This window comes from Cyprinus carpio, chromosome A25 (assembly GCF_018340385.1).
Source record: "Cyprinus carpio isolate SPL01 chromosome A25, ASM1834038v1, whole genome shotgun sequence".
Classification (NCBI taxonomy): domain Eukaryota; kingdom Metazoa; phylum Chordata; class Actinopteri; order Cypriniformes; family Cyprinidae; genus Cyprinus; species Cyprinus carpio.
Genome location: NC_056596.1, coordinates 18,714,845 through 18,771,142, shown reverse-complemented (window position 1 = coordinate 18,771,142; position 56,298 = coordinate 18,714,845). Strand labels below are relative to the sequence as shown.

Below are 56,298 nucleotides of genomic sequence, written 5' to 3'. Positions count from 1 at the left end.
TATTATTATTTTTTAAAGGGACCATTCTGGCACTTGTCAATATAATTCAGTCAGTCTGTGACAGACCTTATGCCTAAAAAAGTAATAAGTTGTTTTGCAACTGTAATACATGTGTGGCTAATGAATTATATTGCTTGGGAGATTCATTGTTTATTTGGGTGCATCATTCATTCATTCATTCATTCATTCAGTTGAACGCTAGTGTATTTTATTTTATAGCTGTCTATCGTTTTATAAAAGAGATTAGATTTGTATCTAATTAATTATCAATGAGCGAGGCGGGGAAATAGAAAGAATCCCTCCAAACAGCAAAAGTAAAAGGCACATAGTAAATAAAGCACTAAGTCCTCTGCAGTGATTTTACCAGGGTTAAGAGGCATTGTGTTCGCCTTCGTTATCGATGAAATCACTGCACAGCACGACCTTGTGTGGCTTCCTGTGAGCTTTTCTGGAGAGGGAAGGCAAATAGTTTTAATTCCCCGCCCCTCTCATGAATAATTAAGTACATACAAATCTCACGGTTATCTCCGCGGTCCGATCTAAAGGATGTTTTTAATTTTATAGCTTCTTTGTGCAGTGATCACAAATTCAAGCGGCTGCGGAAATATAACGATGTTTTAACTTATTTAACAGACATAAAATCTTTTTCTCTTCCTGCCTCTGGGGAAATGCGCGTGTAAGTGGGTGTGTCGAGAGTTTAAAGTTTACGATGAGTTAAAGTTTGATCATGGCCGTGTGGACCCGCGCGGAAAAACAGGGTCATCTGGACCTGCTGCTGAGTGATCGCTGGGTCCGGGTCTCCGCGGAACTCACACGGGACACTCTCACACTGACGGCGGAGGGCGAGCCGAGCGGGCCAGCGGGCTACTCGGAGCACAACTCTCATTTAAGAAATGGCGTTTCTAATGGCAACGAACTGAACCGAGATGTTTTTCAGAGCCGCGGGCAACACGACAGTCCGGGTCGGGTCAACGGGTCCGACTCGGAGTCCAGCGGTTATTGTGACCCGGCGGGGCCGGAGGGGGTTCGGAGGGTTCGGATAGTCAAACAGGAGTCCGGCGGACTGGGGATCAGTATTAAAGGGGGACGGGAGAACCGTATGCCCATCCTCATATCAAAGATCTTCCCCGGTTTGGCAGCGGATCAGAGTCGAGCCCTGCGGGTCGGCGACGCGATCCTGTCCGTCAACGGCAGCGACCTCCGCGATGCCACGCACGACGCGGCGGTGCAGGCGCTGAAGAAGGCCGGGAAGGAGGTGACACTGGAGGGTAAGCCGATCACTCGAGCCGCGGGGATTCAACAGGCCCGCACAGAGCTCTGAACTTCACACTTAAAATAAACAAGCGCATATTTCATTGATAATGACACACAGTTCAAAACTTGCATGTCCAACACTATAAAGTGAGACTGAAAATGTTCTAGGATGTATTTAGTTATTGTTTTGTTGAGGTAAGACTGTTTTCACGTAGTAAACAAGTTCATTTGACATTTGCACTTTTTTAAATGTAATGTGGGTTGATATGGGGTGTGAGTTACATTAACATTTGAAAATCACTTGTACAAGTTATAAAACGAACTTAAGTTTGGATAGCAGTTTAATGCATGAATCTAGGTATTTTCTGATAATAAGAAGGTAATTCATTTTGCTTAAATAGCAGACGTTCAGTAATGTATCTCCAGACGTCAGAAGTGAGTGTGTGGCAATGGGATACAGGGGGCTGGACGATGGAGAGACAGATACTTAACTCTACTTTCTTGGCTAGCAAGCCAGTTTAGTTCGCAAGGCCCACTTTCTATGATCCAATCAATTCCCAGTTGACAAAAGCAATTCACACCCACCTTTCTTTGTTTCTTGCTTTGTTTCTTGATTGATTGATTTCTGGAAATGATGTTACATATCAGTTAATTTAATCATTGGCTGTCATCATAACTTGTATTCATGACAGATTTATTTAAAAACATAAAATAAAAAAAAGACATCACTAACAGGTTAAGAAAAATAGAATTAATTTGTAATATTTCATTTATTTAGCAAAATGTTGATCTCTACAGCTGTTTTTTCCAGCGAACTATTGGCTAATCTGTGGTCACTGAATGGCTTTCCTGAGGTGACTGTAACATTTTATGATGTTTTACTGACTTTTTCCCGAGGATGAAACTGTTTGAGCGATGACATGAAATACTTTACTAAGTTATATGCTATCTGTTTATTTCATAATTTTTCTGCTGTTCATTCATGTTTATTCTGTGCTGTAACTAGTAATAAAGAGGAAGATGATCGGTTCATGTGCTGCTTGAACTAAGGCGGCTACAGAGATCTGTCACGCCACATTAAAGGGGTCATATGATGTGATTTAAAGTTTTCCTTTCTCTTCGGAGTGATACAAGCTGTTAGTGCATAGATAAGATCCCTAAAGTTTGCAGAGATTAATTCTCAAACCCAAAAGCTAAGACTCGTCCACGCCCTCCTAAAACATCTCGTTTAAACACGCCCCCACATGTCTACATCACTGTGTGGGATGATTTGCATAATGCTGGCCAAATGTTTACGCAAAGAAAGGAGTAACTTTGATTCACGCTGTAGTTTTGTTGTTGCCACTCCGCCATGTAGTGGAGACGCTGTGTTTCATTGTGAAAGCAAAATGACTTTGTTTGGCCTTCCAGAATGTTTTCATATTTAAAGAAGTTGCCACTGACGATTCAAACGTGAGTTTTGAGCAGTGTAGAGTAGCGCTTGATGTTTGTTGTTTCTCCGATCACAAATGCAGACAGGTTTTATGTTTATGCGGTGAGACCTGAAACACAATGCATAAAAAGTAATTTCCTTAATTATGTTTCCATTGGATGCAACAAATGCCTCATTTATGAAGGGTTTTATTGTTTTTGTCTTGGTGCTCTGGGACAGACGGCATAACAGCATGTTAAGGGGCATAACATTTCTGTCACACGCTTGAGGTATTCGGCCAATCACAATGCACTGGATAGCTGGCCAATCAGAGCACACCTCGCTTTTCAGAACGATGAGCTTTGTAAAAATTGATGCGTTTCAGAAAGGCGGAGCATAGAGGAGCAACAATATGCGGTACAGTATGTGGAAAATAATGTGTTTTTTGAACCTTAAACTGCATAAACACATTACACAAATAATGTTCTTTTTAGCAACATCATATGACCCCTTTAAATATTTCTGTCCATCTTTATTGTTTGAAATTTGTGGTAAAATTACCAGAATTTGACAAAATTGCACAAAACTTATTGCAATCATTGGATGGGATGCGCTGGAAATTATGCTGCACACATCTCATGTCTCGCACATACCACCTCAGTGTAACACACGTGTTGTTCTGCAGCACTGCTGAATATCCTGCATCAGGATCAGAGATCTGGAGACTGACGTTCAGATATGTGGAGCAGTGTCTCATGAGATGGGTTCTGCTGACACATACATTATCCTCTGTGGCACCGGCCTAATTAAAATGAGAACTGAAGCTGTTTGATGGTCCTGGTGGATCTAATGAGATCTTTAAATGGCTCAGAAATGATCCCATGATGTTGGCACAATAACAGTACAGCTGGTAAGAACAGGATGCTTGTAAAGAACACGATTCTTCTGAGAGTGAAATGAAGAGCTATTCATCCAGCCATAATTAGCAGCTTGCATAGACATAACATTCATAACATGTTCAGTCTCAGTGGAGTAACCTTGGTGTAAGGTCACCTTGGCAATTGAATCACCATTGGCTAGTAAAAAAAGCTTGGAAAGTTTGGCTACTTAAAAGCTGAAAAAATCCAAAGGAACCAGGCCCGGCTCCCACCCAATCAGAAGCTTGGCCCACCCTGGACCCACACTGCATAACAGCCAATCACAATACTGGTGCGATATTAAATTGAGCTCCATAAATTTATTTTTTTGTTTTCTTACCGGCTGCATACACAAATGTGCTAACATTTTATATAATGTTTGCACATCATATCAATATGCACGGCATTGAAATCGCTTTTGAATGAGCGTTTGCTGTTAACATACCATACAACGATAACATATTTCACACTGAGCTCAGCGATCTGTGAGCAGCTTAAAAACTTCAAACCAGTATTTTCAATAACCAGTTTATTACAAAAAACATATTAACAAACACAACCTAACAAAGCCTACCGTTTTTTTCCCATGCTCAGGTTTGAAATCATAAATTAAATTTCACTGCTTTGATTGAAATATTTTGCATTCTACCTATGATAAAACTGGTAGGACTCCTTTGAGCTGTGTTTATGATTATTGTGCATAACAGTGTATGTAAAATTTTAGAGAAATTACATATGAGTTTCGATATTTGGGATATGGTCATTGTGCTACTTCGGGCTGTTTTTTGACTGGCTATTGGGGTAGTTTTGTCACGCAACCCTGGTGTAGAGCAGATGTTTAAGTTTAGAATCGTAGGGTACGTTTTCCAACTGCACTAAATAATTTTAATTTCTATAAAATGTAGAACGACGGGTTCACTGATTATGTAATCAGTGTATGACCAAACACAGTGTAACACTGTCTACCGCAGTAAGCCTAGTGTTAATGAAATGTCATCATTCTTGTTATGGGCCAAATCGTGGTTATGTGCCCCGCTTTATATTTTTTGACTGCCCACTCCCACCCGCAGCAAAGGTAAAGGCCTCGCATCAATTCAGATGAACTGAAAAATAGCACGAATCGCCTGACGGAAGTGAAACTCTGAAGCACTCAGTCAGAGTGTTCAGCGAGTGAAAATATATCTGTGCTAAAATTATACTTAACCTCCAACTCACACGCAGGCGAGTAAAATCTGAGAATTTATTAGCCATTGGTTAGTAGGCATCATTTAGTCGCCCAGAGTGAAGACTTAGTCAATATGCGAGTGATTTACTCTCAATGTAGAGGGTTACTGGGTATGACACTAATTGTGCTGACAGTGATTTTATGATGGCTGAGGTTGATGTACTGTTGATCACCACTAGATTATTATTTCATTGAAAGGCTTTTAATATGACCGTAGCGTTCAAAAGTTTTTATTTATTTATTTGTTTACTTATTTACTTACTTGCTTACATATGTGAAGTAGCTTTCTCACTGCTTAAAAATTCAAATTTTTCATGGGAATATAATATTTTTACACTAGCACTACTATTACTGAAAATATATGATTTCTATTGCTGCAAATCGCTGTCTGTGTGAATACCTTAAAGGTTAAAGACCACTCCAAAATTAAAATCCTCTCATCATTCAATAACACACACGCACGCGCACACACGCAGGCACACACACACAGAGTTAATGCATTTTTTTTTGATGTTTCTTCTATTGACTTCTCAGTTAAGGCTGTATGTGTTGTGTGCAGTAAAGTACATCAGGGAGGTGTCTCCGCTCTTTAAGAAGTCCTCTATGAGCACAGATCTGCCTTGGGATGGGCGTCTTCAGTCTCCGAACCTCAGCAGCAGCGACGAGTCACCCAAGAGCAGTGTAACCCGTGACAGAAAGGTCATCCCGCTCAAAATGAGCTTCATCAGCCGAAACCTCACTATGCCTGACCTGGAAAACAGGTGTGTGTGTGTGTGTTTTCAGAAGTAACCAGAAGCAGCATTTTACTGCTGAAGGTGATTGTGTCATTCTGCCGTGAAGACAGCAAGTATATTTAGATTTGAATTTCATGAAAACATGTCCAGGTCCCCAAAATCAGCACTTGCTGTGAATTCAACAAAATATTAACGATTGAGAGCTGAGACAAATTAACCCTTTAAGCCCTGATATTTATATATAAATATATGTGTGTGTGAGTGTGTGTGTATATATATATATAAAACATCTCACACACATATATATATATATATATATATATATATATATATACATACATACATACATACATACATATGGTGATAGCATAAAGTATCCAAAAGTTACAGCATTTTAAAACAAAATAAGTCTTTTTGTTTAGTCCTTGACAGTTTTGAGTGACATACACAGAAGTAATGCCTCGGACAAGTTTAGTCAAAGCCCCAAACAATTATGCTTGTTTTATTCTATTCTGTGAGACCTTTCAAAAGACATAAGTGGTTTTGAAAACCATATGATTATCCGATATTTTGATCTTTGTGATATTAACGTATGGTGGCACAAAAACATATCGAGTTTATGAGGGTTTTTCTATTTATCAGCATTAACAAACAATTTGAAAAATATGATTAATATTTTTTTCTTTCAGAAGCACTACTCAGCAACACTCAAGATCAGATCAAAAACTCAGCATACATTAAAACTTTGTGGAGCCCGTTGGTGGTACACTCCAGTTCAGAGGGACTACTCAGCATTCGTTAAGAGTTGATCAAAATGGTTGGATACATTCAAAACCTGAATTTCTAAGCTCTACAATATATATATATATATATATATATATATACAGTACATGCATGCATACATACATAAAAAAAAAAAGTATAAAAAAGGTAGAACAGACAGAAACATGCTGGCTTTACCTCTTTACTTGCCAAGTGCCAATTGTTCAAGGATGCTCTCCAACTTATTTATTCAATTCATGGGTTTAGATTGATTTTGGACTCATTCAGATCGTGAAAATTTGCTGTAAATTATGTGATATTTTCCACGATCAGAGCATGTCTCATTAAATAACAAGCATAAAAACCCTGTGAAAGTTAAAACGTGCGCCTTTGGGCTTGTTTGTGTTATAACTTGATGAGGAATATCTTTAGGTCTAAATGAATAATGTTGGCCCATTTTCCACAACATATGCATGTTTCATGAAGTTATGAATGAAAACACCACGTGAAATGACCTTTTATTAGTACACCTCGGGTTCAAAGGGTTAAGTTGACAAACAATAAAGCATTAAGTTGATGATCATATGATCATACTGACAATAATGACAGTATCTGCTGATTACAATCTAAAATGATTTACTTATTTGAAATGGTAACAACACTTTTAAGAAATACTGATTATGTACTATGTAGCGTGTTACGGGGATGATGAATATTTTCAGTGATGCCTTTTGTTTGTTTCAGGCTGCTGGAGCTTCACTCTCCGGACGGCCAGCACACCGTGGTGCTACGGTGTAAAGACGGGGCCTCTGCTCACTCCTGGTTCACAGCCATTCACACAAATGTTGCTGCCCTATTGCCACAGATGATGGACCACATCAACTCTTTCTTGAGCAACCCCAGCGCCAACACACACTGCACGCTCAAACACATCGGCTGGCTGGCAGAGCAGGTATCTCTCTCTCTCTCTCTCTCTCTCTGACTCACTCTCTCTCTCACTCACTCACTCACTCACTCACTCACTCACTCACTCTCTCTCTCACACTCACACTCACTCACTCTCTCTCTCTCACACTCTCACTCACTCACTCACTCTCTCACTCACTCTCTCTCTCTCTCTCTCTCTCACACTCACTCACTCTCTCTGACTCACTCACTCACTCACTCACTCTCTCACTCACACACTCACACACTCACTCACTCACTCACTCACTCACTCACTCACACTCACTCTCACTCACTCACTCTCTCTCACACTCTCTCACCACACCCACCACACACACACAAATCTCTTACTCACTCACTCACTCTCTCACTCACTCTCTCTCTCTCTCTCTCTCACACTCACTCACTCTCTCTGACTCACTCACTCACTCACTCACTCACTCACTCAATCACTCAATCACACACACACACAGACAGAATGACTTGCACTCTGAGCTCAAACATTCAGTACATGCAGTTCTCAAAATATTTAAAGTATAAGGATCAAACAAAAAAACGGGTGTACATGCAGTTCTCAAAATATTTGAAGTAAAAGGATCATTTTACAAAACGGGTGTCTTTTGTGACCCTCATTAACATATGCACAATAGCTGATGCAAACTGTGTTAAAGTGTTAAATCAAAACTAAATATTCTGTGGTAGTTTTCTATTTAGTTTTATTAAAATAATCCATAAATTAAAAAAGAAGTATACAAACCATATACTGTATATAAATATATACATTGGTGCTGTGGAATAAAATATAAATTAGCACAATTCAATATTGTCACTTAACTCAAGGGTTGAAAATATGGATTTCCCAATTTTAATTGATCTTCATTTTAATGAACTCAAAGAGCAGTCTTTGAGTCTATGCTTGTGTTCTGTTGATGGGTGACTAAAACATCACTAAGCATTATTTGTAACACGAACCCCCCAATCATAATCCCAGTAAGCGTTGCATTTTATGTAAATAAAGTCTCAGCTTTCAGATTTGGTCAGTTTTATAATAAAATACGTATTTTAATATTTTTACCTGCTAGTGATGTCTTAATTACAATATAATTATAAACTCTCATGAAAATACGTTTTTAAGACAGCCACTGTTTAAATGTTTAGATTTCAACAACAAATTGGATTAAAAAGTTAATTATATCGTTAGAAATTTTATATAAAACCCTTTTTTTTTCTTTATGTGCAATTAAAATGTTTTTATACAACTATAGCTATTGAATTTAATAGTTTGGGCTCTGTTGGTAATGTTAATCTTTTATACTATCAATTCAGTTTTATTTACAGGTGCTGGTCATATAATTAGAATATCATCAAAAAGTTGATTTATTTCACTAATTCCATTCAAAAAGTGAAACTTGTGTATTATATTCATTCATTACACACAGACTGATATATTTCACATGTTTATTTATTTTAATTTTGATGATTATAACTGACAACTAAGGAAAATCTCAAATTCAGTATCTCAGAAAATTAGAATATTACTTAAGACCAATACAAAGAAAGGATGTTTAGAAATCTTGGCCAACTGAAAAGTATGAACATGAAAAGTATGAGCATGTACAGGACTCAATACTTAGTTGGGGCTCCTTTTGCCACAATTACTCCAAAAACACGGCATGGCATGGAGTCAATCAGTCTGTGGCACTGCTCGGGTGTTATGAGAGCCCAGTTTGCTCTGATAGTGGCCTTAAGCTCTTCTGCATTCTTGGGTCTGGCATATCGCATCTTCCTCTTCACAATACTCCATAGATTTTCTATGGGGTTAAGGTCAGTCGAGTTTGCTGGCTAATTAGGACAGGGATACCATGGTCCTTAACCCTGGTACTGGAAGCTTTGGCACTGTGTGCAGGTGCAAAGTCCTGTTGGAAAATGAAATCTGCATCTCCATAAAGTTGGTCAGCAGCAGGAAGCATGAAGTGCTCTAAAACTTCCTGGTATACGGCTGAGTTGACCGTGGACCTCAGAAAACACAGTGGACCAACACCAGCGGATGACATGGCACCCCAAACCACTGACTGTGGAAACTTTACACTAGACCTCAAACAACATGGATTGTGTGCCTCTCCTCTCTTCCTCCAGACTCTGGGACCCTGATTTCTAAAGGAAATGCAAAATTTACTTTCATCAGAGAACACAACTTTGGACCACTCAGCAGCAGACCAGTCCTTTTTGAAGCGAGATGCTTCTGACGATGTCTGTTGTTCAAGAGTGGCTTGACACAAGGAATGCGACAGTTTCTTGCACATGTCTTACATACGTCTGTGCGTAGTGGTTCTTGAAGCACTGACTCCAGCTGCAGTCCCCACTCTTTGTGAATCTCCCCCACATTTTTGAATGGGTTTTGTTTCACAATCCTCTCCAGGGTGCGGTTATCCCCTATTGCTTATACACTTTTTTCTGTCAACATCTTTTCCTTCCCTTCGCCTCTCTATTAATGTGCTTGGACACAGAGCTCTGTGAACAGCCAGCCTCTTTTGCAATGACCTTTTGTGTCTTGCCCTCCTTGTGCAAGGTGTCAGTGGTCGTCTTTTGGACAACTGTCAAGTCAGCAGTCTTCCCCATGATTGTGTAGCCTACAGAACTAGACTGAGAGACCATTTAAAGGCCTTTGCAGGTGTTTTGAGTTAATTAGCTGATTAGAGTGTGGCACCAGGCGTCTTCAATATTGAACCTTTTAACAAAATTCTAATTTTCTGAGATACTGTATTTGGGTACAAGTTTCACTTTTTGAAGTTATAATCATCAAAATTAAAAGAAATAAACATTTGAAATATATCAGTCTCTGTGTAATGAATGAATATAATATACAAGTTTCACTTTTTGAATGGAATTAGTGAAATCAACTTTTTGATGATATTCTAATTATATGACCAGCACCTGTTTATAGTACACATTATTTCAAAGAAGCTTTACAGAGAATCATGATTTTAATGTATATAACATTTTAATATTTTCATACCTTATACTCGCATTTAGCAAATTAGATATATACTGATATATCCAGTTTTATGTTGAGAGCTGTTCGATAATATAGATAATATGTTTCCTGTATACTTTACAGCATTAGTCAAGACATATTTTTCCTTTGCCATATGGAAATGGTATGGATTATAAATGTGATGGTTGGTTGTTGTGTTTGTGTGCAGCTGGAGCTGGATGGTGGGCGGCATCAGTACAGACGAGTGGTCATGGCGCTCACAGAGAAAGACCTCCTGCTGTTCCAGTCAGTGCCGTGGACGTATGAGAGCTGGTCCTCACCTCTCCTGACCCATCCACTGCTCGCTACACGGTCAAACTCTTACTTCAGCATATGCAGGCGGAATTTACTGAAAAAACAGCCCATTTAAAAAATTTAAATACAAGTTTGTTTTCTGAATAAACTGACACAGTTCTGTCTTTGGTGTTTCATGGAGAGTATTTGGTTCTGTCTGCAGGCTGGTTCACTCGGGCAGCGTCCGCAGTTCTCCGGCTCTGGGAGGAGATTTGATGTTCGCCACACGTACAGGCACAGGTCGAGGCATTGAGTCTCATGTGTTTCGTGTGGAGACACATTGGGATCTGTCCACATGGACACGTGCGCTGGTGCAGGGCGGACATTTGGCTGCTGAGCTCATCAAAGAGGTTTCCATAGGTGTGTGTATGTGTGTGTGTGAATATACAAAGAAGAAAATCTTCCCTTTGCTAAGACTTGTGTTAAAAACATTATTTATCAATCTTAACTTAGTAAATGTGGTCATGCCTGTAATTATTATTAGACGGCTTACAATCTTTTACTCTCTTTCCTAAGCTTTAAATAAGTTTAAAGGAAAATTCTAGATTCTGTATAGGTTATGCATTCTCAGTTTGAAGTTTTTACATTTTACAATTTTCTACAGCTTTCTACAGAAAAGTTTAATAGGCATTCTTGTTTTCAAACAAAATCATGTTAAAAAGCATGTTGAAACAGCTGGACTTTTGCATTTTTTTTTTTTTAAAGGAGGCACGAGTGATATTAATTTTTTGTGGTTATTTAGTGTTAATATTTGTGTTAATCAACTATCAACATTGTATAAAACCAGTAGTGCACTTACATGGCTCAATCATAGTAATGTCATGTAATGTTCAATAATGTTTCTTTAGGGTTTAGTGATGCTAACTAAATACTTCAACCCTATCATTCTAATTTCAATGAAATGATTCCGTTTTTAATCTTGCTCCTGTGTAATTAACCAGTTTCTTTAAAGATAAACACCAGCTAGAATGCTTTGCAATGTCACACCTTATTCCAGTTCTTGTAAGATTAATATCCATTTCATTTGTGCAACATTATAAGCACATTTTACCAAGAATCGTGTTAATCACTGAAGGAGTTCATTCCTGCTGGATGTTCTGTAAGACTTGTCTGAGCAACCAAGGGGCTTATTTAGTAAAAGTTCAACTGAGTGGAAAAATGCTGGATTGAAAACCATTGTTTCCCTCCCTCTGTGGTGTGTAACAATAGCTGGCTGAGGGAAATGTTAGAAATATTACGTGCTTTCCTTCCTGAGTTCCAGCCAGCAAAGAAAACATAAAATCACATTTATTCACTTTCTCATGGTTCATATCCTTATGTCCATCTGTCTGTCTGCGCTCCTCAGGCTGTGTGTTGAACAGACAGGACGTGCGTCTGATCCTGCACTATGACAGAGGGTTCACTGTGAAGCGGGAATCTGGCGAATCCGTGCTCTTTCACTTCCCCTACGAGCGCCTCAAGATGTCTGCAGATGATGGAGTTAGGAATCTCTACCTGGACTTCGGTGCTCCGGAGGGCGAGATGGTATGACCAATCAGACACAGAGTATGATCTTTACCTGTGATGAAATGGACATGAAATTGTGGCCTTAATGAATGGAAATCTGTTGGTCCTGACATTACAAAACAAAACACAAACACACTCACAAACATCAAATTCACACTCATACTTTCTTTTATTATCCTCTAAAAAAATCTAAAAAAATCAATCAGTCAAAGGTTGTAGGATGCCTGTATAGTTTTCATAATAATCTGTGTTTCTATCTTTCTGTCTTGCAGGTGTTTGAGCTTCACTCGGGGCCGAAGCCTGTGGTCTTCGTGCTTCATTCGTTTCTCTCAGCCAAACTGGCTCGTTTGGGACTGCTCACGTAGAATCAACAGGAAATGATGGAGGTTCATTTATTTCATTGATTTATTGAAAGCTAATATTTTACTCAAGCAGTGTTTTCATAGTTCTACTTCTTTTCTAGCTAACACATTTGTTCAGTGTTTGTGTGTGTGTGTGTGTGTGTGTGTGTGGCTTTCTAAGGCAGAAAACATTCCCATTTTCCTCTGATCAGGAACACCAATCGTGCCTTCTCATCTAGAGCCAACAAGCTTTTACAGGAAATGTTCAGGCTTTGCAGAATAACCAAAATGAACATATTATGTTTTATTATCCATGTTGTTTTTTTCATGTATCTCACCTCTATTTATGTTTATATGTGTTGCATGGCAAAGACTGTTACATCTGTGTGCTATAATCTTAATGAATATGTGGAAGACAGCCGTTCATGCTAATATGAAGAAAATGAAGCTTTAAATACATTCCCTCATGACTGACCAAAAATGACCTCCTTAAAGTTAACTCTATAAGGTGTTGAATAGGATCGATTCAGTTTAAATAATATTTTTGAAAAAAATAAAATAATAATAATAATAAAAAATCTATATATAATAATTACATTAATGTTTATTGATCAGCATTTGATGAGTGTTTATGTCTTATTACAGGCTTCCCACTGTCATAAAAACTGGGAAATATCAGGGAATTTTAAAATTCTGGTGTGCAGGCTTGGAAATGTGAAGGAAATTAATGAAAACGTACTATTATTAAATAAATCATAAGGAAAAAAGCCCTATTTCTATAGTCAGTATACATTTTCTAGTTCTATATATAGCTTTGCTTTTTATGAGTTCAATCTTTATAAAATGGCTTAAAATAATACTAATCCAGTTATCAGGCCAGACTGTAAAAGTCATGGAAGTTTATCAGTCAAAACGTGTGATGACCATCATGTTATTAGCACTGATATGCATTTTTTCGTGGCGTGTATGTTTTATGTCTATCAGTATAATATCACTATAGCATCAGTATATATTCTTTATTGACGTTTTATAATTTTATGTAAGGCATGTAATGCAAACTGAGTTTGAGCACATGATCATTATTAACCCATCACTTCAGTCACAGACACCGTAGTTTAAGAGTTTTGCAGATTGAGGCAGCACTGACATTCCCTCACAAGCATACGGCATTAGGCAACATGCACAATGAAGGCAGTAAGTTCTTGTAGGAAAAGAATATGAACAATGTGACAATATATGGAGGTAATGACGTTTTGAGAGTGAGATCGTATCAACAGCATTTATTCATAACCATTGCTCAAACAAGCTTAACAGAAGCAATATCTCTGTATTTTAATATTTCTTATTTTAGCATAAGGGTCATTCCACAAATGAGATGGTTAGGTCCATTTAAAAAAAGCATGAAAGCAAATGTATCTGCACAAGGACCACACATACAATCTGTTTTATGCTTTAAGTGCCCTTAAACTTTTATAGTCTGTTTTACATACTAATATCATAAACATTTCGAAATCAGAGGGTCAGAAGTGTTTCACTCATGTGGGAAACTTCCTTATTTCTTCTGAAGTGTCCATTAAAAGAAATGTGTGATGCTTTTGGCTGGTTATTCTTTGACTCTGAGGTTGTTGAGCAGTCATAGTTTTGGACATTATGTGCTGTCACATAATTTTCATTTATGGTTTGACATCAGACCGCTTATTGAAGACCCATTGCATTGTGCATTGTCTTAACTTTGAAACTGTGTTAAACACTTACCAGGTTTACAAATGTGTAAGTGAGATGTTTGAAGCTGTCATCAGCCTGATTTTTGACATGACCAATGCTTCAGACTATGAATGTACTTTATAAACCCATGATAGAAACATGCCTCAATTTCATTATTTGTTCAGCATTTTAGTTAATAGCTTGATTTGTCTTTAATTTGAGGAGAAAAGGTTTGAACCAAAGTTCATTCGTGGCAGCTTGCAGCACACAATCAAATGCAAAAATGCTCATTTGTTTGTATATGTATTATAACTTCCAATGCCTGTAACCTGAAGCTATGCATTATGTCTTTATGTAAATGTCATATATAAATAAAAACATGTAAAGTAAGTGTGTGTTATTTAGAATTGTTTTGTGTGGAACTAATGCGTTGAGGACTGAATAGGAGTCTTTGATCTTGCGATTTGAATACAAAGTCCTGTGGACAAGACTGACTGGAATACGAAGTGAGAGTCGGTGGTGAGTCGAAACAGAATCTGTTTTGGTTGAGTTTGAATCAAAGGATGTGCCAAAAGAATTATATTATGGATTCATGAGATATAACATAAGAGAATACATTCCTAAACCAATGAGATGCCATAAATGCCAAGTATTTGGACATGTGGCTAAGGTGTGCAAAGGAAAAAGAAGGTGTGACAGGTGCAGTGGGGATCATGATTATGGAAAGTGTGGGGAAGAAGTGAGGCCAAAGTGTTGCAGTTGTGGAGGGAATCACAGTGTCGCGTTTTGGGGATGTGAAGTGATGAAAAAAGAAGTGAAAGTGCAACAGATAAGAGTGAAGTCATTCTGAGGCTGTTCAAAAATCTGAAAGAGAAAAGGAGAGTCAGAAGACAGACAAGAGAAGTCCAACAAGAGCGGAAGGAACAGTGGGAGGAGAAGAAGAAAATGGTGACCTTTATAGCAGGAGTGATAAATGCTACGGCTGAAATCAGATCTAAAATGGAAAGAATTCAGATTATTGTAAGAGCAGCAATACATCATCTGGCAGGTTTGAAATGGGAAGAGGTGAGGGATGAACTAAGTGTACAGTCGAGTCAAGAGACAGCATGTGTGGGTTAATAATTTTAGTAATGTTACTCCTTCAATGGAATACAAGGAGCCTGATTGCAAATGGACACGATTTTAAACAGTTTATTGCGAGTAGGAAAGAAAAACCAGACATGACGTGTTCAGGAATCCTAGCTAAAGCCTAATCTGGATTTTGTTTTATATGGGTATGTAGCAATTAGACAATATAGGGTAAATGGTGGTGGAGGAGTTATGTTACATTTGTGAAACGGGATTCCACGGTGTTAGGGAGTGAACATGAATATGTAGTAGTATAGGTATAAGGGTGTGGGGAAGAAATTTGTAATCATAAATTATTATAATCCATGTAGAAGACTGCAATTAAACCACCTTGAGGAAATAGAGGGACAAGATAGCAGTAATATTGTATGGTGTGGGGACTTCAATGCGCATAATACACTGTGGGGAGGTGAAAAAGTGGATATTAATGGGTAAGTGATAGAAGAGCTATTAGAGGAGAAAAACTTAGTATGTTTAAATAATGGAACTAAAACAAGGATAGAGGTTAATAATGGAAGGGAGTCTGCACTTGATCTTACACTGGTGTCCAATAGTATAGCAGCAATATGTAGTTGGAGTGTGTATAATGAAGGAACGATAGGAAGTGATCACTGTCCAGTATTGTACTGTAATGTATCTGAAATTACTGAAGGAAGAGGGGGAAGATGGGTATTTGAGAAGGCTGATTGGGGAAAATTCCGGAGGGAAAGTGACAAATATCTGAGTCAGATTGAATATAATTATGATATAGAAATTCTGGAAAATAAAGTAAGACAGGGTATAATAACAGCAGCATTAGAGTCTATTCCAAAAAGTCAAGGTAATATAAAGAGAAAGGAAGTGCCATGGTGGGATGATGAATGTAAAAAAAAACATTCAGAAGCCGAAATAAAGCATTTAAAGTAATGAAAAGAATGTGTAATTTCATGCATATGATTCAGTATAAGTATGCACAAGCAATAGTAAGGAAAACAGTAAGACAAGCAAAAAGCATGTATTGGAGGAATTATTGCAGCTCAACTGGGAACACAACTCAGATAGGAGAAGTTTGGACAATGATTAAAAAGATGGATGGGGAGAGGAGAGATTGCAATACCCGGTTTTGTGTAATGGAAACGAGATCGCAGTAACAAATAAAGAAAAGGCTGAAATGTTGGTAAATACATTTGTTAATGTGCACAGTTCAAATAATATATCTGAAGAAGGGAGGAGAGGCAGAGAGGAAACTAGATCTGAAAATTTAGAGGCACTGAGGGTGATGGGAAATGATGAAGGTGAACAAAATGTACCATTTAATATGAGAGAATTAAATAGAGCATTGACAAAAACTGGGAAGACTGCACCAGGAAAAGATGAAGTATGTTATAGCATGTTGAAGCAGTTAAGTGAGGAGGGGAAGAATAAGTTACTGATGCTAAACAATAAAGTGTGGGAAGAAGGAAGAGGGACAAAGAGCTGGAAGGAAGCAGTTTTGGTCCAATAAGAAAACCGGGGAAAGATTCTGATAAGCCAACAAATTATAGACCCATTGCCCTGACTTCTCATATCTGTAAACTAATGGAAAGAATGATGAATGGGAGATTAATGTATATTATGGAAAAACAAGGTGACTGAATGCCAAAGTGGATTTAGGAGAGGAAGGGGTAATATGGATATAATGTTATGTTTAGAAGATGAAATCAGAAAAGCTCAAATAAATAAAGACATGGTAGTAGCAGTGTTTTTTGATGTTGAAAAAGCCTATGATATGCTTTGGGGAGAGGGGTTGATGATTAAGTTGCACAGAATGGGAATTAAAGGAAGAATTTTTAATTGGGTTACGGATTTCTTGAAAGGTAGAACAATTCAGGTTAAAATAGGAACAGATTTGTCGAGCAAGCATGTAGCCGAGAATGAACGCCTCAGGGGAGTGTAATAAGTCCCATATTATTCTCAGTAATGATAAATGACATATATTTAAATGATCCAGCAGGCATGGGAAGATTGTTATTCGTGGATGATGGAGCAATATGGAAAAGAGGAAGAAATGTAGAACATAGTTAAGAAAGTGCAAGATGGTATTCAGCAGGTTGAGAAGTGGGGAATAAAATGGGCTTTTACATTTTCTGTTGAAAAAAACTGAACTAATGTTTTTTACAAGGACGGAAATCAATGAAGGTTTTAATTTAAAACTATATGGAAGTAATTTGGAGAGAGTTAATAAATTTTGCTTTCTAGGAGTACATTTTGATCCAAGGTTAACATGGTTGAACATGAGGAATGTGGAGGATAAGTGTAAAAAAGTGATAAATATAATGAGATGTTTATCAGGGTTAGAATGGGGAGCGGATTATCAATCATTGATATATATATATATATACATATATATACATATATATATATATACATATATATACATATATATATATATATATATATATATGTATATATATATATATATATATATATATATATATATATGTAAGTGTAAGTAAGTTTAATAAGGTCAAGAATAGATTATGGGAGTGTGGTCTATGGATCAGCAGCCAAATCTGTACTTCCGAGACTTGATATAATACTGGCTAAAGCATTAAGATTATGCTTAGGAGAAGTAAAAACATCACCAGTATAAAAATTATGACCAGGAAAATCACCAGTATGAGCAGGAAAATTATTTGTAATTTCTTAATAAGAACGGGTTTGATGAGGAAAATATGATCGAGGAAAACAAGCTGGAGGAAATAAACTGGAATAACGTTGCAGGAGAATAATCCAGAAGATGGCGGTAATGCAACGTTCTTGGATGCAAGCCGCCGTTAAACATCAAAGAAGAAGAAGAAGAAGAACGCTTTGAGCTTTTGTTTCCGGAGGACAGTACAGGAGTGAATACTGGAGGGTAGCATCTTCCGTTTCGATGTTCACTTATCACACTATATGAACCTTCATTAAATTAATTTTTTGTTGTTCTGTTGTTTAACGAACCATTTGAATATACTATAAATACCAATAATAGGACACCGCAGTGAACCCGCTGGCGCGTGAGATGAAATGACAACGTCAACACTGCAGGTTAGTTCACATTAGCTTTAGCTGTAGTTCATCATCATCCTCATCCTTATTTAATCATATCATAAACACAACATTGACTGAACAAATTAACTGTAATCACTGATCGTTTATATTTCACACACGTCAGGAGCGTTTAACGTCGTAAACAGCCCAGAAATCATCGGATGATATGTTAAAAGGGTTAACGTTACTCTCTTCGACATAAACAGCCATGTAAACAAACCTCACTTCAGTTCATATTCATTTATAATAACGATTTAATGACAGTAGATCAAATATACACACAACTGCTGAAATTAAAGAAGGAGTTACACGATATTTACTTGGAATTCACTCTGAAAATAGAAGAATAAACAGTAAAATATACAGCAGAGCTGTTGGCGGGAGTCTGGCAGTTATTGCACACAGTTATAATACTAAATTGAAAACTGCCAAATATAAACGTAATAGAGTTTAAGTTAGATGTACGCAGAATTGCTGAATTCAAGATGAACTCATATTTTACTCAGTGTTTACGGAAAATATTTTTGAAAATAGAAATCGAGCACTTTTTGCTTGGAACTGACACTTGGTGCATTTTGGAATAGCTGCTATAATCTATTTATACTTATGAATTATTCTATATCAAATCAACCAAATTTCTGAAGCTTCATCAAGGGATAGGTTTGATTTTATTATTATTTTCATTTGGAAGAAAGATGTTCATAAATGGTTATGCCATTGAGCAGTATTTATTAAATAATGCATTATTTTCTTTACGGGGGTTAAAAATATATATATATTTTGACCTATTATATGGAGCAAAAAAAAAAAAAAAAGACCTTCAGCACCCATTATATACCAATGAATTTAATCTAAAAATTGGGCTAACACAAAAAGTTGGGTGGCTACTCCAAATGTTTTGAAACTAAATGAATATCCTTTATTTTTCAGGTTTAGAATAGACTGTTATTAGGATAAATGTATTCTGTTAGGGTACATATTCTAAAGGCAATACTAAAATAAGTATTTCATTTATTGCCTTGAGGATGCATGTACACTAATGGCTTATGAGCCTGTTTAAATGATGTTGTAACTTTTAAATTTGTGATTTTATTGTTCAAAGCTCAATTTGTTTAGTGTCTAAAGAGGAAGGTCTGATAAACAAATGATTTTTAAACTATGAATTTATCTAGTTTCCCTCAATCAAATACACAGTTTTATTCTTAAAATGAATACATGGGCTTTAACATCTTTTTCAACTCTCAAAATTCAAGATTTTCACATTTTTGTTTTATGTATGTTTCTAAAGTCAGCAGAATTTGTAACGTAGACTGCTGTGTTTTGACCTCTGGTTGAGTTGATGTGGAGTGAGCCCTTGTAAATATAGATTAGTCTGTCAGTTTGTCGAGCCGTCAGTAGCTCTGTCATTTGTCATGTTCAGAAAGCGATTGATCTGGTCACTAAAGCCACAGAGGAGGACAAGGCCAAGAACTATGAGGAGGCGCTGAGGCTCTACCAGCATGCTGTGGAGTACTTCCTGCACGCCATCAAATGTGAGTGAACAACATCTCCTGGATGTTATGAAATCAAAATTAACCCCATTTACTTTGGCAGGCTATTTGTTGATGTTAAAGAGCTAATAATGAGAGATTAGAAAAAAAAGTGTTAGCATTGGGAATGGATGCCTGCCTTGTACTGAGAGTCCTGCAAATCCACAGTCCGCTGCAAACTCACATCCAGAAGTCTGAAAAATCATAAACTACTTCCCTTTCAGTCATTCATGGGGGGTTACTGAAAGTTGGATCGAAATTTAATTACATTTTACATGTAATAAATGTGTAAATATTTAAAGACACATCATTAATCCTTTTCTCAGATGAAGCACACAGTGACAAGGCAAAGGAAAGCATTCGTGGGAAGTGCATGCAGTATCTGGACAGAGCCGAGAAACTCAAGGACTACTTGAAGAACAAGGACAAACAGGGCAAGAAACCAGTGAAGGAAGCACAGAGCAATGACAAGTACGCTTCATTTGTTATCTGTTCTGCTGGAAGTTGTTGAAGAATCATGTCCATTGCTCACAGTGATAAACTGTGTGTGTGTGTGTGTGTGCACAGAAGTGACAGTGACAGTGAGGGAGAAAATCCTGAAAAGAAGAAACTCCAGGATCATCTGATGGGTGAGTCTGTGTGTCTTAAATGTTTCTTTGTGTCAATGCAGAGGAAAACACACCTGCAGTCTTGTTTAGGATCATGATGATGAGGTGTTGGTTGATGTTTTCAGGTGCGATTGTGATGGAGAAGCCCAATGTGAGGTGGAGTGATGTGGCCGGACTGGAGGGGGCAAAAGAAGCCCTGAAAGAAGCGGTCATTCTGCCCATCAAATTTCCACACCTGTTCACAGGTCGGTCTGTGTACCATTGTTAGAGTTTACACTCATTCACATCACACAGTTGTTATTGTGTAGTAATTTGAGAGATTAATGTGTATAATATTGTGCTATCAGCTCATGTGTTACCCAACAAACAGAGTCTGACAAATATCTTGTTTTATTAATAATTTACACAGAAAAATTGTTAATACTGTTTAAAAGTTTGGGAAAAGTAAATCTTCTTTTTTTTTCAGTACAGTACTTGATAGAAATGAATATAAATAAACAAAAAACAAACTAAAAAACAAAAAAAATAAAAAACTAACTAAATAAAGTTATTTTATTTTTATTTTTTTTATTCGATTCATCAACAAATCCTGAAAAAAATGGATATAACTTAATAAAAAAAAATACTAAACAACAAAACCATCATAAAAGAATGAAATAAGAAGAAATGTTTCTTGAGCAGAAAATCATCATATTACAATGATTTCTGAAGATCATGTGACACTGAAGACTGGAGTAATAATGCTGAAAATTCAGCTTTGATCCCAGGAATAAATTACATTTAAAGAAATTGCATATTAATTTACATGAAATTGCTCTTTTTACTGTTTTAGATTAAATAAATGTAGCCTTGGTGTGCATAAGACATTTCTTTCCTTTCAGAAACATGAAAAAATCTTACCAACCCCAAACTTTTGAATGGAAGTGTATGTTTCTTATATCAAAAGATGAGTTATAACGGAAATTTCCAAAGACTACAGTCTGTGTATGTGCTGTGATGCAGGCAAGCGCACTCCATGGAGGGGCATTCTTCTGTTCGGGCCCCCCGGCACAGGAAAGCCTTATCTGGCCAAAGCTGTGGCCACCGAGGCCAATAACTCCACCTTCTTCTCCGTGTCCTCCTCGGACCTCATGTCTAAGTGGCTCGGCGAGAGTGAGAAGTAAGTTTCAGTCTTTTCTCTCTTTGCTGTCTGCCTGCATGAGGTGCAGGACTCACTGAATGATTGATGTACGTTACAGACTGGTGAAGAATCTGTTCGATCTGGCTCGCCAGCACAAGCCCTCCATCATCTTCATAGACGAGGTGGATTCTCTCTGTGGATCCAGAAATGAGAACGAGAGCGAAGCCGCTCGGAGGATCAAGACGGAGTTCCTGGTGCAGATGCAGGGTGAGAAACGCTCTCTGGCACTTTGTGAATCCTGCAGAATAAATGACGCTTCATTTAGTTTAGGCGACGCGGTCAGCATCTCTGTTGACGTTGGGTTGCTTAGCTGTTGTCCTTTTATACATGAGCCTTATCGTAACTTATGTCTGTAATAACAGTAGATTATGCACAATTTTATGCAGCTAACTCTAAACCAAACCCTGTTCCTAACCCTAATAATAAGTACATGTTGTTTATTTATATTACTCAGTACTAAGATGTATGATTACACTGTAACAAGTACACATTAAAATAAAGTGTGAGCAAAAATCAATGGACCCACATACAGAATGATGCAGTATTTCCTCCCAAACTCCTCTAAGTCTTGGGATTGTCTAATGGTTTGCGGGCGTCTCTCTTCTGCAGGTGTTGGTAATAACAGTGATGGGATATTAGTTCTCGGTGCTACTAACATTCCCTGGGTCCTTGATGCTGCCATTCGCAGAAGGTCAGTGTAAAAAATGCTTTACAAGTAGAAAAGTGCTAATGTTATTAACTGAAGTCTTTAATCTGCGATTTGTTGAAAACTCCCGGTGGTCGGTGCAGGTTTGAGAAGCGCATCTACATCCCGCTCCCAGAGGAGCCGGCGAGAGCGGCTATGTTCCGCTTACATCTGGGTAACACACCTCACAGTCTGACTGAGGCAGACCTGCGTCAACTGGCCCGCAAGACAGATGGATACTCTGGAGCTGATATCAGCGTCATAGTGCGAGACGCTCTCATGCAGCCTGTCAGGAAAGTGCAGTCCGCTACGCACTTCAAAAAGGTAACGACAGCTCTCTGTGGTTTCAATTCATTGTTTTGCAAATATGGACAGCAGCAGTGAACTGTCTGATTGGATAGACAGAATCAAAGTTGCAAGTTAAATGAGTCAAATTAATTTTTTTATTAAAGTTTTCTGGTTCTGAAACACTGAGCTGAATGTTTGTTTTTGTATTTTGCTTTCTCTGCTCATCAGGTGCGAGGCCCGTCTCGCAGTAACAGCGCCATGATGGTGGATGACCTCCTGATGCCGTGTTCCCCCGGTGACCCTGATGCCATAGAGATGACCTGGATGGATGTACCTGGTGACAAACTGCTGGAGCCCATAGTGTGCATGGTGAGATCCTGAGATCAGTTACTTCCTTTCACATTTAGCATGTCTCTTACTTCATGTATCACTATCAGTTTGACTATCACAATAAAGTCTGGTCAACTCGATGGACTCTGCATAATCTTATAGTCAGTAAGTACTAGTTATTTCACATATAAAAAACTATCAAAATAGGTAGTTTTTTCTTTTTTTTTCTTTTTAAGGTTTCTCTGCCTATTGATAAAAGCATACACACAAAAAAAATAACATAATCAAATAAACTACTTCTTTACTGAATGAATTAAATATGACATCATCCATATATACACTATAATAAAATAAGCTGAATTTTCACCATCATATACACACACTCACACATACACACACACACACACACACTGTGCAAAAGTCTTAGGCCTTTAGTATTTTCACCAACAACAACAAAAAAGTTTTAAGCCAGTTATTTTTATCTTTTGCTGTAGTGTCAGTAGGAAATATTTACATTATAGTTTACGTTTCCAAACATTCCTTTTGCCATTAATTGTAGGTTGAGGTCTCTGCAGAGCTAAAGTGGGCAATTCTGATGTTGTGGGTGTTTTCAAACTGATGGTTATTTCTACATGATGCAATGAAAATGATCCCCCTTAACTAACCCCACCCCTAAACCTACTGTCACTATGACGTGAGCCAATCAGGTAACATGGTCGAAAATGCCCTGATCTGGTAACTCCCATTACTTTCCTGCAGAGACCTATACTTGATTAATTGTAATAATCCAGTGAGATTTTTGTCTGACAGCAGCCTGTACTCTTTATTCCTTTGGAGGCAAAGCTGAATTTTCAGCATCATATATAAAGCAAAGCTCCTGAGAAACTATACCTAGGACAAAAGCTGTTTCAAAAGCAAAGCTCCTGAGAAACTATACCTAGGACAAAAGCTGTTTCAAATGCAAAGGGTGGACCGAATCTATTTATGACATTATTTTTGAAAGCATCCTCACTTTACAGTTTTACATAAGTGCCTAAATTTTTCACAGTGCTGTAGCTTTGCAGGAAGGTTTCTTGAAGCATCTTGGAGACACACACGCACACACAATACACTACCATTCAACATTTTTGAAATACTTTTTTTGAATACTTTTATACTTGTCTTCAAGGATGCATTAAATTGAGTGACAGTAAAGACATTTATAATGTTACAAAAGATTCTAGTTCAAATAAATGCTGTTCATTTGAACATTCTATTTATCAAAGAATCCTGAAATAAAATGTATCATGATTTCCACAACAATTTGAAGCAGCAAAAACTGTTTTTAACATTGATATTAAGAACCATTATTAATAACGGAGCATCAATTATAATTATTATCTATTAGAATGATTTCTGAAGGATCAGGAGTATTCATACTGAAAATTCAGCTTTGCATCACAGAAATAAATTAAATTTATTCATGAATTACATTTATTTATAAATGACATTTATACTTGTGTGTGTTTGTTAGTCTGACATGCTGCGCTCTCTGGCGACCACACGCCCCACTGTCAACACTGAAGACCTGCTGAAGGTGAGGAAGTTCACAGAGGATTTCGGACAGGAGGGCTGAACCACGAAAAAATAAACAAAACAAAAAACGACTCGAATATAACTTCTATTCTAAAACCAATAATAACACCAAACAACAAAGCATTAAAAAAAAGCTTCACTTCACATTTCTGTTCTCTGACAAATTTGAAGATGCATTATATAAGAACAGTAAGTAAAGCTTTTAATAATTTTTGATCAATAAGATCCAGGAGTTCAAAACAGCATGTTTTTGCAAAATTCAAAATGCTAGAAATTCTGGTACATCAAAAGTTTAAATTAAACCTATAGATGAAACCTACTTAAAATCTATTCTGATTTATGTCACAGACTGAAGATGAGGGCATTCATCAAACGCACCTGAGCTTCAGAGAACGGGGACTGCATGTTCTCCAGAAGACTGGCCAGATCCTGCTCACAGTAACTCATCACCAGAAAGAGGCTGCCGTCAAAAATAATAGGTCATTATGAAATAAGACACGGTACAACAAGACATATTCACAAATACAGTAAACAGAAACCTGTCTTTATATCTGTAGTTGTACAGCATACAGAATATTTTCTTTAGTCACCTCTCCAAATGGCTTCCCACCACCACTTCTTTCAGCTCCACAATGTTTGGGTGTCTCAATCTGAGCAGCAAGTTAATCTCCCTCAAACTGCTGATGGGAATCCCTAAACACATGTAGACAAAATAAACAGAATTCAAGGATTCTACAGGGATACTCCACCCCAGAATGAAAATTTTGTCATTAATCACTTACCCCCATGTCGTTCCAGACCCGTAAGAGCTTCGTTCGTCTTCAGAACACAATTTAAGATATTTTGGATGAAAACCAGGAGGCTTGACACTGTCCCATAGGCTGCCAAATAAATAACAGTGTCAAGGTCCATAAAAGGTATGAAAGTCGTCAACAGAATACTCCATCTGCCATCAGACGTGCAATCTGGGTTATATGAAGCGACGGGAACACTTTTTGTAAGCGAAGAAAACAAAAATAACGACTTTATTCAACAATTCCTTTGTCAACGGTCTCCTCTGTGTCTCTTCATATCACTGTATGCTGCATATGCTCTCCTGTATCATCTGTGCCATAAGGATACGCTGTTTTCTTTCAAATCAAAGCTAAATACATGCAGAAACAGCGCATCCTCGTGGCACGGATGACACAGGAGAGCATACACAGCATACAGTGATATGGAGAGACACAGAGGAGACCGTTGACGAACTCATGGAATTATTGAATAAAGTCGTTATTTTTTGGTTTTCTTCGCTTACAAAAAAGTGATCCCGTCGCTTCATATAACCCAGATTGCACGTCTGATGGCAGATGGAGTATTCTGACGACGACTTTCATACCTTTTCTGGACCTTGACACTGTTATTTATTTGGCAGTCTATGGGACAGTCACAAGCCTCACGGTTTTCATCCAAAATATCTTAAATTGTGTTCTGAAGACAAACGAAGCTCTTACGGGTCTGGAACGACATGGGGGTAAGTGATTAATGACAAAATTTTAATTTTGGGGTGGAGTACCCCTTTAACTGGGGCTGTCAAGATGCAACAAAAAGCACTATAAAAGAAATCCATATGACTTGTGTGCTATATTCCAAACCTTCTTGAGTTATACAATAGTTTTGTGTGTGGACACACATTTAATATACTGAAAATCTTGCCTTTAGTCCTGACTATGAATCTTTCATTCACACTTTCACATGAAACCCTCCTCTCCATGTTATGAACTCTTCACAGTGATCAAAACCTTTACCCATAGAACTTGATTCTGGAGAATCAATTAATTATTTTAAATCTTCCATTTACATCGAAAGTATTAGAAAAAGTAGTGGTTTCACACTCAGCTGTTACCTTTTGCAGAGAAACAGTTTCATTGGAGCACTTTAGTCAGGATTCAGGCCTTTTCAGTGACTGTGCTTTTTAAAGTTTCAAATGACCTGCATCTCCCTTCTAGTACTGTCAGATCTCTTAGTACTGCCTTTAACACCACAGACCACAACATTGTCTCCTGAGGGAGATCATCAGGAAATGTGGAATCACCAATAAACATGAGATGCTAGAATAAAATGTCATTTCACTATCACTACACTGGCTACCTCCCTCTCAGATTGAGGATCAACTTTAAGAAAACTCCTTACAAAGCCTTGAATGGCCTAGTTTCGCAGTACTTTACACAATCTTCTATCATGATATAATCCTCTGCATGATATAATCCATCGTAATCACTACAGGCGCAAGAGTCTGGCTTGTTGATAGTACGCTAGGTGCTGCCTCGGTCCTGAGCCTGCTGTAACTTTTCTGTAGCCTTCTTGTAAACCCATGAAGGACCCACACTGTCACTACATCTGCCTTATCTGTAAATCTCAAAAATTAAAGAAAGGTTAATTTTCACAATATAGAGTACAACCAGATTTGGACAAAACTACTTTCAGATGAATACAGCTTTAACAAATAAAAAGCACACTTTTCAGTGAATAGCAACTCCCACTGGTGGAAAAGAGCAGCAAACATGAATGATTTTTTTTTATTTGAAATGCAGACTGACCATCTTTCTCTTTATCCATTCGCACTTTCTTCAGGGCTACAATTTCATTTGTCCTTGTATCTCGTGCTCGGTCTGTAAAACACACATCAGGTAATCAAAGAGATTTAAATCTTGTCAGACAGCACAACTGTTTGATAATACGGCTATTTATGGATGTCACACTACGGATATGAATATACATGACACTTTATTTAATATGTGATATTTTTGCAGACTCACACACGATGCCATATGTTCCCTCTCCGATCCGGTTCATCTTCTCAAACTCCTTCACACTCCTGCATTTCCCCAACTACACAAATCACGGAGAAACACCGCAAGAAATGCTCATGTAGCACTTGTTTTATAATAAAAATACAGTTTATAAGACAGCGTCTCACCCGTTCTGTGTGCGGTATTACAAACGTCTTGTCGGTTTTTAAAGATTTCAGCTTTAACGGCTCTAGATCAGTTTCTGACGTGCTTTCCATCTCCAATCACTCCACATTCGTCTGGATCAATGATTAATATAACACATATAGCGATTTAATGTTGCACGACTGTACTTTTCATGCAAACAGCAGCACATCTAGAGACAAGAGGAAGAGAAACTCCGTGAAAGCTTACACTCGCTCATTTCAACATTCATATGGACAACTGTCAGCGTTCAGTGAGTTTCTCATCTTGCACAACAACAGTTAAGAATGATTTTCACAAATGTAAGATTTGCGATTTAAAGTGATAAATTCATTTGTATTTTTAAAATCTATTTTTATTGCCAACCCAGTCTCAGAGACCGTCATTTTCAAACAAACACTCAAACAACGCAGTCACGTGGTTACTTGTTACTTTTTGTCACCAGTTTATTTTTGTTTAAAAAAATAATAATAAATAAATAAACGGGAAATAGTCTTTTAGAGGAGTGGCCTTTAACATTTTTATTTCATACCTGTGTAAATCAGGCTGTGCCCGTGAAAAAACGAGCTCGACCAACACACACCGGACCTCCCATGGGCCGCGGCTCTTTGATCGCGTCCGCTATCTTCAGACCCCCCGGCTTTTCTACGAGGTTTTCTCGAGATGGAGCTGTGATGATGATCAGCGGTACAGCAGGATTATTAAACGATGAAGGTGGTGGTGATGATGAAGATGATGACGAATCAGTGCTAAGAGATTCTACTGTGGAAATTAAAAAGCAAAAGCATGATGTGAGTGGCAGTGACATAAATGCACATACATTTTTTATATAATAATTATAAATAATATATGTGACATTATATGGGGGCGTACTTATTTTGTACACAGTTTATGACTGATTCACCATAATGTAATGACAATATTTTACATTATAATTTGCATTATTTTACTATAGCCTAATGTAAAACAAATACCCTACAATGAAAACGGACAGGACATGTTTCCTTTCATCTGTGAACTGTTTCATGTGTTTCTCTAAAAACAGTGCATAGCCTAAATACACTCTCCGGATTACTGGAAGGTTTACGTCAGAAGAATTAATCCCACTCAGAACCTAATTAATCCACACAACCACAGACAGTCTGACAAAACTTCATATAGTTGAAATTAAGATCATATTATTTTATTAATGTCTGAACGGAGGGGTTAAATAGTCCTTACCGTTAGTTTCTTAGAAATATAAAGCCGATAAAATGACAAAAATGACAATTTTACCTGGGAGAACCTTCTTTCTCGGTGCAGAGCCCATTCCCCATCACGCAATGAAATTAATCTCTTAGAAACGAACCTGTTGCTCCATGTGAATAATTCTTCTGAGCAGAACGGACAGACCCTCGAATTGAGCTACTTTAATGGGAGGTAGCAAAATCTGACAGGGTAGGACAAATCGACAGAACACCGGTTCTCAGTCCTGATCCAATGTCAGTATCGCACACACTGCAAATCCCCCATGCAACCACAAGAAGTCACATCAGACTCATAATGAGCCGGTTCTTTTTAATGATTAACTCTATCGCAACCCACTCATGTGGCGCAAACGGGTTGTACGATTCCCAAGTGAATGACTCGGGGTTTCTTTTAGCGAATCAAACACAAACATCTCACTGTTTATATTTACTATTTTACTATTGATAATATGCTGTAATAATTCATAATAAATAGCGATGGCTTAACTTATGGGATAGGTACTTATTCCTATAATGTTTATATGAATGTGCCTGATGCATTTTCCATAGAAAGCATACAGTATGTCCGCACAACTTTACTGAGAAACAGAAATCAATAAACACACACTGTTCTCCCTCTGCTCTCTCATCTTTTTAAAGTAAAAAAAAAAAACAAAAAAAACAAAAAAAAACTAAACATTTACTTAATCAGAAAGCAGTTCAGACATCCTACAACAATCATTATGAGTCAGTCAGATATGGATCAATTCCCTTTTGAAAGGTCTCTCCCGTTGCGTTGCTGATGCTTATGGGGAAACTCCTGTTTACTCTGATACTGAAGCTTGATTTGTTTATGTTTGTGTAACTGCATAAACCAATGGTGCTTTAACTTGCCAGAATGGGAGGAGCAGACCATTATATAAGTCGGCTCTAAGCGCCATGTCATCAGAATTTTTCTCCTTTAGTGATGAAGATCATTTCCTTGCTGACTCTGCAAGCAAGAACCCAAAGAAGAAGCTCAGCTTGCAGCAGCAGAAGAAGGAGCCATCCCTGCAGCCATCTGGCAGCCTTAAAAGAGCACATTTCTGGTGATGTTGTTTCAAATGTCACGCTGCAAGTGTGACACATGCATGGACCCCCCATGCAGATGGGCACAGTGAGTACGTCACATGTCTGGACACTGGAATGTCTTTCCCTTCTCTGCTTGTGGATCTCCTTCTTTACTGAAGGCAGCTAGCTCGGAGAAGGAAACAGTGGAGTCACAGAGCTGAACAACCAAGCTCGAGTGATCTCATGCCGGCACAGATCCTGCGTGCTCATGCTCACTCTCCCCGCAGAACTTTGATCCGCCAGTGTTTTACATATCAGTGGCCCTCATATATACGAATGATTTGATCCTTTTAGGCGAATCAGAGGAAAATGCCGTGACCAATGATTTTGTATCGCTGACAGCTTCAGATTACGGTGCGCTGCTTGCCTGGGTCACACCCATGCTGAGGCTGCTCTCACTAAGACAGACTGCTCTCACTACGAGTGCACGAATCTGGCTCTGCTTTGCTTGCGGCTTGCCTTCTCTAATGAAGATGATCCCGACCCTTTCACTCTCACAATTCTCCCCTCCCAGCTGCAGCATATTGATCCACCAATGTGTTACACGTGAGGATCAGCGCCCCTCATCTACATAGAGTGGTTTGATCTTTTTAAGAGGGTCAGAGGAGAATGCTGTCACCGATGATTCCATATCGTTGACAGCTTCAGATTCGAGTGCGCCGCTTGCCTGAGCCACACCTATGTAGAGGATGTGTCACTGAGACAGACCGCTCTCACTGAGAGAGCATGGGTCTTGTGCAGTACTATGATCCACTAGCGTATTTACACATAAGGATCAGCGCGGTTTACAGCTTCCTTACAAACCGCTGCATAGTTGTTGTTATTATTATTATTATTATTATTATCATTATTATCATCATCATTATCATCATTATTACCATTATTATAATTATTTACTCTTACAGTTACTGCATTTCTAGTCTCAAATTGTAGCTTTTTACTTTTTACAATTTTTGTCATGATGTTTATTTTCCATACACTGAATGCTGTAACAAAGGTAATAAATAGTTGGTTATTATTATTATTAAGTCTCTTTCCGGCTCTAGACTGCATTGGTTACGCTTATGGGTCTGTCACGTGATGAACGAATGACTCGATAAACCTGAAGACTCGAGAGATGAACTAATCAATTCTCTTTCCGGCTCAGACTGCACTGACTGAAACAGGTGAACTACTAGTACCAGTACAGAACCTATAGAATATTGCACATGCGCGACTGAACAAATCAGTCCCTGAGATGACTCGTTCTTCCCGAGTCACATTAAAGATTCATTCAAAATGAATGAATCGTTCAAGAACGACACATCACTAATAGCTTGCCCGCAGCCATTTAGAACGATGGTTCTCAAACCATTACACCATTTTGGGGTAGGGGCGTGTTTGTTTTGGTGATTTCAAATGTCAACAATGGCTACCAGAAATCGCTTACCCACCTTAAATGAGCCAGGCATCGCGTAATTCATTCATTCATTCATTCATTCATTCAGTAACAAAGCAAAATGCTGTAGTTATGAATGGGTTATTAATCACGTTCAAAGCCGCAGATTTGTTCACTAATGAAACACTGCTGTATGTTGCTTGGAGACACACACCAGATGATATGGATTTCGTTGGAACTATTATTTTGTTACAAAATAGAACAAACATGACAATATTCTGTTTAAAATGTAGGCTACATGTAAAATTTTCACTTATTATTACCTTTTTTTGTTGAACTGTTGTAAAAATTAATGGCACATTTGCCATCGTTTGGATATTCAGGGAAATTTGGATTCTTGCTCATATCTTAAACATGAAAACAATAACACACACAGAGTGTGTCTGTATCAAAAAGAGTTTAAATCTATCTCAGTCTGAGTCAATATTTGGTCTTTATGCTAGTAAGTGAAGATCTACTTTAAAGATACATTGAACAGCAGCTTGATTTGCTAAAGCAACATATTCAGTGGGCATCCTATCACATGCATGCTGTTTGTGTGGATGCAGTCAGGTTTGACCGCAAAAGATGAGGTAAGCTGATTGGATATCATGTTCTTGACCTTTTACGGCACTCCCATTTTCCTGTTTTTACAATGGAAGGGCATTTTGCTTGTCAGAAATAGCTACATGTTTGGTTTTAATGTTACTTTAAATTGGGGTAGAATTAAATGAATGCCATAAAACGAATTTTGTTCGCGTACCCCCCTCCGTCATCTCACCCCAGTTTGAGAACCACTGGTTTAGAGGAATGAGTCCTGTTGGGCTGTCGTCTACGAATCTCCTGCTAGAGATAGGTGCCATTTTTCCTGGAAGTGCACAATTATCTTAACAAGGTTTGGTGCACGCCTACTCTGCATGTGTCAACTTTTCTATTTCTATACAAGGCATTTGCTCCTCTCACTGAGAGCAATTCATGTGCCGGGCAGACTGAACCAAGGGGCAGACATGCTGTCCTGGGACAATGTGGCTCCAGGAGAATGGTTCTAAATGATCTGGTCTGTCTTCACACAGGCAGAGGTGGACCTCTTCGTCTCAGAAGACAACTTTCACTGACAAATTTATTTTTTGAAGCAGCGAGATGATTGGCCCATTCCCCCCGGTTGCCGCTCCCCCCCCCCCCCGGTTGCCCTGTTTCCTCAGGTCATCAGATGGGTCAGGGAAGTCAGATGCTCAGTCCTCTTGGTTGCCTCACTCTAGAATCAGATGTGGTTCCCTGAGTTTATTCAGCTGCTTTCAGCAGCCCCTTGGCAGATGCCACTGAGGAAGGACCTTCTCTCACAAACGAAGGGCATGATTTTGCATCTCCAGCTGTGGAGCCTTCATGTTGGATTCCTCAACGAGAGCCTTTACAGCTCCCCACGAGTGCAACTAATAACAAGGGCAAGGGTTCTGTCTACAAGACATATTTCAATCAATTTAAATCTAGATTAAAGACCAATTTCTTTAACCTGTCTTACACATAACACACTAACACATTTCTAATATTGAAATCCATTACAGAATTTTTACGCTGCATTAATTAAATAAACCGGAACTGGGAACACTTCCAATAACACACAATGTACTTGCTACATCGTTAGAAGAATGGCATCTACGCTAATAGTCTGTTTCTTTCTTAATCCGAGGTCACATAGCCACCAGATCCAGTCTGTATCCAGATCAGGTGGTCACTGCAGTCACCCGGATCCAGTACGTATCCAGCCCAGATGGTGGATCAGCACCTAGAGATGACCTCGACAGCCCTGAATGTTCTCGGAGACCAAGACAACTACATGAGCCCCAGAGACAGATCCCCTGTGTAGAGCTTGTCTTCTAGACGGCCACTGGGACAAGACCACAGGAACCAGATGAGTCCTCTGCACAATGTAACTGCAGTCTGGAATTGAACTGCTGGTTTCGTCTGGTCAGAGGAGAACTGGCCCCCCGACTGAGCCTGGTTTATCTCAAGGTTTTCTCCATTCTCTCACTGATGGAGTTTTGGTTCCTTCCTGCTGTTGCCTATGGCTTGCTTAGTTGGGGACACTTCATTTACAGTGATATCGTTGACTTGATTGCAAATTATTGCACAGATACTATTTAAACTGAACTGAGCTGCATGATGACATCACTGAATTCAATGATGAACTGCCTTTAACTTTCATTTTGCATTATTGACACACTGTTTTCCTAATTAATGTTGTTCAGTTGCTTTGACGCAATCTTTTTTGTTTAAAGCGCTATATAAATAAAAGTGACTTGACTTGACTTGACATTGTCATCTTGCATATTACATTTCAAAATTAATTTTGCTACCTATACTATGGTATGCTTCCATAGTCCACAGCCTAAATGGCTTGGGTCTCATTATTGGCTCATGCTTGCAGGAGCCCTCAGTATGTTTGCTCAGGGGCTGGGCTCACAGAGCAGCTTTGTTCTGCACTTGCTTATAGGATGGCGCTATTGGAAGAGTTCCCCATAGTACTCTTCCCATAGCAGCCATCACTTGTACCTTACATCACTTATTGTACCCCATAGAGCTCTCTCAGCGATGCAACGGGAGAGACCGCTCAAAAGGGAACACTTCGGTTAGTAACGTAACATCGGTTCCTTGAGATAAGGGAACGAGCATTGCACAGACTGACGTGTATAAGGCTGCACTCAAATTGATGACTGTCACTTCAGTTAAAAGATTCGGATAAAATGGTGCTTAGAGCCAACTTATATAGTTGTCGGTTCCCCCCACCTTTTGGCAGGGTGAAGCTCCAATGGTTTGTGCAGTTACACGAATGTGAAAAAAATCAGGCTTCAGTATCAGAGTAATAAGGAGTTTCCCCATAAGCCTCAGCAACGCAACACTCATTCCATTATCTCAGGAAACCTAGGTTACATTATTAACAGGAGAATTTTCTGATCTATTTATACTGATCTATTTTCTGGCGGGTCCTCATTGGATCAGATTGGAACAGAGCAACAGTTTGTCAGTTATTATTTATTTACAGTTTTATTTACACAATACAACAAAAACAAGCTCATTAACTGTAACTCCTCCCCTTTGACCACCAGATGGCAGAAAAGATTTGATTGCAGTTTGTATGGAAAGCCTCACATGCTGCATATGGATACCATCACTCACAACATGCACAAAAACACCCATTTTGAGGTGAAATTCTTTCTCTTTGAGACAGCATCTCGCCCCAAAATGGGGCATCTTCTTTATATCTTTGATTATGCGTTTATTTCTTTTTATTTTTCATAAGATTCTACTGGATTATATACTGCCCAATTTGTAAGTAATCTTAACATGTAAATATAAGAAACTTTAATACCATGTAAACATGCAAATATAAGTAACTTTGATACAGTGTAATGGTTATGTAAAAAATACTAATACACTAAATACTAATAATTGTGATAGTGTAAGGATGTTTTTTTTTTTGACACTTCTACCACTTGAAGGACTGAAAGGCCAGGCCGCTCGGTAAATATGGTATAGGGTAAATTGACCATTAAAAAAAAAGTTGCATACATTATGAATGGTGCCATATCCACTATGATTGTGTTTTGTCATTTTTTTTCTGCAAGGCCTAATCATACAGGCATGTTATGTATTATATATTATGTAGCTGAATGACAGAGAAGCTGTGTTGCATCATCTGCTTGCTAGTTAACTTGTCATTCAGCCCTAATAATATTATTTTCACTCTTTGTGTCAATAGACCATTTGTCTGTATTTTGTTTCACTTTTTACATTGTGTATGATGTGAAAGGGCCTTCAGACTTCCAAACCACAAATAAATTCCAGGGGACATAAAAACCTTTCAGATTTTTTTCCTATTTCATCCCCTTACAGACTGCAATTACCTTCCAACTGTGATGTTGACTTGCCATCGGTTAGGAAGACCACTCTCTAATTGGCTGTTCAGTTTTGTGAACCAGTGAACAATAAAACCAAATATGAAAAAAGCAAATGATGAAGTAAAGAGGGCACACATAGAAGGATCTTCTAATTTTACACCTTCATCTTATCTGAGCATTACAATATGCAAATATTTTCATAAAGACATGAACTATACAAATCAATAAAAAGAAAACCTACAGAAATACATAATTCAATTCAATTCAATTCAAGTTTATTTGTATAGCGCTTTTTACGATACAAATCATTACAAAGCAACTTTACAGAAAATTAAGTTTCTACAAAATTTAGTAGTAGCTTATCAGTGGTGACTGACAGTTCATGTGCATATGGCAGAAATGTTCAGAAAAATCAATAAAAGACGTAAACAAACAGAAGATTAACACTTATTAACAGCAATTATGCAATCAAACTTGTAGCAAAATGTGGTAGTTCTGTATGTTGTCTCTGGGTTAGCATCATCTGAGGTCCTCTGAGGGGCTGGCATCATCTCTTATCAGGTGTTCTGGATCCAGACTGGAGCTTGTGTAAATCAAAACAGAGAAACAAATAGAGACATAATTAGCGTAGCTGCTGTTCCAGCCTAGTAAAATTAATTAGTTTAACCCAACCTAAAGAATAATAATGCGCATTTGATCAGATATAACTGCAGTCCAAAATTATGAGATGCATTATTTGAATGCTTAGCCAAAGAGGTGTGTTTTTAATCTAGATTTAAACAGAGGAAAGTGTGTCTGAACCCCGAACATTATCAGGAAGGCTATTCCAGAGTTTGGGAGCCAAATGTGAAAAAGCTCTACCTCCTTTAGTGGACTTTGCTATCCTAGGTACTATCAAAAGTCCAACATAAGTCATATTCAAAATGGTAAGCATGTGTTGCAGACTGCTGCCACCTGCTGCTATTAAAAGTTATTTCCTCTCATGCAGGCACAAAACGCATGTGCTAGTTGGCCATTGGCTGTAGTCTTTGTGGTCTGTTCAAGCAGACGCAGGTGATGTGAAGTGGCAACACAGTCAGCTTTCAGCCCTGCTAGTTCATTGATGTCGCTTGGTGTGTCATGGTCTTAAGTTTCTGAGGAGCATTTTTGGGTTGCTTTTGACATATCCCCAAAGCTAATGTCCAAATATAGGCCCAGATAAAGCAGATAAACACCAGGAAGTTTTCAAAAGTGGGTAGATTTTGTCACATTTGAGCTTTTAGCTCCACCTCCTTACCAGAAGGCTCCCTCTCCTGAATATGGACTATTTTCATGTTTCGAGTCCCTCCCAAGTCTTTCCTTAGCAACTATCCTAAGCTGAAACATCAAATTAAAATAAAATAATAATAATAATAATAATAATAATTCTGTCAAAATACATGGATACCTTTGAATGGTCTTCAGTGAGAGGGATGGATATTCGAACCCTCCGGAAACAGGACAGAGCTTGAGCAGCCATCACTTGTACCTTACACACTACAGACCTCATTAACCAGCAGCACACCATGTTTCTCTCTCAGGGACTGTTTAATAACTGCTAAACCAATTCACTGACTGTCACAAAATCATCTCATCGCTGAAGAATGAGGACTGCTAATTTATTTATTTATTTTAAGTAACATTATGCCACTCAGGAATATGCACCACTGATAAGCTACTTATCAGTCTCATGAGTGCTATTATATAAAATGTAGGACAAAACTGCAGTGGTCAAAGCTGTTTGAATTTCATTATTTTGTTGGCATGACAACTAACAGAGATTACACATGGGGTTACAGAGGAGAGGCAAGGTCTTTATAAACGCGGTTGTTTGCATGTAGAGATTTTTGTGAAGTGGTGACATCATTTACTGAAGCATCCTTCTCATACTGTGTGAAATATGAAGAGTTTTAGTTTTAAATGGAGAGAAACATGTCATATAACTGTCATATTCATCATATTCAGCTTTTCCTGTCTGTGTTATAATCTCAGACTGTCCTATTTCTATTGTACCTTTCCTTTTAGTTGCTTAGCAACAATGGACTGCCAGAGGAAAATCTGATGATAGGATTTACTGCTTCTTTTTAAAAAGGACATTTAATATATAAATGAAATATATAATATTAACATTTTAAGTTAAATAACTTATGTTTATAACACTGAAAAACATTTAGATAAATACAAATAAATGTATTTATTTATTTATTTAATTTTTTTAAATAAAAAAAAAAACTCCATATTATGTTTATTTCACTGCTAAGCTGCTACCATCCACTCCAACCAAAATTAGTATACAACATGCACAACAATGCATTTATCCAAAAACAGTTTCTTCAACAAACCCTGATTTGTGAACTCAGAACCGCTATAATCTACTGCCTGCCTCCAGTTCATTACCAGCCCAGTGTTAACACGTCATAATTCATTTGACTGCTGTTAAGAGTGTTATTCAAACCAGTATGATGTTCCTTCATGGAACACAAAAGAAGGCATTTTGAACAATATTATGCAGTTAAAATGACTGGGGAGTGAGACTTTCAAGCTTCAAAAAGGACACATGGGTATAGAAAAGAACCCCCCCCCCCCTTAAAATAATCACATTTTGTTGCTTTGCAGCCTGAAATGAAGACAGACACAGTGTTTGTTTTATCCAGCTGTAATTACTCAATGCAACTTATAACATCCAAGTGAAAGAAATGACAACATGTTAAAAAAAAAAAAACACAATCACAGAGTTGGAAAAAAGATCAGCCCATTGTGTCAGTATTTTGATGGACCACCTTTTGCTTTAATTACAGCCTTTAGTCTGTTGGGATTCGTCTCGACTACTGTAACTTTGCACATCTAGATGGTGCAATATTTTCCCACTCTTCTTTGCATAAAGTTCAGTTCAATCTAATGGTGAGTGTTTGTGGATTGCATTCCACAGATTTTCAGTCAAGCACAAATCCCCTGCAGCAGAGAAACACCCCAGAACAGGATATTACCAGCTCAATGCTTTACAGGAGGAGTGCGCTTCTGTTCACACATTGTCATGAGCAGGAAGAGTAAAACACCCCAGAAGCAGGGCATATTACAGAGCTCAAGAATTATTTTCAGGAGGAGTGCGGTGATTTGGATGCTAAGCCATATTGGATTTCTGCCAGACGAGTATTCCAGTGTTGAGCAGAATAATTCTCAATAATTTACTCATCTGCATGCAGAATCTTCAAGGTGTGGTTATTGGCAATGCTCAGCTGACTGCATTTCTGCCACTTTCTTTGAGAAGCGGCCAAATAATTCTCAATAATTCTCTTGCAGCCCTCCCATACAAACCACATTGGTGGAGAATTTGTGATATTGTTGTCACATGCACACAGTGATCACTCTTTGTCATAAACTCCTCCAGCTGCTTCAGTGTGTTTCCTCAGGTACCATAATTACCAATCCAAACAGTTTCCTCCGGCTAGAAGTACTAATCCAGAGAGGGTCTGTGTTCTACCAAATACCTTCCACTTCTTAATAATAGACTTCACTGTTCTCCTAGGCATTGATAAAGCTTTTGAAATGTTTTTGTCTCCATCTAATGTCTTGTTTCTGTCCACAACTTTATCCCGAGGATCTTTTGACAGTGTCTTGCCACCCATAGTTGATTGTTTGCTTCAGTTGCTCTACCAAGGACTGAAATGCTCCAGGAAAGCTCTTCATTTCAGGCTGCAAAGCAAAAAACAAACAAACAAACAAAAGAATAATAAAAAAAAGAAAAAGATTATTTTAAGGGGGGTGATTCTTTTCTATACCCACTGCAAGCACCATTAAAGTATCTTAAAAGTAGACCACATGAAAACTGGACCCATTGAAAAGAACCAGCTCAAATAAACTTACTCTTGAGTTCAACTGACTGCTCTACTCGCAAAAGTATTATTGTAGTATGTTTTACAAGAAAATACTACTTCAGTTTTCTACATTAAAATGTCATGTTTAATTCAATCTGCCATTTGCCATTACTTTGTGTCATTTCTGAGTGATTTTTTTTGGTATGAGTCATTTGTTAAAAGCAATTCACAATGTCCTATGTTTTCTGGAGTTTTCCCCATGCATTCACACACTGGAACAGCAGATCAGTGTCCTGAAGCACTTTTTATCCCCACAAGACATGAGAACGTATGTGTGGATGTTTTCTGTGATGTGTTTATGTGTGTCCCCAGCCTCTTTTACCCACACACCCACCAACTCACTCACCCACACACACACACACACACACACACACACACACACACACACACACACACACACACACACACACACACACACACACACACACACACACACACACACACACACACACACACACACACACACACACACACATCAAATCACATACAGCGGGTGGTTTATGATGATTTATAAGTCCTCATCACTAACACGCTGAGCTCTAAAGAGGCTTTAGTCTGTAACATTTCTAAAAGATGGAACATTACATATTATATGGCTCTCTGCATTACTTGATTCTTATTGGTCAGCTGTGGCATCTGTGAACAAATGTTTTTAATAAACACTAAAACATATAACTGACTGTTGACTGTTGACCCAGGCAAATGATTTCTATGATTTCATGTCTCTTGCATCATGCCACGTTCTTTTTCTTCTCACATGATAAGTAAATTAAACTTCAATATTTCATGTACATTTATTAATTAATATGATGAGTAGCTGCGTAATAAGTGACTCTGCTTGGCGTAGGCGACTTGATCACCCTGTTGGGATTCTACATTATCCCTTACATAATATGTTGGTGAGTGTGTGTGTGAGAGAGAGAGAGAGAGAGAGAGGCAGGAGTGAGTGAATGTTTCTCTCCTCACTCTCGTCCTCTCGTCTGCTGTGGTTATCATGGACATACAGTCTTCATATCAGCAGGTAAAAAAATCTCTTCCTCTGTGTTGATTAAGTGTGCTGATGTTTTGCTGTGTGGATACAGGCGTTTTTCAGTCTGCATTCTGTGTTGTGTTGATCAGTAGTCAAATTCTTTTCATTAGCAGTTCTACAAATCTATTAAAATTAGTCCACTTGCATTTTAACAAGTCTGCTTGCTATATTAGCTGTAATTGCCTACATGTAGTAGAAGGTGATTAACAAAAGCACAGAGAAAAGTAAACAATTTTGCTTAAACACATGCAACCTTTTATTTATTTATTTATTTCTTACTGGAAAACAAGGGAACAATATATATCTTTGTGTTGTTTTTGCTAGTACTATTTCTCATCTCTGTACATTACTGTTGAGATTTTGCCAACTGAATGAATTTTCTGGTTCTGGAGCTCAGATGGACCGGAAGTTCGAAGGAGTGAGGTGTCAGTTTGATGGTGTGATGAAAGTACACAAATTGAAAATGTTCTCATACTAGATGCTAGCAAGGTTTGGACATCAATATTCACAACATACTTAATCTATTAAGTGGAATAATATAACAAAAAGAGCATTGTAAAAGCACTACATGACAAAGTCAAAAATTAAAAGTGTATTGAAACTATTAAACTTGATAATGCGGCATATTCATAGTTCACCATTAATGTGTTGATTTGTAATAGAGCAGAATCTTTGGTGAGCATATAAACCCTGTTTGTGATTAGGGGGCTTTGAAACAGTTGCTGCATATATTCTCTTTTCTATTAATTAATGTGTTTTCTTTGATCCTCCGCCACACTGTCTCATTTCACCCCTTCACTCCATTTTCAAAGCGTTCTCTCTTTCGCCCACACAGCACATTGTTGTACCTGCCAGTTCGCAGCACCCACACACACTCTCACCCACTAACACCCAGCCACACTAATGCAGTGGTGCCCTGAGCCCACATACACACACATTAACACCAAACCGCAATAACGCATAAGAGCAAAGATGCCTTGAGCACTGATGAGCTTTTCCTGAACTTTCGCACAAGGATGCATATATTTAAGTGATGCTATTGTACTGAATATCAGTGGCTTAGTTACACTACAGCTGTTATAGACGATCTGATATTCTGTACAACAGCACAAAAGGGTGAGATGTTGTTGAGTTGTTCCAAAATGGATAAGCTGCCACAATTCTTCCAGTTCATAGGCAGTCTCAGTTACTTCTGTCTCTTTCTGTGATCCCAGACTGACTTTAATGATGATGAGATCAGATCTCTATGTGGGCCATACCTACTGTCATGGGACTCTTAGTTCATACAAAAACTTACTGCACTATTGCACTATTTACAAAAGAAATGTATGGAAACCTAAAATTGCTTACACACTAAGAAAAACCATAATAATAATAATAATAATAATAATAATAATAATAATAATAATAATAATAATAATAATAATAATAAATATATATATATATATATATATATATATATATATATATATATATATATATATATATATATATATATATATATATATTTTTTTTTTTTTTTTTTTTTTTTTGACAACAAATGTCACCAACTTCTAATGTGGAAATGTAACAATATACAGTTCAAAAGTTTGGTGTCAGTAATTTATCTATTTATTTTTTAAATAAATTAATACTTTTATTCAGCAAGGATGTGTTAAATGAATAAAAAGTGACAGTAAAGATATGGTTTCAAAAGATTAACCTTTTATTCATTAAAGAATCCTGAGAAAGTGTCACAGGTTCCAAAAAAATAAAAATAAAATAAATAAATAAAAAATAATTTAGCAGCACAACTGTCTCCAACATTGATGATAAATCAGCATATTATAATGGTTTCTGAATGATCATGTGGCCCTAAAGACTCCAATAAAGGCTGATGAAAATTCACATTTGATCAGAGAAATAAATTATATTTTACAATATATTAAAATATAAATCTATTATATTTAAATTGTAATAATATCTCACAATATGTTTTTCCCCCCTGTATTTTTTATCAAATAAATGCAGCCTAAGAAACTTCTTTGAAAAAATAAAATCAAATAAAAAATACTGATATCTATCTGTCTATAGCATATATCAGGAGGAGTGAAACAGAACAGGACCATTATGAGGTGACAGGACATAGAGCATAGCCAGATGAGACAGACATGGAGAGCAGAGCCCGGTGAAACAGACACAGAAGCATGACCTGGAGAGACTCACAGGGGAGTGAATCTCAAATGTAATGCTCACATTCTGCAGGCTATGGAAGTGATATGGTAAAGTTAGTGTGGAGGTTGTTGTGGAGGCGGTCAGATGCAAATCTCTACCACAGTGTGATGTCAAGCTGTGGAGAAAGAAAGAAAATTAGTTGTTTAGGCAACTTGCTCTCTTTTTCAGCTCTAAGGTGGAATTTGTGAGTTCTGATATGTATATTTTTATATAGTAAAATGTGTTCTTAATCAAGTCAGGTCAAGTCACCTTTATTTATATAGCGTTTTATTCAATACTGATTCTGTAACTGATTGTTACAGTGTCAAACAGGAAAATAGTTTGTCAATAATGCAAAAGGACAATAACAAACAGTCTTTTTTTCCAGCTAAAGTCAGTTCATTGATGATTCAGTGAAGTCATCATCCAGTTCAGCTCTCTTCCAACAGTCTCTGTGAAATCAGTCAAGTGTCCCCAACCAAGCAACCCAAAAACGACAGCGGCAACGAAACAAAACTCCATCGGTGACAGAAATGGAGAAAAAAACCTTGGGAGAAACCAGGCTCAGTCGGGGGGCCAGTTCTCCTCTGGCCAGACAACACCAGCATGGCATGGTTCATCTGTCAAAAAATCAAGAAAATGTTGATCCCTCACACCATGACTCCTTTAATGGAAACCATTAAGGAACCAGAAACATTAAGAGGAATGGAAACCAGCACCAGAACTGTTAAATTCATTAGGATTTCAATCCTTAGACCTCATGCTGCCATATGTGTTAGTAAAGAGGTGCTGCAGGTTGTTACAACTGGTTCATACAAGGCAGGCAAATATTCATTTCCACAAACACATTTATTGAAATGAATCAGAGAATAAAAAAAAAAAAAAAGAAAATAATTTGGAAGTATACTGTGGATACTGTGGTTCTTTGTGTGGGTCATAACACCGGCCTGAACTGAATTTACACAACTTGAGCAGTTGTTCAGGGGAAAACCAAGAGAGTTGCTGCTATATCATATAAAGCTCATGAAGAGGTGGCTGTTACTAAACCCACAGCTGGCAACCCTTGCAGCGGAGAGCCTGGCAGAGCCATTACTAGGAAATCTGCTTATGTTGACTAAGAGAGCAGTTGAAAGAATTCCTGGGGCATTTTTTCAGATGTATTTCAACCTCTTGCCAGAAGAACTAATATCATACAGCATGATACATAGCTCACCTAGAGCTAAAAGGAGCAGGAGCTCAGGTTATAGAAGAGTCCTTGAGTCACTGGTCTATCCATATTGTGAAGATCACTGAGTTGGAGCATACCTTACGGTTTTGTAATGACTTTAGGAAGTTGAACAAAATCTATTTCAAAAGCTAAACAATACCCTGTGCACAAAGATTTGGACAACATATTCAATGACTCCTGAGTGCTTCCCATTTGCCAATTTGGGGCATCTTGCACCTGCAAAAGACTGATGAATGTTGCTTACCTAGGCAAGGTTAGGCCAGATTATACTGATGTTTAACTTTTCAATAGCTTGCCTCCTAACAGACGTGAAAAAGAAGTAACAGGACGAGAGAGTGGTGTTGACTGGGGTTCTGAAAGAGGCACCGAAAACAGAGACGGGCCTACATGCCTCGTAATTTCAACAGACCCTTCATCCTTCAGACAGACACATCACAAACTGGACTTGGGGCTGTCCTTTCACCGACTATACGAGGTAAGGGGCATCCTGTGATTTTCATTAGCCATAAACTGTCCCCTGCAGCAAAGAAAGAAGCATTGGCCATTAAGTGGGCTGTCCTGGAGCTAAGACATTACCTGTTGGGTAAATGGACAGTGACAGCAAATGAGAATGCTGATGGCTTTTCCAGGATGTTTTCCTCTTTGTCAGGTCTGGTGAATACCTCTGGTACATCTCAGCCCCTTATATTGTCTGTTATCTGTTCCCAGGTGTGTAAAGAGTAACTGAAAACTATACTCAAGTAAAAGTAGAGATACCTTACAGTGAAAATGACTCCGTTACAAGTTACAAGTCACCAGTTCCGATATCACTTGAGTAAAAGTCTTAAAAGTATCTGATTTTAATGGTGATTGATTAAGAAGCAGTGTTGGGGATAACACATTACAAGTAAAGCAAGTTACATATTCAGATTACTTTTTCCCCCCAAGTAAATAATAAAGCAATGCCTTAAATTTAATAGAGTTACTTTTTCAAATTTTGTTTTCCCATTTATTGACTGGCAGCTCTCCTATACCCGTATTGAAAGAAATCAGGAGTAAAAGTGCAGAGGCGTTGTGTGCGCTGTGTGAACATGATGTTACTGTAGTTCTAGACTAAATATGAACATGCATTTATCATCTCACTTGCACAAAAACAGTTCACTTGCACAAATTCAGTATTCCTCAAAGTGAATACAAACAGTGAAATGCAAACTCAGAATATGACACAAACCTGCAATAATAAACTTTAACACAAAAATCATTCATGTATTTAATCCCATTTTATTAACCAGTGTCTTTGCTGCTAACCTTTTGCTGCTCAAATTCAACCATACCTATAAACAAAAATAAATAAATATTGTAATCCAGAATCCAGCTGAAAGATTGGTTTGAGCTGTGCCCTCTACTGTACAGATGTGAATTTACATTTGATTCACCCTGAGGCTTATTCATTTCACTTTTGGTGTGAAAGTGCTTTTACATTTGCCAAAAATATAACTTTTTTTACATTAAAAACAAACAAGCAAGCCCAGCCCAGATGTGGAAAAAGTAGCGCAAAAGTAACATAACATAACACATTACTTTCCATAAAAAATAACTAAGCAACACAATTAGTTACCTTTTTAGGGAGTAACACAATGCAATAATGCAATAAAGTAACTTTCCTTAACACTGTTAAGAGGACATGCAAAATGCGCAGTTTATTCTTTAGAACTACTGACCTGAATATATAATCCTCTGCTTACAATTTTTCCAGTCTCCGCCAGTGATCCTCACTACTTCGATCCTCACTCTTCTGAAGAAAACTTGTACTACAGCTGTATTCTTCCACTTAGCTGTGTCTCCTCTTTGAGACCCATCTTTGTTGAAAGCAAGCCAAATAGGTTTAGGTTTAATGCAATATTTGAGCCAGATACACTTGAATCTTAAAATATCTCTGATTGTGGTTTGGCGACATTGTCAGTATAGATTTTGCACCTGTCTCTGCAAACACTCATGCTACAAGCATTTATATATATAAAACAACAAAAGATGTGCATCCTTTCCTTTTTTATTTTGTTAATCTAAATGAGTTGTGTCTTCTTTCATCTGGTTCTTGTTCTCTGCTTTAGTGCTCAAAAGGTTTTTGATGTGCTACTATGGGTTACTGTGAACATGAGGAGCTGCTTCAAAGAATCATGGAAGGGCGGAATTTATTATTCATGGATGCCTACACCACTACACAAATACAAAACACCAACAAACATTAGACAAACACTTTTTTTTCTCTCTGTATTTTTAGAATTAAAACATTTGCTTAGGTTCAAGAAACTTCATGATTTTCCAGTTGAGGGGACTTTGTCAGATTTAGCTACCTTTTGTAGACTGTTTTGTCCCCAAACCATAACCAGGCATGTAAGCACACGCACCTGTTTTGCTAAAGTAATACTAAGGTCTGGAGTGGCGACCTTAGTCTGCTCTCTCATAAATTTAAGCCAATTTCACAGAGGCAGAGAAAATAGCATTTTTATAATCTTGCTTCCCTTTTACATCTTTTTTTTCTTAAAACTACAAAACTGTAAGACAGAAAAAAGAAAATAAAATAAAAAAAAGAAAAATCTAAAACACACTCTATAAAGCAAAAACCACACTTTATATCAAACACCACTGCATTCATGGAAAAGTCACTCTTTAAAGCTAACACTACACTTTCTTTGGTGTATCACTGCATTTCCTAGTCACAACCCGACTCTATCAAACTTGAATGAAACATCCTCATCCCAGCAACAGATAAATCCTTTTACGGATGAGAATATTCCCACACTGACTTCAGAACTATATAGATGTTTGACTGCAATTAAACCCATTACAGCTCAGTATGCTGAAACGATGTGAGCAGAAAGTGCTGTTTAATAATTTAAAGATTTGAATTCTGTTACAGACTTTAATTCATTTAAATGTCACAATATACAGAATGAATTACAGGGTTAGGCATAATTCAGATTTATAAAAACTCCAAACATGTGTTGGAATCTGAAATGCATTGAGCAATACATTCATAAACTGGTGTATTTTGTTCTAACGATAATAGTAATTACTTTTTTGAGCCTTTTAAACATACAAAAGCTTCAATATCAAAAGTAAAAAGAGAGATACAAAAGAAAGAATCAGGGATTTCTCTTAAGCTTTCAGTCACTCAGCTCTAGCTTCCATTTCCTCTCATGTTTTTTGTTTAGAATTTTAATTGGCTTTTAGAAGAATATAGTGCACTCAACCCCTCATCTTTAATTATGCATGGTGATTTCTGAAGAATGAAGAATTATTTCTTGATAATTTCTTGATCTTAATAGAAATGACAATGAAATGGAAAATAGAAATCAAATAACATATGTATGTACAGTATGTTTTTAACATTAAGGCATCCCATGAGAAAAAATATCCCATTATTCTGATCAAAAATCTTGCAGAACACCTTATAGCAAGGCAGCATACCTGTGGAATCACAAATCTTGTGGAGCAGACTGCTATATAAGTCTGCTCTGAGTGCCACTTCATCAGAATCTTTTGACTGATAGCGACATTCATCAACAGTCATCAACCTTATAGCAAGGCAGCATACACAACGCTCGTTCCTGTATCTCAGAGAACTGAGGTTACGTTAGTGACAAGAGCATTCCCTTTCAAATGGTCTCTCCCTTTGCATTCTGTGGAATGCATCCAATAGCGCCGTGCTATATGCAAGTGCAGAACGAATCCACTCTTCGAGCCCCGCCCCAGAGTGCCCATACTGAGGGCTACCAGAAGCATGAGCTAATTATGAGACCAAAGGTGTTAAGCAGGGGACCACGAAACATAACCTTCTCCACTTACAGAGGGGATTAGGTGAATTAAGCACACAAATCCATGTCCATGTCCAAGTTAAAAAAAAAACCTGGTGAAAGTGGACAGCGATGACCAGCTGGCGGCACAGATATCACCAATAGAAATCCTGCTGGTTCAAGCCCAGGAGGAGCTCAACATACACTCTAAAAGCGCGAACTGGGCAGAGTGGACTGGGACCCTGGTCATCCTCTGAACTGGGAAGAGCCAGAAGGGTAATGATTTGTGCTCTTCATGGAGAAGAGAGCACTTTAAGGCACATAGCCATGTCTTGGCTTGAGGACGACTCTACAGGCGTTAGGCCCGAACTCAAGACATAAAGCACTGACTGACAGTGCTTGCAGGTCACCTACTTGCTTGACTGACGCTAAAGCCAAAAGGGGTGCGGTCTTAAATGACAGGGGCCGTAAGTCTTGGCCGACTGGAGTGGCTCAAAGAGGGGGCACTGTAAGGCCCTAAGGACTATAGACAAGTCCCACGTCGGCACAGTATGAGGACAAGGCAGATTCAATCTCTGAGCTCCCCTCCGAAACTTAATGACAAAGTCATTTTTGCTGACTGAATGACCAGCCATGAAAGCATGATATACTGCGATGGCTGCCACATACACTTTGAGCATGGAAGGGGTGCATCCCTTATCCAGGAGTTCTTGCAGTATGGTTAACATAGATGACACATCACAAGAAGACAGGTCCTCATTCTGTGCTGCACACCAGTCAGAAAAGACAGACCATTTAAGGGTGTAAAGGCATCTCTGGCCTCCAAAATGTTATTATTCACACTTGCGGGGAGCTGTAAAGACTCCTGTCGAGGGGTCAAACATGAAAGCCCCACAGCTCAGGCCGGGAATGCCAAATCATGCCTCTCATTTGTGAGAGGTCTGTCCTCAGTGTTATCAGCCAGGTGGCTGCTGAAAGCAGCTGAATCAACTTGGGGAACCACGTCTAATTCCTCCAGAGTGGGGCCACTAGAAGGACTGAGCATATGACTTCCCTGACCCATCTAATGAAGCAGGGCAATCGGGGGAAGACATGCAAGCTAGCACTGGGCCATTCGTGGGCCAGAGCGTCTCGCTGCTAAGTAAATTAAGCAGTGAAAGTTGTCTTCTGAGGCAAAGAGGTCCACCTCTGCGCTCCTGAAGACAGACCAGATCGTCTGAACCATTTAGGGATATAGTCTCCATTCTCCTGATGTGACATTGCCCCTGGACAACATGTCACCTCCTTGGTTCAGTCTGCCCAGCACATAAACTGCGCTCAGTGAGAGGAGGTTGCACTGTGCCCATAAAAGGATAAAAGAAGCTGCAAAAGGAGACGAGGGGCACTAATTTTCACAAAAAAAACACACCGACCAAACAAATTTCTGTAGAGAGAATTAAACACAAACTACCCTTGCTTGAGATAAATCAATCAAACCCACTCACCCATCCGACTCCACTGACTCTACTTTTTCTTCAATCAAGGCAGCTGGGAGGGAAGAAATTGGAAACGTAGGAGGGGTGGGGCCACCTTTAATTGAAAAAGGCGATTCACAAGTGAAGCAGGGCGAGACTCATACTCTCACAGCGAAAGCAGACTGTCTCAGTGAGCACAACCTTAGCGTGGGTGTGTCCCAGACAAGCAAGCACACTCACTGTGCCCACCTTAAGCCACATAAGCGGCATGGCATTTACAACAGCCAAGAAAATTTTCTCTAGAAAATGTGCTCTTTAGAGGTGCAGTCATTTGTGTAGAGGGAGAGGAGCAGTGGGGAGAGAATGCAGAGATCCCTGAGGAGCTCCGGTGCTGATGGTGCAGGTGTTGGATGTGAGTTTTCCCAGTCTCACTAGCTGCTGCCTGTCTGTCAGGAAGCTGGTGATACACTGACAGATGGAGCTGGGTACAGAGAGCTGGGTCAGTTTAATCAGGAAGGTATCCAGGATGATGGTGTTGCAAGAGGGGCTAACATTCACAAACAGGATCCTTGCATAAGTCCCTGGTTTGTCTAGATTTTGCAGGATGTAGTGCAGTCCCATGTTGACTGCATCATCCACAGACCTGTTTTCTTGATAAACAAACTGAATATAGTACAGATAGGCTAGCACAGTCTCTCAAATGACTTCATGACCACAGACGTCACAGCAACAGGTCTATAGTCATTTAGTCCTGTGTTATGCTAAAGCAGTAATACAAATTACATACTCAATATAAGAAATCTAAAACAAACCTTTTAAGCCAAAATAGTTACATCAGCTGTAATATATAAATGTACAAAATATATAGGTCGTTTTGAGGCATTGTGTTGTAAGATAATATAATTTAATCTATGTAAAATTGAATGTTACATGCTTTTGCAGACAAGTGAATGCATATTCATTGAGTTGTTGTGATTATTTTTTATAAATAAATTTAATTACGTATTAAACACTGGCCTGTTTTTTTGTTTATCATATTGGTGCAAAAATAAAAGTGTTAAAATTAATTTACCATTGTACATAAGCCACAATGTAGAGAAACAACCCCAAATAATTCTGTGAATTAATTTCCAGTTTTGAAGTTTGTAAAACACACATAGAAAGTTATGACAGATGCGTTTATTATTCATTAGTTTAGCTGATCATTCTAATTAAATGTTGTTTCTATTTTCTACTGCTCAGGTGACAGAGTGATCTGACATCAGCAAAGCATCATGAGCACCGAAAAAGAGCGCAGCGTCCTGAATGATACCGACGAGGAGAAGGAGGTGAAGGATGAGAAGACCGCTGTGAAGGAGGAGCTGTCTGAGGAGCAGGAGCTGGAGGAGCTGAGGGCTCAGGTGTTGCAGCTCCTGCTTGAGCTGGAAGAAGCTCGAGACACGGCTCAGAAACACGAGGAGAGCTTTCTAGAGCTGCAGGGTGAGACTCCATGAAAAATATAGCATTTTCACAGCAATGACTGACAGATACAGAGGTCACGTCATACCTTTTTTATTTTTATTTTTTATTTTCCCTTAGGTGCACCTATAATGTTAGTATTTTTTTAATGTGTTGAACATGGCGCCCTCTATCTTATCATTTGCAAATAAAAAAAAAAAAAAAATTGTGTCACATGCCAAAAAGTTGCAGAAATACAGAATGAGTTGTTTTCGTGCCTTGGTTTCAATGTTGTTTTTGCACTGGGAAGTTTTGAGTTATGGAATTTCCTAATTGTTTTTATAATACAATTAATGGTTAAATGTTAAACCAGTGACTTATGAATAAACAACTATATATTATTAAATCCATGTATATTTAGTTCCTGATATACATTATGTTATAATTAAAATATTATATGATCTGAAACCATTCTAAGATGGCAGTGCTGTTAAAATAACTGGAGGAGCTGAAAATGGAATCTATGTATTAATATCTATGTTTGTCCATCTAGTAATTGAACTGAAATTTGCATTAGATAATAGTGACTGCTAAATCACTAACACTTACAGTAACCCTGTTGCACAGTGTCATGAAGAAAGATGCTTCTTTACTTAAAGTTATTTGTCAGAGATATAGCTGAATGTGTTTAGCTCCATGAGCTGTTTTACTCAATGACAGGCCCAGCAAAATAGTTTCTATATATAACATTTAGAGCTCTTTAATGAGTCAGCTGCTGTATAGCAGACAGACTCCTGGGACTGTAATGATCTCGCTGTGCTGTGACTGAGGGCTGTTTGTGTATAACATGACAGGCATGTGGAAGGACAGCTGCACGCTGAGGGAAGGTTCCAGACGGGCTGTCCTGACCAGCTCTGGGGCAGCAGATGCTTTTATCTTAACTGATCATTCCTGGATCTTCTCCAGTGAGGCGCTCTGCTGTTCCTGCTCATTTATGATCGCAGACATAGCATTAGATCAGTCTCACCCACCTAAGTGGGCAAGTATTTGAGTTGTGCACTACATGGCTGAATTATCAGGTCTGAAACAGAAGATATAGTATAAAGTCCCAGAAATTAGATACCCAATGGGCTCTCTAAAACAGTGCTTGAAATGGGGGCAGGGGTGTAAAAAATCATTTAAAGGGAAACAGCCTCACCTTCAGTTGCTAAAGTGATTAATTTTACTGTGAGAATTTAGTCACTCTTAATCATTTCCCTACAATTTCCTATCGTATACTTTTCCTATCCATTTTCCAAACTGCTAGTCCTTTGTAGGGTCTCAGGGATGCTGGAGCCCATCCCATCTTCTTGCATTGTAGGTGGGATATACATGTAATGGAGATTCTATTTATGCTATTACTCTTTTTTTTTTTTTTTTTTTTTTTTTTTTTTTTTTTTTTTAGATAATTATGCTTTGCGTTAAGTAAAATATGTAGAACAGTTTACACGATATTTCTTAACATGGATTTTGGTTTTACACACAGTATAGATACATTAGGACATACATTTTTAAACATTGTGACATTAAATGGTGTCTATTTCATTAAGGCTGAATGCATTACATTGCATTAAAAAAAGGCTATATTAAAATTCAAAGCAAATTCAAAATTTGAGATTATTTGTCTTAACTCAAGTAATATATATTTTTGTGATGGAAAACTTGCCAAGTTATCTAAAGATATTTCTGTCAAGGAAACTGTCTGAGAGTTTAGCATGTATTATACATGGCAGTGTTAATGGGTTTGTCTTGACAGAATATATCTGCTATAGAACAAGTACCGAGTCTTGCTACTGCCAATACATCCACAGACATGCTGCTGTGAGCATACACGAAACAACCCCCACATTTAACATACATGACATTAATCCGTAGCAGATCTATACAGGTGGAGCTGGGGGGGTGGAGGGTTCTTGAATCGCACTGCAACTGCGTCAGCAAACAATAGCCATGTATTTGAATGTTAAACAGCAAGCTCATTGGCTGCTGATGTGAAAAGAAACCAATCTGTGCCCTTTAGATAACAAATTGATAACTACCTGTTGAGTTAGACTGAGTTAGCTAAGTAGTGTTCCAAGTTGCAGTAATGGCAGCTATCACTGTTTATCAATGTATCACTTCATTTGGCAACATGTAAAGAGGGATCCTGATTTAGCTTAATTTTTACTAATTTTCATGGTCAGGGGAAAAATAAATGTAAGTTTTTCTCTATCTCTGTGCAGGTCTTCTTGAGGAGGAACGTTTAGCTAGTGCTCATCAGGCAGAGGCCTTCACAAGACAGATCCAGTGTCTGCAAGGTAACAAAGACTCTGAATACACAAACCCAAGATGATTTTATAAGATTAATGATAAGATTGTCATTGTATTAGATGACAAAATACTGTAACAAAGCATATGCTATTTATTTGTGAGGAGTAAACTTTTCTTTTAAAATACTGGGAGGGAAGGAAGTGAACTTTCCACACCTGTCATTTAAAAAGTCATGAATTTGTATTTATTTATTTATTTATTTTTTATGATCTCCCGACCCCTGTAGCACAACTTCGTTCTGTTCAGGAGGAGATGGACAGTCTGGAGGAGGAGAAGGAGAGCGAGCTCCTGGAGGCGCAGGAGGAGCTGCGGGCGGCGCAGGAGGAGGTGCTGCTGCTGCAGCAGGCGTCGGAGGACTCCGCGGCCGAAAGAGAGAACGACATCGCCAGTCTGCAGGAGGAGCTCTGCCGCTTACGGGCCGAAATCTCTCACCTGGAGAACACGGGACAGGAGTACGAGCTGGAGATCGTCACACTCCGAGCGGAAATAGAGATGAAGAGCCTGAGCCGTCTACAGCAGAGGAAGGAGGGTGAGAACAGAAACACAGCGCTGAAAGAGCTCTGAGATTGTCAGGGTACTGCATTTATGAAGATATTTATGAAGATATAAAGTCATTTTGAATGCAACAATCAAAATGAAATGTTTAGTTTGACCTCCAAAATCTATAACAGTACAGCACATTCACAGTAGCCTACTGTCATGAATCCAGTCCAAAAATAGGCTACGCATTGCATTGCAGGTTTCAGCTGAAAGAAGAAGAAAAGAAAAAAAAAAACATAAATTGCTTTTTTTTTCTTCTCTTTGTAGACATATTCAATATTCAACATGATTTACCCATTAAAAAACTATATAATTATCCCCAGTGGAAAACTAGATATCCCACTTAACCAGTTTGGTCACTTTATTATTTTATTTATTTTAAGGTCCAATACTCACTATTGACTATGGGTTTTGCCTCAATAAACTCCTAATTTGCTGCATATTAATATTTAGTAAGGTAGTTGTTTAGTTTAGGTTTGGGGTTGGATAAATGCATCTAAAATATGGTCATGCAGAATAAGGCATTATGGCAGAATAAGCCAATATGCTAGTAATATACATGCTAATAAGCAACTAGTTAATAGTAAGAATTGGTTCTTAAAGTGTTGCTACTATGTTTGTATAATAAAGTCTTACCACTAGTTTTAAATAATATTATATTTAATATTATATTTCATTATTAAAAGAAATGATATTCTGCTCTCCTTTCAGCCAGCTGCTCTCGGCCAGTTTATAAAACCTGACAGTTGAATAATAAATTACAATATATGTGGAATACACTCTGTCCATATTTAATGTTTATAGAAACATGGTCCCAAAAGCTCAAATAGAGGCTTAGTGAATATATTATTATTATTATTATTATTATTATTATTATTATTATTATTATTATTATTATTATTATAATTTTCTAATATGAAATTCTGATCTCAAACTTTATTTATTCAGATTTGACAATCAATTCAATTAAATGTGCTGTCAAAAAGTTTTTTTTTTTTTTTTGACTATGTCTGAAACATGCACTAATGTCCAAGATGACATCATTTTAAAATCAGTGCATGATGGATTCTCTCAATTTGTAAAGCTGGTTAACGTCCTGCAGTGATGACCGTAAATCACAGTTTTAATAAAGAGTGGAGCCCTGAAGCCTTTCGGAAACATTTGCAGCACACGATGGCCAGCGGGAAGAGCTCCTGCAGAATAGCTGATGGTGTGGGTAATTGCTAATGTTATGTGAAGATGCAGTAAACTTTTGAGAGCGTGGATGACTGCATGCATCCCACTGGTTATAATGATTGTTCCAGTCAATGAATGGCCAAGAAATGGTTGAGGAAGAGTACAATACATTGGGCACAATATAAATCTTTAGAGAAGGCTATGCATAGAGAGGGTTTTTTTATTTTTATTTCAGGATATGTACAATTTATTGTAGATTGCTTTGATCAGAAGTCTCATGTACAAGCATACACTTTAATATTGCTAATATTCATGTTCATATTGCTTTCTATTTTCTTGCGTTACTTGATTAGGTGATGTTGGTCTGTTGATGGATGAATGTAACAGTCTGAAGGAACAATGTCATGCACTGCAAGATGAAAACACAAGACTGAATCACAGACTGCAGATGCTGCAAAAGAGGAAGTGAGCAACTACACCTCTTCATACTCGATTGTCTTCAGTTTAGGCATTTTATGACAAACAACAAAACAAACGTGTACATAGAACAAAAGCTTATGCATAAAAAAGCATTAACTATGATAAACTATTTTACATACAGTACAGATTTTAAAACACTAGTCATCATATATTTGCAGACTTTGCTGTTAAAGAAGAAGGTGTTGTACACTAAACAGCTGAGGATCAAACACTAGCATACATTTCAAGTCATTCAGAAAATAAACTCACACAGAAACATGCGCCTCGATGAATTTTTGATTTACTCTTTAGAAAGTAATATTTATCACAATCTTTTAACAAACTACTTTTTAAAATAATTCTTTGCTGTATCAACATATTTCCTATCTAGAAGGACTTAAAAAAATGCTTATAGATTTTATTTTACATTATATCCTGGCAAAACCAAAGGAATTAACATTCCAGTAAGCATTTTGTTGGACAAAAATTTCAATAAAACCTATTAATCTCATTTTATTAAATTTGATTTTCCAGAAGAGGAAGACTGAATATTTAAATATCTATATCTACTAAACAATGTCTACTTTACTAGTACAATAGCATGAAATCAACCTCAAAGCTAAAAGATCTGAACTAAAAGCCAGAAAATGTAGAATTTAATTGGATTTCATGTGGTCATTTTCATGTTTTAGTCCTGAATTTTTGCATCTCATTTTGGCTGTGATGTAACAGTTCAGGAAGCTCCTGCGTCACTCTTAAAGAAGAACAGGATGAGACAGAAGAGGCAAAACACACGCAGTGTGGCACAGACACAGAAACGGGAAGCTCTTATATGAGCTCCAGCTGCAGGCTGGTGGACGCTGGGATCCAGAAGAACATATCGTTTGATGGCAAGCCTGTGACCCCCACCGGCTGGACAGGAGGTTTCTCAGAGATCCTCTCACTGAGAGATCAACTCAAGCAGACAGAAGAGAAGGCCACACACATGCAGCGAGAGGTGCACCACCCTGACATCCATTATTCACATATTAAAGTTTTCATAAGAAAATGTTCTCTAAATTTAGCTTATTTATGTTGGCTAGTGTGATGGACTGAAGAATGAACTACAAAATCTGCGGGAAGTGTATGAGAGCAGTCAGAAGGAGCGAGCCGAGCTGGAGCTGGAGTTACTGCGCTGCAGGGAAGAGCTGGAGAGAGCTGCTGATGTCAAAGAGGTACACTGATCATGTAAAAGTAGCTCTGAATATGTCATACACTGCTGTTCAAAAGTTAGGGATCAGTAAGATTTTTAAGTTTTTTTTTTTCTTATGCTCATCAACAGATGAGCAATGCCGTGAAATGTTATTAAAATAATTGTTTTTTTTTTCTATTTTGATATACTTTAAAATGTAATTTATTTCTGTGATTAAAGCTGAATTTTCAGCATCATTACTCCAGTCCTCAGTGTCACATGATCTTCAGAAATCATTCTAATATACTGATTTATTTTATTAATGTTGGAAACAGTTGTGCTGCTTAATATTTTTTGGAACCTGTGATTTTTTCAGGATTCTTTGATGAATAAAAAGTTAAAAAGAAGAGCATTTATTCAAAATAGAAATAGTTTGTAACCATATGAATCACTACCACCACTTTATT

The 56,298-nt window shown here is 37.9% G+C and overlaps 4 protein-coding genes across 11 annotated transcripts in view; 3 read left to right on the top strand and 1 right to left on the bottom strand.

The window, feature by feature from the left end:
• The first annotated feature begins 543 nt into the window (after nt 1-543).
• On the top strand, nt 544-14,517 carry sntb2 (syntrophin, beta 2). Of its 4 annotated transcripts, none has more exons than XM_042715805.1 (8): nt 544-1,268; nt 5,367-5,568; nt 7,048-7,255; nt 10,452-10,594; nt 10,740-10,936; nt 11,922-12,100; nt 12,355-12,468; nt 12,609-14,517. In XM_042715805.1, exons 1-7 carry the CDS (start codon nt 728-730, stop codon nt 12,445-12,447), a joined length of 1,563 nt encoding a protein of 520 aa, XP_042571739.1. In that variant the 5' UTR covers nt 544-727; the 3' UTR covers nt 12,448-12,468; nt 12,609-14,517. The 4 variants fall into 4 exon arrangements, with proteins under 4 accessions (XP_042571739.1, XP_042571738.1, XP_042571737.1 ...); XM_042715804.1 differs by having other exon boundaries at nt 12,605-14,517; XM_042715803.1 differs by having other exon boundaries at nt 12,563-14,517.
• A 3,531-nt stretch (nt 14,518-18,048) lies between these two features.
• Nucleotides 18,049-24,551, top strand: vps4a (vacuolar protein sorting 4 homolog A). Its single transcript, XM_042715801.1, has 12 exons — nt 18,049-18,130; nt 18,248-18,303; nt 19,727-19,838; nt 20,162-20,306; nt 20,403-20,464; nt 20,569-20,688; nt 21,446-21,602; nt 21,682-21,830; nt 22,233-22,314; nt 22,413-22,632; nt 22,825-22,965; nt 24,440-24,551. Exons 2-12 carry the CDS (start codon nt 18,283-18,285, stop codon nt 24,539-24,541), a joined length of 1,311 nt encoding a protein of 436 aa, XP_042571735.1. The 5' UTR covers nt 18,049-18,130; nt 18,248-18,282; the 3' UTR covers nt 24,542-24,551.
• A 277-nt stretch (nt 24,552-24,828) lies between these two features.
• Nucleotides 24,829-28,147, bottom strand: LOC109096928 (cyclin-dependent kinase 10). Of its 2 annotated transcripts, none has more exons than XM_042715799.1 (5): nt 28,009-28,147; nt 27,300-27,372; nt 27,081-27,152; nt 25,092-25,194; nt 24,829-24,961 (listed from the first exon to the last, which is right to left on the bottom strand). In XM_042715799.1, the coding sequence occupies exons 2-5, from the start codon at nt 27,334-27,336 to the stop codon at nt 24,844-24,846; spliced, it is 330 nt and encodes a 109-aa protein (XP_042571733.1). In that variant the 5' UTR covers nt 27,337-27,372; nt 28,009-28,147; the 3' UTR covers nt 24,829-24,843. The 2 variants fall into 2 exon arrangements, with proteins under 2 accessions (XP_042571733.1, XP_042571732.1); XM_042715798.1 differs by lacking the exon at nt 28,009-28,147 and adding an exon at nt 27,461-27,603.
• An 11,753-nt stretch (nt 28,148-39,900) lies between these two features.
• The window catches only part of ccdc136b (coiled-coil domain containing 136b), a 19,463-nt gene continuing 3,065 nt past the window's right edge, over nt 39,901-56,298 (top strand). For 3 of the 4 annotated variants that reach the window (XR_006153642.1, XR_006153640.1, XM_042715797.1), the window contains exons 1-8: nt 39,901-40,039; nt 43,761-43,944; nt 49,942-50,178; nt 52,398-52,472; nt 52,712-53,014; nt 54,555-54,666; nt 55,393-55,657; nt 55,743-55,874. Coding sequence is in view for 1 of the 4 variants with exons in the window: in XM_042715797.1 (XP_042571731.1) it covers nt 49,974-50,178; nt 52,398-52,472; nt 52,712-53,014; nt 54,555-54,666; nt 55,393-55,657; nt 55,743-55,874 (1,092 nt within the window). In the remaining 3 variants the exon portion in view is untranslated. The remainder of the gene's footprint in view (nt 40,040-43,760; nt 43,945-49,941; nt 50,179-52,397; nt 52,473-52,711; nt 53,015-54,554; nt 54,667-55,392; nt 55,658-55,742; nt 55,875-56,298) is intronic. The other variant, XR_006153641.1, reaches the window with a different exon arrangement.

Bases quoted from the DNA above. Each gene is read 5' to 3' on its own strand.
- LOC109096928 (XM_042715798.1), bottom strand. From the start codon at position 27,550: ATGGAAAGCACGTCAGAAACTGATCTAGAGCCGTTAAAGCTGAAATCT. The intron at 27,373-27,460 runs GTGAGACGCTGT...TGATTTGTGTAG, and splicing joins TAATACCGCACACAGAACGG to TTGGGGAAATGCAGGAGTGT. The intron at 25,195-27,080 runs GTCAGTCTGCAT...ACATGTGTTTAG, and splicing joins AATGGATAAAGAGAAAGATG to GGATTCCCATCAGCAGTTTG.
- vps4a (XM_042715801.1), top strand. From the start codon at position 18,283: ATGACAACGTCAACACTGCAG. The intron at 18,304-19,726 runs GTTAGTTCACAT...TGTCATGTTCAG, and splicing joins TGACAACGTCAACACTGCAG to AAAGCGATTGATCTGGTCAC. The intron at 20,307-20,402 runs GTACGCTTCATT...GTGTGTGCACAG, and splicing joins GAAGCACAGAGCAATGACAA to AAGTGACAGTGACAGTGAGG.
- sntb2 (XM_042715805.1), top strand. From the start codon at position 728: ATGGCCGTGTGGACCCGCGCGGAAAAACAGGGTCATCTGGACCTGCTG. The intron at 1,269-5,366 runs GTAAGCCGATCA...TGTTGTGTGCAG, and splicing joins GAAGGAGGTGACACTGGAGG to TAAAGTACATCAGGGAGGTG. The intron at 5,569-7,047 runs GTGTGTGTGTGT...TGTTTGTTTCAG, and splicing joins ATGCCTGACCTGGAAAACAG to GCTGCTGGAGCTTCACTCTC.